This window comes from Nerophis lumbriciformis, linkage group LG18 (genome assembly GCF_033978685.3).
Source record: "Nerophis lumbriciformis linkage group LG18, RoL_Nlum_v2.1, whole genome shotgun sequence".
Lineage (NCBI taxonomy): Eukaryota > Metazoa > Chordata > Actinopteri > Syngnathiformes > Syngnathidae > Nerophis > Nerophis lumbriciformis.
The window spans coordinates 6,604,395-6,675,000 of record NC_084565.2 but is presented as its reverse complement, the minus strand read 5'-3'; the positions used below and the strand labels follow the sequence as shown (position 1 = coordinate 6,675,000).

General features: G+C 37.0%; 2 protein-coding genes across 2 annotated transcripts in view; both read left to right on the top strand.

Annotated features, from left to right (window-relative positions):
- Nucleotides 1-10,395: 10,395 nt before the first annotated feature.
- Nucleotides 10,396-31,553, top strand: rp2 (RP2 activator of ARL3 GTPase). Its single transcript, XM_061978536.2, has 5 exons — nt 10,396-10,659; nt 18,027-18,695; nt 24,491-24,605; nt 30,862-30,947; nt 31,016-31,553. Exons 1-5 carry the CDS (start codon nt 10,492-10,494, stop codon nt 31,097-31,099), a joined length of 1,122 nt encoding a protein of 373 aa, XP_061834520.1. The 5' UTR covers nt 10,396-10,491; the 3' UTR covers nt 31,100-31,553.
- Nucleotides 31,554-52,061: 20,508 nt separating this feature from the next.
- jade3 (jade family PHD finger 3) overlaps nt 52,062-70,606 on the top strand; it is a 42,864-nt gene continuing 24,319 nt past the window's right edge. The window contains exons 1-6 of the mRNA XM_061977556.2: nt 52,062-52,304; nt 58,322-58,386; nt 62,461-62,520; nt 68,419-68,501; nt 68,572-68,729; nt 68,806-68,996. Of these exons, the coding sequence (XP_061833540.1) occupies nt 62,472-62,520; nt 68,419-68,501; nt 68,572-68,729; nt 68,806-68,996 (481 nt within the window). The 5' untranslated portion in view covers nt 52,062-52,304; nt 58,322-58,386; nt 62,461-62,471. The remainder of the gene's footprint in view (nt 52,305-58,321; nt 58,387-62,460; nt 62,521-68,418; nt 68,502-68,571; nt 68,730-68,805; nt 68,997-70,606) is intronic.

The following is a 70,606-nucleotide window of genomic DNA, read 5'->3' as shown; positions in this document are numbered from 1 at the left end:
CTTTTATTACAACCTATTCTGCAACATACTTTTATTAGAACATATTCTGCAACCTACTTTTATGAGAACATATTCTGCAACATACTTTTATGAGAACATATTCTGCAACATACTTTTATGAGAGCATATTCTGCAACATACTTTTATTACAACCTATTATGCAACATACTTTTATGAGAACATATTCTGCATTATACTTTTATTAGAACATATTCTGCAACATACTTTTATGAGAACATATTCTGCAACATACTTTTATGAGAGCATATTCTGCAACATACTTTTATTACAACCTATTATGCAACATACTTTTATGAGAACATATTCTGCATTATACTTTTATTAGAACATATTCTGCAACATACTTTTATGAGAACATATTCTGCAACATACTTTTATTACAACCTATTCTGCAACATACTTTCATGAGAACATATTCTGCAACATACTTTTATGAGAGCATATTCTGCAACATACTTTTATTACAACCTATTATGCAACATACTTTTATGAGAACATATTCTGCATTATACTTTTATTAGAACATATTCTGCAACATACTTTTATGAGAACATATTCTGCAACATACTTTTATTACAACCTATTCTGCAACATACCTTTATGAGAACATATTCTGCAACATACTTTTATGAGAACATATTCTGCATTATACTTTTATTAGAACATATTCTGCAACATACTTTTATGAGAACATATTCTGCAACATACTTTTATGAGAACATATTCTGCAACATACTTTTATGAGAGCATATTCTGCAACATACTTTTATTACAACCTATTATGCAACATACTTTTATGAGAACATATTCTGCATTATACTTTTATTAGAACATATTCTGCAACATACTTTTATGAGAACATATTCTGCAACATACTTTTATTACAACCTATTCTGCAACATACTTTCATGAGAACATATTCTGCAACATACTTTTATGAGAGCATATTCTGCAACATACTTTTATTACAACCTATTATGCAACATACTTTTATGAGAACATATTCTGCATTATACTTTTATTAGAACATATTCTGCAACATACTTTTATGAGAACATATTCTGCAACATACTTTTATTACAACCTATTCTGCAACATACCTTTATGAGAACATATTCTGCAACATACTTTTATGAGAACATATTCTGCATTATACTTTTATTAGAACATATTCTGCAACATACTTTTATGAGAACATATTCTGCAACATACTTTTATTACAACCTATTCTGCAACCTACTTTTATGAGAACATATTCTGCAACATACTTTTATTACAACCTATTCTGCAACATACCTTTATGAGAACATATTCTGCAACATACTTTTATGAGAACATATTCTGCATTATACTTTTATTAGAACATATTCTGCAACATACTTTTATGAGAACATATTCTGCAACATACTTTTATTACAACCTATTCTGCAACATACTTTTATTAGAACATATTCTGCAACCTACTTTTATGAGAACATATTCTGCAACATACTTTTATGAGAACATATTCTGCAACATACTTTTATGAGAGCATATTCTGCAACATACTTTTATTACAACCTATTATGCAACATACTTTTATGAGAACATATTCTGCATTATACTTTTATTAGAACATATTCTGCAACATACTTTTATGAGAACATATTCTGCAACATACTTTTATGAGAGCATATTCTGCAACATACTATTATTACAACCTATTATGCAACATACTTTTATGAGAACATATTCTGCATTATACTTTTATTAGAACATATTCTGCAACATACTTTTATGAGAACATATTCTGCAACATACTTTTATTACAACCTATTCTGCAACATACTTTTATGAGAACATATTTTGCAACATACTTTTATGAGAACATATTCTGCAACATACCTTTATGAGAACATATTCTACAACATACTTTTATTACAACCTATTCTGCAACATACTTTTATGAGAACATATTCTGCAACATACTTTTATAAGAACATATTCTGCAACATACTTTTATGAGAACATATTCTGCAGCATACTTTTATTACAACCTATTCTGCAACATACTTTTATGAGAACATATTCTGCAACATACTTTTATTACAACCTATTCTGCAACATACTTTTATTAGAACATATTCTGCAACCTACTTTTATGAGAACATATTCTGCAACATACTTTTATGAGAACATATTCTGCAACATACTTTTATTACAACCTATTCTGCAACAATCTTTTATGAGAACATATTCTGCAACATACTTTTATTACAACCTATTCTGCAACATACTTTTATGAGAACATATTTTGCAACATACTTTTATGAGAACATATTCTGCAACATACCTTTATGAGAACATATTCTACAACATACTTTTATTACAACCTATTCTGCAACATACTTTTATGAGAACATATTCTGCAACATACTTTTATGAGAACATATTCTGCAACATACTTTTATAAGAACATATTCTGCAACATACTTTTATGAGAACATATTCTGCAGCATACTTTTATTACAACCTATTCTGCAACATACTTTTATGAGAACATATTCTGCAACATACTTTTATTAGAACATATTCTGCAACATACTTTTATGAGAACATATTCTGCAACATACTTTTATGAGAACATATTCTGCAACATACTTTTATGAGAACATATTCTGCAACATACTTTTATTACAACCTATTCTGCAACAATCTTTTATGAGAACATATTCTGCAACATACTTTTATTACAACCTATTCTGCAACATACTTTTATGAGAACATATTTTGCAACATACTTTTATGAGAACATATTCTGCAACATACCTTTATGAGAACATATTCTACAACATACTTTTATTACAACCTATTCTGCAACATACTTTTATGAGAACATATTCTGCAACATACTTTTATGAGAACATATTCTGCAGCATACTTTTATTACAACCTATTCTGCAACATACTTTTATGAGAACATATTCTGCAACATACTTTTATCATAACCTATTCCGCAACATATTTTTATGAGAACATATTCTGCAACATACTTTTATTAGAACATATTCTGCAACATACTTTTATTAGAACATATTCTGCAACATACTTTTATGAGAACATATTCTGCAACATACTTTTATTAGAACATATTCTGCAACATACTTTTATGAGAACATATTCTGCAACATACTTTTATGAGAACATATTCTGCAACATACTTTTATGAGAACATATTCTGCAACATACTTTCATTACAACCTATTCTGCAACATACTTTTATGAGAACATATACCAGTAATATTTGTGTGAACTAAATTATTCCGTTGCACATCTCATTTTATAACGCGACCAGTGATTGTTTCTGGGATTAAAAACTGACTCCCTTCAACACGTGGCTGTAGTTGCCATGTTGTTTTAGAGGTTTGACATTCCCCAACATAGTCAACATAGTCAACATAGTCAGTGTTTGGAACATTTAGGTGAAGAAGAGCAGCTGTTTCTTGTTTGGAAGGAAACTCCCAGGGGGCGTGGCTAACGTTTGGATGAGGTGGCTTCAGGGTAAATGGGAAATGTGAAACTTTAGATTGAAGCGGTCATTCAGGCGTCATATACTGTACGTCCACATTATAACTCTCATATACTGCATTATAATTGTCATATACTATACGTCTACATTATAACTCTCATATACTGTATTATAATTGTCATAGACTGTACGTCTACATTATAACTGTCATATACTGTATTATAATTGTCATACGTCTACATTATAACTCTCATATACTGTATTATAATTGTCATATACTGTACGTCTACATTATAACTCTCATATACTGTATTATAATTGTCATATACTGTACATCTACGTTATATTTGTGAGTAAGATGTTGATATCCATCCATTCATTTCCCTAAATAGGTCAAGTCTAATATATGATACAGTTTGGAGACATATAAAAACGTGTGCGTTTGTGTCATTTAGAAAGCTAACAATGTTCTCAGATGGAGCGATATTGATATGAACAAGTATATTTAAAAAATAATAATAATGAAAAAATCAGCCTAGTATAATAGGTGACGCCATTATTGTTATACAATACCGACATTATGGAAGTAGAATTGTCTCACATCAACTTATATATATATCAATATGGTATTAATACATATGCATATATTAATAAATATACACTGTAAAAAAAAAATCTGTAAAAAAACGGTCATCTACTGGCAGCTACGGCTTGCCAAACGAAAACCATAAAATTAAAGTAAAACATTGTAAACCAAATAATGATCAAAAAAATTATATTTACAGAAATTTTCATGAAACGTTTTGCGGAAAAATATGGTAATTTTACAGATTTTTACTAAATTATTAAGATCAACCACCTTTAATAAAGTGACGATGCAAACAGTTCTGCAGAAAAATACCTTTATTGTTAGTATGGACATAGACTTTTATATAACAAGCTACATATTTAATGAATAATTACTGTAATTTTACATGAATTTGAAAGTAATTTAAATTAACAGAAAATGCTAATTAATTTGGTATTTTTCTGTAAAAAAGAAATAGAAATATACATAGTTTGTCATTACTGGCATATTACTTAAAATAACAGGCGGATTGTTTATTTACAGATAATGTCTTCAATTCTACAGTTTTATAAACTATTTTAAAAAAAAAGAAGAAAAATTACAGTAGAAATTTAGAGTAAATTAACCATAAAAATAGGATTTTTTTTTTTACAGTGTACAAATACAAATGTGATATACAAATAAATAAATAAATTGTATAAATAAACGCGTATTTGTATATATATTTTGGGGATTTGAAAATGTTTACAAATTAAATTTATAAATATAAAAATGTGACATACAAATAAGTCAAGAATTTGTATAAATAAACGTGTATTTGTAAATATATTTTTGATATTTGAATATAGATATGCTTGATTTTATAGCACATCTGTCAATATAAACAAATATAAAAAAAATATTAAATGCACAAAGTCTCCAAGCCGGCAGCGTCTGAAAGTGTGTCCAGTAACAAACGTGTCCGCATCACTCCGCTTGCGATGAGCTAAAAAAAAATATGGGGGTCACGAGGTGTTGTCAAAAGACAATTATCACTCCACTTCAACTTAAAGACAGCAAAAGTCCATTCCAGGCGGTTAGTTGAAGTGGAGTGGTAATTGTCTTTTGACAACACCCTGTGACCCCCATCATTTTTTAAGCTCATAGCAAGCGGAGTGATGCGGACACGTTTGTTACTGGACACACTTTCATACGCTGCCGGCTTGGAGACTTTGTGCATTTAATATTTTTTTATATTTGTTTATATTGACAGATGTGCTATTTTAGATGGCAATATTATTCAATTAAGAATACTTTTTGTGTATGTCTAGCTTGCGCTAATTCGATATTTTGCCTGTCATTGTGCACAGTCGTTGATTTTAATTTATTTGTTTAATGATTATATTTTGTGATTTTGATTTGAATTACGATTATTTGATTTTTATTTTTGCCTTCTTGTAATTCCCTGTAAAGCACTTTGAATCGCCTTGTGTAGGAGCTTGATTAGAAGAAAGAAGAGGTCAAATTTGCCATCAAAGCCTTGAAGAATGGGAAAGCCGCCGGCATAGACTCTGTCTATGCAGAGATGCTGAAAGCTGACCTTAACACCTCTGTCAATGTGCTTACTGATCTCTTTAGAGACATCTGGGAGAAGGAAGTAATACCTCAAGACTGGGACTGGGATTGTCAAACTCCCCAAGAAAGGAAACCTCCAAAATTGTGACAACTGGAGGGGCATCACACTGCTATCAGTACCATCTGTCACACATCAAAAAGACCATCCCAGACACACTGGACCCTCTACAGTTTGCCTACCGGCAGAACCGGTCCACTGAGGATGCAGACAACACCGTCATCTACACCACCCTCACCCACTTAGAGGGCAAGGACACCTATGCCAGGCTATTATTCATCGACTACAGCTCTGCTTTTAACACAGTCATCCCACAAAAACTCCTCACTGTTGGTCTGACACCAACTCTCTGTGACTGGGTCCTGAACTTTCTCACAAACCGGCCCCAGTCAGTCAGAATCGGCAACCAGACATCAGGCACAAAGGTTCTAAGCATAGGGACCCCCCAAGGCTGCGTGCTGAGCCCCCTATTGTACACTCTCTTCACACATGACTGTGTGCCATCCCAGAACAACACCAGTATCATCAAGTTTGCAGATGATACTACGGTCGTCGGACTGATCACCGGGGGAGCTGAGGCAGCATACAGAAGGGAGGTAGCGGAACTGGTGGCCTGGTGTCAGGATAATAATCTCTCCTTGAACACAGACAAGACCAAGGAGATGATTATTGACCCACGGAGAAGGAGTACCCACTACACACCTCTGTACATAGGGGGGGACAAAGGTGGACAGGGTGAAAATCTTTAAATTCCCACATCAGCAAGGACCTCACCTGGGATCACAACACCCAACAAACAATAAAGAAAGCCCAGCAGCGACTGTACTTCCTAAGAAGGCTGAGAAAATTTGGCATGCCACCCAAAATTCTCAGCAACTTACTAAGTACGGTTGAGAGTGTCCTTACCAGCTCAATCACGGTCTGATATGGAAACTGCACTGCTAAGGACAGGAAGGCATTGAAGTGATTAAAACTGCTCAGTACATATCAGGAGCAGCCTTCCCCTCACTACAGGACATGTACTCTACCAGGGCCACCAGGAGAGCACACAACATCATAAAGGACAGTACACAGTCTCTTCAGCCTCCTACCATCAGGCAGACGATACAGGAGCCTGAAATCCAGGACTACGAGACTGACAAACAGTTTCTACCCACAGGCCATCAGGCTTGTGAATGCTAACTTGTGAATGCTAGCTCCCCCGTTTTACTTTTGTCTTTTTGAACAAAAGACAGCTCCCATGACCACTCCCGAACTGTGAACCATCACTGTAGACACTTTTCACCTTTGATCACTAAAGACACTTTAACTGCTGCTGTGACCAAATGTCACCTCCATATTTATACTGTTGACTGTCAATCAGAATGTGCAATAATGTTATGTTTCTTACTGTGTCTTGTATATACATTTTTATTCTTATTTTTTATTTTTTAGCTAAGTATCGTGTGACTTGTTGAAGGGTGGACTAGCAAAGTTAGATTTTCTTGTACGGCAAACTGTCTGTTTAACTGTGCATATGACAATAAACAATCTTGAATCTTAAATCTAATTCTAAGGTCTTCTGCAGGATTTTACTCGGCGGAATCGATTCCACTATTGATCAGAAGCTACGGCAGGAACAAGCAGGGTTCAGGAGAGGAAGGGGCTGCATAGACCAGATCTTCGCTATCGAGCAGTGTGTAGAATGGAACACTCCTCTACACATCAACTTCGACGACTTTCGCAAAGCCTTTGACAGCCTACATCGTGACACCCTATGGAAGATTGTTGGGGCCTATGGAGTTCCTCCAAAACTCCACAGTGAACCATCTACATGGTTCACTGTGGAGTCTGGTGTGCGGCAAGGGTGTACTATTTCCCCCCATTCTCTTCCTGATTGCCATAGACCGGGTCATGCGGAATACAACTGACAGACCCAGGGGTATCCAGTGGACTTTGTTCTCCCAACTTGAAGACCTAGATTTTGCTGATGAAAACTGACAGACTTCGCCCAACAGGTAGGGCTGAACATAAATGTGTCCAAAACACAAGTGATGTGCATTCATGCCACTCCAGATGTACAAACCCCCATTTCCATATGAGTTGGGAAATTGTGTTAGATGTAAATATAAACAGAATACAATGATTTGCAAATCATTTTCAACCCATATTCAATTGAATGCACTACAAAGACAACATATTTGATGTTCAAACTGATAAACATTTTTGCAAATAATCATTAACTTTAGAATTTGATGCCAGCAACACGTGACAAAGAAGTTGGGAAAGGTGGCAATAAATACTGATAAAGTTGAGGAATGCTCATCAAACACTTATTTGGAACATCCCACAGGTGAACAGGCTAATTGGGAACAGGTGGGTGCCATGATTGGGTGTAAAAGTCGATTCCATGAAATGCTCAGTCATTCACAAACAAGGATGGGGCGAGGGTCACCACTTTGTCAACAAATGTGTGAGCAAATTGTTGAACAGTTTAAGAAAAACCTTTCTCAACCAGCTATTGCAAGGAATTTAGGGATTTCACCATCTACAGTCCGTAATATCATCAAATGGTTCAGAGAATCTGGAGAAATCACTGCACGTAAGCAGCTAAGCCCGTGACCTTCCATCCCTCAGGCTGTACTGCATCAACAAGCGACATCAGTGTGTAAAGGATATCAACACATGGGCTCAGAAACACTTCAGAAACCCACTGTCAGTAACTACAGTTGGTCGCTACATCTGTAGGTGCAAGTTAAAACTCTCCTATGCAAGGCGAAAACCGTTTATCAACAACACCCAGAAACGCCGTCGGCTTCGCTGGGCCTGAGCTCATCTAAGATGGACTGATACAAAGTGGAAAAGTGTTCTGTGGTCTTACGAGTCCACATTTCAAATTGTTTTTGGAAACTGTGGACGTCGTGTCCTCCGGACCAAAGAGGAAAATAACCATCCGGATTTTTATAGGCGCAAAGTTGAAAAGCCAGCATCTGTGATGGTATGGGGGTGCATTAGTGCCCAAGACATGGGTAACTTACACATCTGTGAAGGTGCCATTAATGCTGAAAGGTACATACAGGTTTTGGAGCAACATATGTTGCCATCCAAGCAACGTTGCCATGGACGCCCCTGCTTATTTCAGCAAGACAATGCCAAGCCACATGTTACATCAACGTGGCTTCATAGTAGAAGAGTGCGGGTACTAGACTGGCCTGCCTGTAGTCCAGACCTGTCTCCCATTGAAAATGTGTGGCGCATTATGAAGCCTAAAATAGCACAACGGAGACCCCCGGACTGTTGAACAACTTAAGCTGTACATCAAGCAAGAATGGGAAAGAATTCCACCTGAGAAGCTTCAAAAATGTGTCTCCTCAGTTCCCAAACGTTTACTGAGTGTTGTTAACAGGAAAGGCCATGTAACACAGTGGTGAACATGCCCTTTCCCAACTACTTTGGCACGTGTTGCAGCCATGAAATTCTAAGTTGATTATTATTTGCAAAAAAAAAATAAAGTTTATGAGTTTGAACATCAAATATGTTGTCTTTGTAGTGCATTCAACTGAATATGGGTTGAAACAGATTTGCAAATCATTGTATTCCGTTTATATTTACATCTAACACAATTTCCCAACTCATATGGAAACGGGGTTTGTACCAATCACAGTGAATGGACACGCTCTCGACTGTATATATCTAATATCCATCCATCCATCCATTTTCTACCACTTATTCTCTTTTGGCGTCGCGGGGGGCGCTGGAGCCTATCTCAGCTACAATCGGTGTATCTAATATATATATATATATATATATATATATATATATATATATATATATGTATATATATAATATATATATATATATATTAGATATATATATATGTGTATATATATATATAATATATATATATATATATTATATATATATATACACATATACATATATTTATATATATACACATATACATATATACATATATATATATATATATATATATGTATATATATATACATATATACATATATATATATATAAATATATATACATATATGTATATATATATATATATACTCTAGAAAGAGGTTCCGCAGACTCCGAAGCAGAACCTCCAGGTTCTGTAACAGCTTCTTCCCTCAGGCCGTAAGATGTAAGACTCTTGAACGCATCATAATTAAATTATCCCCGCAACTTCCTCCAAAATGTATTAACTCGCTGGAATAAAAAAGACAACATACATCCATAAACGTGGATGCATGTGAAAAAGTGCAATATATTTATCTGTACAGTAATCTATTTATTTATATATATTTATATTTATTTATTTATTTTATATATATATATGTATATATTATTTATATATATGTATTTATTTATATATGCACCTTATTGCTTTTTTATCCTGCACTACCATGTAACGAAATTTCGTTCTTATCTGTGCTGTAAAGTTCAAATAAGTCTAATGCCCGGCCCCCGTCCAAATTGTTTTAACCCAATGCGGCCCCCGAGTCAAAAAGTTTGGGGACCCCTGCTTTAGACACCCCCCGCCTTAAGTACACGAACAAATTACATTAAAAACATACAAGCCGGATTTTACTCACGATCCAAGTTGTCTTTGAACGCATCATGAGAAGCGACAGCTGTGATTGGCTCCTGCAACCCTTTCCTCGGCGCTGATTGGTCCAAAAACCCAGAAAAGGAAAACGGGAAGCAAAAAAAAAAAAAGAAAGAAAATCGTGTCAACTCAAGCTCACGCAATCTTGAACCTCGCATTACAAACACAGCTTGAACCTTTCAGCCGTTAAAAAAATGGGCTGCTTTTTCTCCAAGAAATCCAAGCGAAAGTCTGTGGAAAAAGAGGAGCGGACGCCGACTACGACGACCGTGGAAACCACGACGACGAGCAACGCGGTTCCCCTTGGCAACAACAGCGACGAGGCGGCACCGAAGCAGTACAGCTGGGACAAGAGGGACAAGGTGGGGACATTTAACATTTAACATTCCACAGACAGACATTTAACAAGCAGTACAGCTGGGACAAGAGGGACAAGATGGGGACATTTAACAAGCAGTACAGCTGGGCAAAGGTGGGGACATTAAACATGGAACTTTTGGCCAAGAACCTATTATTAGTGTAAGCATTTATTAGCCTTTTTGCCTGTCAAATGTGGCTATCATAATCACCGATGTGTAACTTTTACACCGCGGCCCCGCCACACGCCATGTAAATGTTTACTTAATCTTGTTAAAGGATTACACCTGGCCGCCACTTCATGTCCGCCTTTTAACCTGACCGACATGGCCACTTCCGGTGCAACGCCCCGCCCCCACATGTGATACAACAAGGGTGTCCAAACTTTTTCAACTGAAAATTCTAAACATCCCGAGGCCATTTTGATATATTAAAAAAAAAAAAAAAAAAAATCAATACAATATTCAGATTTTTCTTTAACCTCTAAGGCTCCCATCAAGTTTGGTCCTGGGGGTTCTGTCATCAAAATTTAAAAAACAAGTCATATACACAGTGTATGTATGCATGTATGTATGTATGTATGTATGTATGCAAGTAAGTACATGTGTGTGTGTGTATATATATATGTATATATATGTATGTGTGTATATATATATATATATATATATATATATATATGTGTATGTATGATATGTGTATATATGTACCGTATTTTCCGCACCATAAGGCGCCCTGGGTTAAAAGCCGCTCCTTCAATGAACGGCATATTTCAAAACTTTGTCCACCTATAAGCCGCCCGGTGTTGTAAGCCGCATCTAATTGCGCTAAAGGAATGTCAAAAAAACAGTCAGATAGGTCAGTCAAACTTTAATAATATATTAAAAACCAGCGTTCTAACAACTCTGTTCACTCCCAAAATGTACGCAAATGTGCAATCACAAACATACGTATATCAACATGGACAGAGCTGCGTGAAAAAAGCCACCCGGCCTCTTCGCGTAAACTTAAACTTACCTTAACCACTCGCTCATCTTTTCTTCATCCATCCCTTCGAGTTAGCTTTTATGATGACGCCGGCTGGAAAGGTCTCTTTTGGCAAGGTCTTCCTTTTGAATATCACCATGGGTGGAAGTTTCTGGCCATTAGCAAGGCAAGCTAGAACCACAGTGAAGGATGACTTCTCATTCCCTGTGGTGCGAATATTCACCGTACGTGCTCCCGTTGTATCCACAGTGCGGTTCACAGGAATATCAGTTGCTGTGAAATAGTAATCCGTGTGCGGATGGAGAGATTGCGTCTTTTCATGAACCGGATCCCTGACGCTTAGTAGGAGCCATTTTGTGGTCTTTACAGATGTAAACACACAAAGGAAATGAAACGTACGATATATCCGCGCGCTTTTTCTTCTTCTACGCGGGCGGGTGGTTGCTTACAGTAGAAGAAGAAGAAGCGATTCCTGTTCTATGGGGGCGGTTGCTTGCGTAGAAGAAGAAGCGCTTCCTGTTCTACCGGGAAAAAAGATGGCGGCTGTTTACCGAAGTTGCAAGATCGAAACTTTATGAAAATGAATCGTAATATTAATCCATATATAAAGCGCACGGGTTAAAAGCCGCACTGTCAGCTTTTGAGTAAATTTGTGGTTTTTAGGTGCGGCTAATAGTGCGGAAAATACGGTATATATATATGTGTGTGTGTGTGTGTGTGTGTGTGTGTGTGTGTGTGTGTGTGTGTGTGTGTGTGTGTGTGTGTGTGTGTGTGTGTGTGTGTGTGTGTGTGTGTGTGTGTGTGTGTGTGTGTGTGTGTGTGTGTGTGTGTGTGTGTGTGTGTGTGTGTGTGTGTGTGTGTATATATATACATATGTATGTATATATGTGTGTGTTTATATATGCGTATATACATGTATATACTGTATGTTTATATATATGTGTATTGTGTATATATACGTGTATTGTGTGTGGATATATGTATATACGTGTGTATATAGGTATATATGTATATATATGAATATATGTGTATATATACTGTATATATGTGTATGTACGAAAGCCTATTGTGTGCCATTATCCAGTTCACACATATATATATATATATATATATATATATATATGTGTGTGTGTATGTATATATAATTTTTTATATGTGTGTGTGTGTATATATACGTATGTATGTATGTATGTATGTATGCAAGTAAGTACATGTGTGTGTGTGTGTGTGTGCGTGTATATATATGTATATATTAAGGCTGCAGCTAACGATTATTTTTCTATCGATTAATCTATGGATTATTTTTTCGATTAATCGGTTAATCTATGGATTATTTTTTCGATTAATCTATAGATTATTTTTCCTTTTACCGATTATTTTTTTAATTTAAAATGAAGATGAAAAAATAAATGTTGGCCAGTTTTTTCAAAAGGCATGACTTTTATTTACAAAAAAAAAAGTATGGCCACTCAGTCAACATTGACAACAACATGACAAAATATTCTGTAACAATGTAAACATTTAAAACTTTTAACATTTAACAAAATTAAAAGTAGCTTATTTGCTTTTTAATGTGCAAATATAAAAGTAAACATCCAGTGCAAATCTTAATATTCTGCAATAGTATAAGCATTTCAAAAGTAAAAGTATTGCTTATTTTGCTTTAAAATGTGCAAAAATAAAGATAAACATCCAATACAAAAAAGTGCAAAAGGAAATATTCTGTAACAGTGTAAACATTTCAACAAAAGTAAAAGTATTGCTTATTTTGCTTAATAACGCAACAATGATAGTATGATTAAAGTGAAAGTTAATTGTTGGTTTGTACATAGTATATGTAACTGTTAATGTTGTAAAAGGTATTTGCACAATTAGTTAACGTTAGCGTTAAAGAGGAGCGCGTCTTTGTAAACACTGAACAGGCACGCCAAACGCGCCTCTCAGAGCGAAACAGTGTTTTAGTTTATGAATTTACAACGCAGATACAAATGACACATTCATGTTTTTGTGTAATGATAACGTATACTCACGCGGACGATTGACTAGTTAATGGTGATGGCAAGAACGCTGTCGGGTGTTTTCTTTTCAAATGTTCCTTCATAGCCGTTGTGCTGCTATGATAGGCCATTTCCGCTCGACACAGTGTGCATACAACAACTGTCAAATGTTTTGCTTTTTTCGCTGTGCTTATCCCACACTTGAAGGGATGTACCAATGCTGAATGTGGCTTCTGGATTTCACTCAAAAGACCAGACCGTAGTTACTTATTCCTTTTATTTTCCTTTAGTTTGCAACAGTTTATCCAATGAAGAAACAGCTTCTTTTTTCTTCTTTAGTCTTTTTAGCAGTCTTTAGCAGTGTTAGTAGACTTTAGTTTCTTTAGCTGTCATTAGTAGCCTTTAGTAGCCTTTAGCTTCTTTAGTAGGTGAAAAACCTTTAAGGACAAAACACCACAAGATTAACATGCTGTAAAAAAAAATCAATCAATTATCAATACCATAATTTACAATTATTAATTAGGCTATCAAACTCTTAACCATTAAACAAGTGCAAGAAAATGGACACATCTTTTCCCTTTAAGTTAAAACAGATTTTAAATAAATTGTCTCAACATAAATGCACCAAGATACATGTAAAATACATTTAAACCCAGAAACACAATAGATAAATGCAGCAGAAAACCCAATATGCAAATACATAAATACCTAACCAATTAACCACCTATTTAGATACATATTTAAAATCCATATTCAATATAAATATATTATTAATTTAGCAGTGAAACACTCAATCTTAAACGCTGTCTTCTGGTAGAAAAATGCCCCTTTTTCTACGCCCTCACCAACACAGTTAAATCCAACACTTTAAATTGAGCGACTTCACCCTCCTGATGAAGCAAACTGCTCCAACATTTATCAAACTAAGCAAAGAATATCAACACTAAACAACAGTTACATAACACACTGTGTGTATTTAGCCTCCAGACTAAGCACGCTACATGCATCTCACCAGCGCAACAAGTGTGCCACACCCACGAAGAGAAATATTAAATCTTACATACCTTTGTCACAACTCTGGGTTATCTGTAATGAACTAAACCTTTTTCCACTCTGCGCTGGCGTCTTTTGTACTCCTTGATTTGACACAGCGGTCTAATTACTGGGCTCGTGCCCCAGCAGATGAGACGGGAGCGCCCCGCGTTATACCTGCGCGTGAACGTAAACTGATCGGCTCTGATCATATAAGCCGACTGGCCGAAATAATGCCGAATTATATACATTTCCTGGGGTTGCCTAGGTGAATAGGGATGCGGATATGTGCTCTAAGATAAAATATAATTTTATTAAGTGGGGTTTGGCCGGTTGCTAAACAGCCACGGTTGCGAGCTCGCGCGTCAGCTGACGAGACAGCTGTTCGCCGCTACAACATTATAAAGCCGTTTATTGAAATACCCCCACACTTTTGACGACTTTTGGCGTGCTTTTTTCCCCCTCGCTCGCACCGCTCGCATCGTCTGCTTTGCGCTCCGCCATGACGGCAGTGTGACGTAAATATGCGACGTGTCGACGCTTAAAAATGACGTCGACGTATTTACGTAACCGATGACGTCGACTACGTCGACGCGTCGTTTCAGCCTTAGTATATATATATATATATATATATATATATATATATATATGTATATGTGTGTGTGTGTGTGTGTGTTTATATATATGTGTGTGTGTTTATATATGCGTATATACTGTATGTTTATATATATATGTGTATTGTGTATATATACGCGTATTGTGTGTGGATATATGTATATACGTGTGTATATATGTATATATATACTGTATATATGTGTATGTACGAAAGCCTATTGTGTGCCATTATCCAGTTCACATATATATATGTATATATAATTTTTATATATATATATATATATATGTATATGTATGTATATGTGTGTGTGTATATGTGTATATGTGTGTATATATATCCATCCATTTTCTACCGCTTATTCCCTTCGGGGTCGCGGGGGGCGCTGGAGCCTATCTCAGCTACAATCGGGCGGAAGGCGGGGTACACCCTGGACAAGTCGCCACCTCATCGCAGGGCCAACACAGATAGACAGACAACATTCACATTCACACTCACATTCACACACTAGGGCCAATTTAGTGTTGCCAATCAACCTATCCCCAGGTGCATGTCTTTGGAGGTGGGAGGAAGCCGGAGTACCCGGAGGGAACCCACGCAGTCACAGGGAGAACATGCAAACTCCACACAGAAAGATCCTGAGCCCGGGATTGAACCCCAAACTACTCAGGACCTTCGTATTGTGAGGCAGATGCACTAACCCCTCTGCTGCCGTGTGTATATATATATATATATATATATATATATATATATATATATATATATATATATATATATATATAATTTTACTAATATTGTCATTATTATTATTACAAATTGTCATTATTAATACTGATATTGTTCTTATTATTACTAATATTGTCTTGTATTAATACTAATTTTGTCTGTATTATTATTATTACTAATATTGTCATTATTATTACTAATATTGTCATTAATGATATTTATATTGTCATTGTTATTAATACTAATATTGTCATTTTTATAACTAATATTGTCATTATTAATACTGATAGGGTCATTATTAATAATAATATTATTATTATTATTATTACTAATGTCATTATTATTACTAATGTTGTCATTATTATTAATAATAATGTCATTATAAATACTGATATTGTCAGTATTAATACTCATATTGTCATTATTAATACTCATATTGTCATTGTTATTGTTACTAATATTGGGATAATTAATACTAGTATTGTCATTATTATGACTGTCTTTATCAGCAAGAATTTGTAGGTCGATATATCGTACATCAAAATGTGTTATTGTAATTATTATTACTAATATTGTCATTATTATAACTAATATTGTCACTATTATTACTAATGTTGTCATTATTAATACTAATATTGTCTGTCAGAGTATGTTGGTGACGAACCCCAAGATGCAGAGAAGGCGGAAGGCATTGTGCGGGAAAACATGATATAATGTCCAAAAGTAAAAATAAAGAAAAGACACAAACCAGGAACTAGGAGGACAAACTGGAAACTGAGAACAGGGATCCAGCAAACAGGGACTATGAACAAAAAGATAGTAAGCTACAGAATATAGCGTACCGCTACCGCATACAGCTACACCGACATCGACACGACAGGTAGGGACGACAATAATCCAGCACTGACTGGAGGAGAAGGCAGGTTTAAATAGCAGCTGGCTGATTGACACCAGGTGTGGCTAGGTGCCAATCAGCCACAGCTGAGGGGACACAGCACTCAGGGAGACAAACAGGAAACAGAACCAAAACAAGAGCGCTGACAGGAAATACTACACACACAGAGGAAAAACTAAAACACAACCAAACTGTCAGGGGCAAGCCTGACAATTGTCATTATTATTAATACTAATATGCCATTATTTTACTAATATGCCATTATTTTACTAATATTGTCATTATTATTAATACTAATATGCCATTATTTTACTAATATTGTCATTATTATTATTACTAATATTGTCATTATTATTATTATTATTATCATTACTAATATTATCATTATTATTATTACTAATATTGTCTTATATTAATACTAATTTTGTCTTTATTATTATTATTACTAATATTGTTATTACTATTAATATTGTCATTATTATTACTAATATTGTCATTATTATTATTATTATTAATATTGTCAATATTATTATTGTTATTACTAATATTGTCTTATATTAATACTAATTTTGTCTATTATTATTATTACTAATATTGTTATTAATACTAATGTCATTGTTATTACTAATATTGTCATTATTAATACTAATATTGTCATTAATACTAATATCATTATTAATACTAATATTGTCATTATTATTAATAATATTGTCATTATTATTACTAATGTTGTCATTATTATTATTACTAATATTTTCATTATTAACACTAATATTGTCATTGTTATTATTTCTAATATTGTCATTATTAATACTAATATTGTCTTTATTGTTATTGTCACTAATAATGTCATTATTATTACTAATATTATCATTAGTAATAATTATATTGTTATTGTTACTAATATTGGGATCATTAATAATAATATTGACATTATTATTACTAATATTGTCATTAATATTATTACTAATATTGTCATTAATATTATTACTAGTATTGTCATTATTAAAACTAATGTTGTCATTATTATGACTAATATTGTCATTATTATGGACAGTAGTGTGTAGGTTGATACATGGTGCATCAAATGTGTTATCGGCCCCGTGGTTTCCTGTCCCGCCCCAGGTGGACCCCAAGGACTACATGCTGACGGGCCTGAAGGACGTGACGGCCGGCCGTCTCCCCGGGAAACTGAACGGTCAGCAGTTTGTGATCCAGGACTGCGAGAACTGCGACATCTTCGTGCTGGACCACTCGGCGGCGGTCACGGTGGACGACTGCGTCAACTGCCGCCTGGTGCTGGGCCCCGTCAAGGGCAGCGTCTTCTTCCGGGACTGCAAGGACATCAAGTGCGTGGTGGCGTGCCAGCAGTTCCGCACGCGCGACTGCAAGAAGATGGAGGTGTTCCTCTGCTGCGCCACGCAGCCCATCATCGAATCCAGCACCGGCGTGCGGCTGGCCTGCTTCCAGTACTACTACCCCCAGCTGGCCGCCCACTTCAAGGACGCCGGCCTCAGCGTCTTCAACAACAACTGGAGCAACGTCCACGACTTCACGCCCGTCGCCGGCGAGACCAACTGGAGCCTGCTGCCGGAGAGCACCGCCGTGCTGGAGTCGGTGCCGGCCCCGGACTCCGGGTCGGAGTTTAAGTCCGTCCGGATCCTGGGGGACGCGGCGCACAGCATCGTGCCTCTGACCAGGGGCGCACGCCGCAAGGACAGCCAGGAGTCCTGCCTGTTTGTGTTCTTCGCCGGAGACTACGCCACCGCCAACGCCCGCAAGATGATCGACCTGGTGAGTTGGTTCCTACTTCCTCTTTGACTTCATCTGATACGGTGTTGACAACACAAAATATAATACAATAATATCAATACACATGGCGATAGGCACGATCGATATCAATAACAGAGGTATGGAAGCAAGGTTGGTTGCACGAACAAAGGCACTCTGGTAACCGAGCAAAACAGGAAGTGATCACTGATCAGTGGGAGTGACACGCTAACAGCCAATCAGGTGACAGTATCAACTTTCAAGTGTGCTTGATTCCTTGCATGGTAGAGATGCGCGGATAGGCAATTATTTCATCCGCAACCGCATCACAAAAGTCGTCAACCATCCGCATCCACCCGAACTAACATTTAATCAAAACCGCACCCGCCCGCACCCGCCCGTTGTTATATATCTAATATAAACGATGCAAGGCATTAGTGAGGTTATAAAGCTTTTGCCTGTTAAAGAAAGGAGACTGATCCAATTCAGCAGAGACATTCAATGCGTGCCACGCTGTCACGGCCCAGACGCACACCAGTGCGCAATCATCTGGGAGCCGCGCTGAGCGCACCTCCAAGCGCGCTCGCGCCACTCAAACTGCTGCAGGCAGCTGCGTTCTATCTTGTTTTAACATCCTGTGGCACTCTTCTGGGATCACGGCGGACGAAACTGCTCATGCTCAGGGTGTTTGTGGAGGTTCGGGGTTTTGCACAAATGTGATGCACCATGTTAGATGTCCCGGTTTTGTGACTGTCGTAGACATAAACCGCGTCGCAGCTCTTGCAAATCACATAGCCAGCATTACTATCATCCTGATTTACAACCTCATAAAAATGAGTCCACGCTGAACTTTTCCGGCCTTTTTTTCCCCTGGTCTTTAGTATTCCCTTTTTTAGTTTGTCGCGTACCACGTTTGCTGCCGGCGTTGCCATCTCTTTTTTTTCTTCTTCTGTTGTGGCATGCTGCAGGTGCCTGCTCGTTTTTCGTATGTGGGTAACAACATTTAACTATGTATATATATTTCCAAATTGGTTTAACTGCCACCCGCCTGAATCTATTTAAAATCGAATTTTTTTTCATTTCAACCGCCCGACCCGCGGATAAAATCAAAAAAAATTTTATTTCAACCGCCCGATCCGCGGACTCCGCGGTTGTGTCCGCAAACCGCGCATCTCTATTGCATGGAGTGAGAAGAGAAAGTCAAAATGAAGTGGATAAAAAAGGAAAAGTCACTTTTGGATTTTAAAAAAAAGGGACCGTAGTCAGACCAATGTGGTGTGTAAATGATGCAAGGCAAGAGTGCTAACACCACACCACACCACCTTAGCTCACCCTTAAGAGCGCAGCTGTAACTGCCACTAAACCTGCAGAAAATAGTTCTCAAGTTCCTCTATGTTTACATGTATTCTTAACCTCAATTCTGACCTTCCATTGGTATCACACCTCCCCTTTATCTCTAAAATCCTCCAAAAAAAATAGTTGCACTTTCACAGTCATGTTGGAAGAGGAAGGGGCCCACTCCAAACTGTTCCCACAATGTTGGGAGCATGGAATTGTCCAAAATGTTTTGGTATTCTGGAGCATTCAAAGTTTCTTTACACCACACCACACCACCTTAGCTCACCCTTAAGAGCGCAGCTGTAACTTCCTGCCACTAAACCTGCAGAAAATAGTTCTCAAGTTCCTCTATGTTTACATGTATTGCTAACCTCAATTCTGACCTTCCACTGGTATCACACCTCCCCTTTATCTCTAAAATCCTCCCCAAAAAATAGTTGCACTTTCACAGTCATGTTGGAAGAGGAAGGGGCCCGCTCCAAGCTGTTCCCACAAGGTTGGGAGCATGGAATTGTCCAAAATGTTTTGGTATCCTGGAGCATTCAAAGTTCCTTTCACTGGAACTAAGGGGCCAAGCCCAACTCCTGGAAAAACAACCCCACACCATAATTCCTCCTCCACCAAATCATTATATTTCCAAAAGTATTTGGACACTTGCCTTTACTCACATATGAACTTGAAATGCCATCCCATGGAATTGTCCAAAATGTTTTGGTATCCTGGAGCATTCAAAGTTCCTTTCACTGGAACTAACTCCTGAAAAACCAACCCCACACCATAATTCCTCCTCCACCAAATTTCAATGCAGTCCGAAATGTAGCGTTCTCCTGGCAACCTCCAAACCCAGACTGGTCCATCAGATTGCCAGATGGAAAAGCGTGATTAATCAGTCCAGAGAAGGCGTCTCCACTGCTCTAGAGTCCAGTGGCGACGTGCTTTACACCACCGCATCCCACGCTTTGCATTGGACTTGGTGATGTATGGCTTAGATGCAGCTGCTCGGCCATGGAAACCCATTCCACGAAGCTCTCTGCGTACTGTACGTGGGCTAATTGGAAGGTCACATCAGCTCTGTAGCAACTGACTGTGCAGAAAGTCTTTGCACTATGCTGACCTCTCTGTCAGTTTACGCGGCCTACCACTTGGTGGCTGAGTTGCTGTTGTTCCCAAACTCTTCACTTTTCTTACAATAAAGTTGACTTTGGAATATTTAGGAGCGAGGAAATTTCACGACTGGATTTGTTGCACAGGTGGCATCCTATGACAGTTCCACGCTGGAAATCACTGAAAGCGGCCCATTCTTTCACACATGTTTGTAGAAACAGTCTCCATGCATAAGTGCGTGATTTGATACACCTGATTCTCATAATTTGGATGGGTGGCCAAATACTTTTGGCAATATAGTGTATTACTGGGTATTAAGGCCAAACGGCTCAATTTTTGTTTCGTCTGACATCACATGGACAAAGATAAGACATTCTGGAGGAAAGTTCTGTGGTCAGATGAAACAAAAATTTAGCTGTTTGGCCACAATACCCAGCAATATGTTTGGAGGAGAAAAAGTGAGGACTTCAATCCCAGAAACACCATTCCTACTGTCAAGCATGGTGGTGGTAGTATTATGCTCTGGGTCTGTTTTGCTGCCAATTAAACTGGTGCTTTACATAGAGTAAATGGGACAATGAAAAAGGAGGATTACCTCCAAATTCTTCAGGACAAGCTAAAATCATCAGTCCGGAGGTTGGGTCTTGTACTTCTAAATCACTAATCCTGGTCTCCATGGCGACAAAGTAAGTTTCTTACAAGTATCATTATCACTGCAGGACAAGGAATAGCTAAACATGCTTCACTACACACCGTAGCTCACCAGCGTCACAATGTAAACAAACGCCACTGGTGGATCGACACCTGACATCCACTGAAATGATACCAAGTACAGGCACGTATCGAGTTGATACTACTATGATTACGTTGTTATTTTTTGGCATCACAACATCTTCTTTCGTTTTTTTAAAACGTATATTATGTTTATAAAGTCAGGACACATGAGGACTTTGAATATGACCAATGTAATATCCTGTAACTACTTGGTATCGAATCGATACCTAAATGTGTGGTATCATCCAAAACTAATGTAAAGTATCAAAGAAGAGAAGAATAAGTGATTATTACATTTTAACAGAAGTGTAGATAGAACATGTTGAAAGAGAAAGTAAGCAGATATTAACAGTAAATGAACAAGTAGATTAATTGATTTTCTACCTCTTGTCCTTTATAATGTGTACAAAATAATAGGTGTATAAATGACACAATATGTTACTGCATACGTCAGCAGACTAATTAGGAGCCTTTGTTTACTTACTACTAAAAGACAAGTTGTCTAGTATGTTCACTATTTTATTTAAGGACTAAATTACAATAATAAACATGTGTTTCATGTACCCTAAGATTTTTTGTTAAAATAAAGCCAATAATGAAATTTTTTTGTGGTCCCCTTTATTTAGAAAAGTATCAAAGTATCGAAATAATTTTAGTACCGGTACCAAAATATTGGTATCGTTACAACACTAATATATACATACATATATGGATGGATGGATGTATATGTGTATATACATGTGTGTGTATATATATATACTCAGTGGCCTAGTGGACCTACTCAGTGGCCTAGTGGTTAGAGTGTCCGCCCTGAGATCGGTAGGTTGTGAGTTCAAACCCCGGCCGAGTCATACCAAAGACTATAAAAAAAATGGGATCCATTACCTCCCTGCTTGGCACTCAGCATCAAGGGTTGGAATTGGGTTAAATCACCAAAAATGATTCCCGGGCGCGGCACCGCTGCTGCCCACTGCTCCCCTCACCTTCCAGGGGGTGAACAAGGGGATGGGTCAAATGCAGAGGACACATTTCACCACACCTAGTGTGTGTGTGACAATCATTGGTACTTTAACTTAACTTTAATATATATATATATATATATATATGTAACAATCAACTATAAAAAAAAGCAGGTAAAACTATCAGACCTTGATAACACAGTAAAGTACACATTCAGTACAGTAAGTGTACTTCTCACATGGTGTATAAAGATTGCAGGCATGTTTGTATTGCGGCCAAAACTTGCACCACTCATCACCACCAACATCATTACAAATACCTTCTGCATTGTGGTTGTGTGTGTGTGTGTGTGTGTGTGTGTGTGTGTGTGTGTGTGTGTGTGTGTGTGTGTGTGTGTGTGTGTGTGTGTGTGTGTGTGTGTGTGTGTGTGTGTGTGTGTGTGTGTGTGTGTGTGTGTGTGTGTGTGTGTGTGTGTGTGTGTGTGTGTGTGTGTGTGTGTGTGTGTGTGTGTGTGTGTGTGTGTGTGTGTGTGTGTGTGTGTGTGTGTGCACGTATAAGTGTGTGTCTGTGCACATGTACAGTAAGTGTGTGCAAGTGTGTCTGTGCACGTGTAAGTGTGTGCAAGTATGTGTGTGTGCCTGTGCACGTATAAGTGTGTGTCTGTGCACATGTACAGTAAGTGTGTGCAAGTGTGTCTGTGCACGTGTAAGTGTGTGTAAGTGTGTGTCTGTGCATGTGCAAGTGTGTGTCTGTGCATGTGCAAGTGTGTGTAAGTGTGTCTGTGCACGTGCAAGTGTGTGTAAGTGTGTTTGTGCACGTGCAAGTGTGTCTGTGCACGTGCAATTGTGTGTAAGTGTGTGTCTGTGCATGTGCTAGTGTGTCTGTGCATGTGCAAGTGTGTGTAAGTGTGTGTCTGCATGTGCAAGTGTGTGTAAGTGTGTGTCTGTGCACGTGCAAGTGTGTGCCTGTGCACGTGTAAGTGTGTGTAAGTGTGTGTCTGTGCACGTGCAAGTGTGTGTAAGTGTGTGTCTGTGCACGTGCAAGTGTGTGTCTGTGCACATGTAAGTGTGTGCAAGTGTGTCTGTGCACGTGTAAGTGTGTGCAAGTATGTGTGTGTGCCTGTGCACCTGTAAGTGTGTGTCTGTGCACATGTAAGTGTGTGCAAGTGTGTCGGTGCACGTGTAAGTGTGTGTAAGTGTGTCTGTGCACATGCAAATGTGTGTCTGTGCACGTGTAAGTGTGTGTAAGTGTGTGTCTGTGCACATGCAAGTGTGTGCACGTGTAAGTGTGTGCACGTGTAAGTGTGTGTAAGTGTGTGCAAGTGTGTCTGTGCATGTGTAAGTGTGTGCAAGTGAGTGTGTGTCTGTGCACGTGTAAGTGTGCACGTGTTAATGTGTGTGTGTGTGTGTGTGTGTGTGTGTGTGTGTGTGTGTGTGTGTGTGTGTGTGTGTGTGTGTGTGTGTGTGTGTGTGTGTGTGTGTGTGTGTGTGTGTGTGTGTGTGTGTGTGTGTGTGTGTGTGTGTGTGTGTGTGTGTGTGTGCACGTGTCAGTGTGTGTAAGTGGGTGTAAGTGTATGTGTGTGCACGTGTAAGTGTGTGTAAGTGGGTGTTTGAGGTGGAACTGAACAGGCTCCTTGCCCACAGGCCACTGCTGCAGGTTTGGTGCTGGTCCAGACCAAGGAAGTGTGTATGCGGCCAGAAGACGTCAAGCGTGTGTTCCAGAAGCAGGCTGAGGAGATGGTGCAGTGGACTAGCTCAGGTGAGGGGATGGTGCAGTGGACTAGCTCAGGTGAGGGGATGGTGCAGTGGACTAGCTCAGGTAATGAGATGGTGCAGTGGACCAGCTCAGGTGACTCTAGTCAAGTCAACTTGTTGAAATCATGGAAGTATTCACACTTTTTACTAGAGATGTCCAATAATGGCTTTTTTGCCGATATTCCGATATTGTCCAACTCTTAATTACCGATTCCGATATCAAGCGATACCGATATATACAGTCGTGGAATTAACACATTATTATGCCTAATTTTGTTGTGATGCCCCGCTGGATGCATTAAACAATGTAACAAGGTTTTCCAAAATAAATCAACTCAAGTTATGGGGAAAAAAGTGCCAACATGGCACTGCCATATTTATTATTGAAGTGCATTTTTTTTTTTTTTTACATGCATCAAAACAGCAGCTTGGAATTTGGGACATGCTCTCCCTGAGATAATCCTGATACCCACTACAACTATGGGAAATACTACACTTTGACTTTCACAAAGTGCATTATTATTATTTATTTTTTAAACATGCCTCAAAACAACAGCTCCAAAAACAATGAAGGCACACCGCTTCAGTCCAGAGTATACTAGAGTAATAAAGTACACAATAACATAGTCCTCCTTTAGTAGACTGCCTGGCATACTGTATAACAGGGAATTATAAACTGGGCTCAATCTGCCCTGCTCTATCGTATTTGTATGAGTAAGACAAATGTTCTGCAAGCTAGTGGTGAGTGCTTGAAGTGGCCGAGCAGTCAGCCAGAGCTTCTGAAATGCTACGTTGAGACAAGGCACCTCTGTTCACTGCAAGCTGCTTTCGGTGTTTGCTTTTCATCCATCTTCCGCTTGTATTCATGGTGTATCTCCTTATGATTCTCGAAGAGGTGGGAAATCAAATTGCTCATATTAAAGGAAGACGTCTTGGTTCCTACGCACATAACCAACGTTTTGCAGTCATTGCAAATTGCCAGTTTTTTATCCGTTTTTAATCCCAAACCATAGACATGGTGTCGTTAGTAGGGATGATGCCCGAAACCGGTTTTCCCGGTTGTTCGATAAGAAAACAACCGAGTCCTCGGACTCGAATCCCTTTTTTGAGAACCGGTACCCGTTATCGAGACCACTATAGTAAAGAAAAAAGTTGGTTCTTTATTCGAATCCCTTCCCACAGGAAATGCCCGTGGGACAGCAATGTTATGCCAATTTGATTGCAGACTCTTACTGACACCTTGTGGCGATATGAAAATACTACGCGTCATTAGTTTGGGCACTTGCGGGTTGGCGACGTCAGTTCAGTTCATGAGACAATTGAGAAGTAGACAAGTTGTGTTAGCTCCTACAAGCCTTGGAAAAGATAAGTCTGTAAGTAAACTGTTTAACTTGTTTATGTAACTCAATATTAAGGTGGAAAGTGTTTCAATTTGACACTAAGATGTTTATTTCAATGGATGTTTTGAGGACTTAAAATGGCTGCCAGTCGTGTATTTCCACCATCGAAATAGTTTCAACACTCGGAAGTATTTGTTTGTTTGTTTGTGTGAAGCTAATATCTACATATTGTGTATTACATTTCAGTATGTTAATTGAATCACATAGCTTATACATTTGTCATTGTGTGTATTTCAGTTTAAAAAAAAAAAAATAACAGTCCAGTGCAAGACAAAAGTAAAGATAGGAAAAGACAAAGCAAGATCAACAGCAATAAAGAGCCTAAATGGATTAATCTGCTTTGGAACTTTATTAGACGTCTTGGATTGTTTGTTAGCTGTCTGCCTGTGTGTAGTTAGTATGTTCCAATAGCAGCAGAAGTGCACTTTTTGGAGAGCTGTATTATTTTCAGTTTTGTGCCCAAGGGACTGATTTTATTTAACACTATATTATTATTTATACACCTAGATCAGGGGTCGGCAACCTTTACCAGTCAAAGAGCCATTTTGACCAGTTTCACAAATTAAAGAAAACAATGGGAGCCACAAAATTATTTTGAAATTTAAAATGAAATAACACTGCATAAAAGTTTTTTTTCTTGCTTTGTGCTATGTATAAACCAAGAGTCTCAGACACGCGGCCCACACCTTAATATGAAAATTGAATGTTAGTGCGGCCCGCGGGTTTTATATGAATGGCGCGTGACAGCGTCATACTTGTCAACCCTCCCGATTTTTCCGGCAGACTATGATTGTCAAGGCAATTGTTCTCTCGAACTTGCCGTGATGGTACAGCATTTAGCGCCCACTAAAATCAGCGTGCCGGCCCAGCCACACGTTGTATGGGGCTTCTGCTTGCACACGTAAGTGACAGCAAGGCATACTTGGTCAACAACCACACAGGTTACACTGACGGTGGCTGTATAAAAAACTTTAACACTCTTACTAATAATGCGCCACACTGTGAACCCACATCAAACAAGAATGACAAACACATTTTGGGAGAACATCCGCACCGTAACACAACAGAACAAATACCCAGAATCCCATGCAGCCCTAACTCTTCACCTCAACCGACGCACAGAGGGGGGGTTGATGTGTGAGGGAGCAGTGTTGGGGTGGGGGCGGGGTTTGGTGGTAGCAGGGGTGTATAATGTTGCCCGGAAGAGTCAGGGCTGCATGGGATTCTGGGTATTTGTTCTGTTGTGTTTATGTTGTGTTAAGGTGCAGATGTTCTCCCGGAATGTGTTTGTCATTCTTGTTTGGTTTTGGTTCAAAGTGTGGCACATTATTAGTAAGAGTGTTAAAGTTGTTTTAAATGGCCACCGTCAGTGTAACCTGTGTGGCTGTTGATCAAGTATGCCTTGCTGTCACGTACGTGTGCAAGTAGAAGATGCATATAACAAGAGGCTGGGTTGGCGCGCTGTTTATACAGATTGTAGAGGGCGCTAAATGCTGTACCATCATGGCACGCCCTTATTATTAATGTAAGGGTGAAAATCGAAGAATATTAATCCCGGGAGTTTTCTGCAAGAGGCAATGAAATCCGGAAGTCTCCCGGGAAAATCCGGCGGGGGGGTGGGGGGGTCGGCAAGTATGCGGCTGAGCCGCATCAGACTGATCAAAGAGCCGCATGCGGCTCCGGAGCCGCGGGTTGCCGACCCCTGACCTATAGTGATCACAGAGACAGGTTGTTTTTGTCTTACTGTATATATTTGTTTTTCTGAAAAATCCCACTTAATATACTTTGGGTAACAACAGTCAATATTATATATATATTTTTTTTTTAGGGGGTAACAGTCAATATTTATTTATTTATTTTATTTTATGTTTTTCTTATAAAATAAAAGTGAGCTTTTGTTAAACCAAATATTGTGTTTTTTTCCCATATACAACAACCTATCTGGAATCAATAAGAGAATCGATAAGGAATCGGTTCGATAAGAGGATTCGATAATGGGCTCGAACTCGATAATTTCTTATCAAACATCATCCCTAGTCGTTAGTCAGTCATCGAGCGAGCTTGCTTGTTAGCCACGGCTACGGCACCGGCAACAACACACTCTTGTTGTTGTTATGCTCCGCTCGTGGCGGTTTGATGAGGTCATCAAGCGTCGCCAGTAAACCTCTCACTCCTGTGTTGTGTGTGGGAGAGGGGAGAGGGGAGGGGCTGCTGACTGGGAGACGCAAGTGCTCTGTACTTCTCTCTTCGTCCGTGTTTTACCGGATATGTACCGCTCCGTACGGCGGCGTTTTAAAAAGTCATAAATTTTACTTTTTGAAACCGATCCCGATAATTTGCGATATTACATTTTAAAGCATTTATCGGCCGATATTATCGGACATCTCTACTTTTTACACATTATGTTACAGCCTCACTCCAAAATGGAATACATTCATGTTGGTCCTCAAAATTCTCCACACAATACCCCATAATGACAATGTGAAGTTTTTTTGGACTTTTAAAAAAAAAAAAAAAGTACAAACCCCGTTTCCATATGAGTTGGGAAATTGTGTTATACGTAAATATAAACAGAATACAATGATTTGCAAATCATTTTCAACCCATATTCAATTCAATGCACTACATAGACAACATATTTGATGTTCAAACTCATAAAAAAAATTTTTTTTGCAAATAATCATTAACTTAGAATTTGATGCCAGCAACACGTGACAAAGAAGTTGGGAAAGGTGGCAATAAATACTGATAAAGTTGAGGAATGCTCATCAAACACTTATTTGGAACATCCCACAGGTGAACAGGTAAATTGGGAACAGGTGGGTGCCATGATTGGGTATAGAAGTAGATTCCATGAAATGCTCAGTCATTCACAAACAAAAACCTTTCTCAACCAGCTATTGCAAGGAATTTAGGGATTTCCCCATCTACGGTCCGTAATATCATCGAAGGGTTCAGAGAATCTGGAGAAATCACTGCACGTAAGCAGCTAAGCCCGTGACCTTCCATCCCTCAGGCTGTACTGCATCAACAAGCGACATCCGTGTGTAAAGGATATCACCACATGGGCTCAGGAACACTTCAGAAACCCACTGTCAGTAACTACAGTTGGTCGCTACATCTGTAAGTGCAAGTTAAAACTCTCCTATGCAAGGCGAAAACCGTTTATCAACAACACCCAGAAACGCTGTCGGCTTTGCTGGGCCTGAGCTCATCTAAGATGGACTGATACAAAGTGGAAAAGTGTTCTGTGGTCTGACGAGTCCACATTTCAAATTGTTTTTGGAAACTGTGGCCGTCGTGTCCTCCGGACCAAAGAGGAAAAGAACCATCCGGATTGTTATAGGCGCTAAGTTGAAAAGGCAGCATGTGTGATGTTATGGGGGTGTATTAGTGCCCAAGACATGGGTAACTTACACATTTGTGAAGGCGCCATAAATGCTGAAAGGTACATACAGGTTTTGGAGCAACATATGTTGCCATCCAAGCAACGTTACCATGGACGCCCCTGCTTATTTCAGCAAGACAATGCCAAGCCACGTGTTACATCAACTGGCTTCATAGTAAAAGAGTGCGGGTACTAGACTGGCCTGCCTGTAGTCCAGACCTGTCTCCCATTGAAAATGTGTGGCGCATTATGAAGCCTAAAATAGCACAACTGAGACCCCCAGACTGTTGAACAACTTAAGCTGTACATCAAGCAAGAATGGGAAAGAATTCCACCTGAGAAGCTTCAAAAATGTGTCTCCTCAGTTCCCAAACGTTTACTGAGTGTTGTTAAAAGGAAAGGCCATGTAACACAGTGGTGAACATGCCCTTTCCCAACTACTTTGGCACGTGTTGCAGCCATGAAATTCTAAGTTGATTATTATTTGCAAAAAAAAAATAAAGTTTATGAGTTTGAACATCAAATATGTCGTCTTTGTAGTGCATTCAACTGAATATGGGTTGAAACAGATTTGCAAATCATTGTATTCCGTTTATATTTACATCTAACACAATTTCCCAACTCATATGGAAACGGGGTTTGTACTAAAAATAAAACATGACATGTAGACTTTTGCTCAATACTTAGTTGATGCAGATTTGGCAGCAATTCCACCTCCAGTCTGTTTGAACACGATGCCACAAGCTCGGCACACCTACCTTTGGACACTTTCAACCATTCCTCTTTGCAGCACCTCTCAGGTTGGACGGGAAGCGTTGGTTTTCATCCAGCATGTCTCTGCACGTTGCAGCATTCACCTTTCCCTCTATCCTGACTCGTCTCCCAGTTCCTGTTGCCTGAAAAGCACCCCCACATCATGATGCTGCCACCACCGTGCTTCACTGTAGGGATGGCACTGGCCTGGTTTCCTCCAAACATGACGCCGAAGACTTCAATCTTGGTCTCGTCAGACCAGAGAATGTAGTTCCTCGTGGTCTGAGAGTCTTTCAGGTGCATTCTGGCAAACTTTTGACTCAGAAATGGCATCCAGTTGGTCCTTCTGGAAGGTTCTCCTCTCTGCCAGAGTGACCATGGTCTTGGTCACCTCTCCTTCTCCCCCTGATCACTCAGTTCAGTTCAGAATCCCGGATCCACTCACGGATGAAGGAGACCACTGTGGTCATTGGGACCATCCAGTCTTGGGCGTCCTTGGACTTGATTCTTGGTCTGTGGAGTGTGGGACTTTAGCACAGGTGGACTCCGGTGAAGCTGTAGGAACAACATTTAAAAATAACTTCTTCACATTGTCATGATGGGGTGTTGTGTGTAGAATTTTGAGGACAAAACAAGGTATTGTAAGGCTGTAAGTAAAGAAAGTGCACGTAAGGATGTGTCCCTCCAAAATAAGAGCGTTCTGTGTCATTCCTCACAAGGTCCGGTCATCGCCATGGAGATGAACGGTGAGGGCGTGGTGGAGGCCTGCAAGAAGCTGGCCAGCGAGGTCTTCAGCGGGGCCAAGGTGAGCTAGCCCGTCTCTCTCCAACAAGACTTTGGACTGTCCTGGTTTTTCTTTGTCCCCCCCGGCAGGTTTTTGTGTCGGAGGACAAGCACTCGTCTTGTCGGGACGTGGACAGCTTCTTCAACTTTGCTGACATGCAGATGGGCTTGTGAGTCCTGGTCCTGGTCCTGGTCCTGGTCCTGGTGCTGCTTGTAGTTCTTGACGCTGCTGCTTTGACCTTGGACCCCTGAGGTCCACGGGTGTGACTCAGAGGTCCCTGCTGGAGGACTTTCATGCCCAACTTGCTGTGGATATTTATTCTGTGTTTGCTTGCGTCAAGTCTGCGTCTTGCTCAAAGGCTGCGGGCAGGCCTGCTGGGTTCTAAGAACTATGCTGCTGGTGCCAGTCCCTGGTCGAGTGCCAGTCCCTGGTGGAGTGCCATGGTCCCAAACATCCATCAAGACCCAGCGGGCAAGTTCATTCTGGTGCCATTCGCTTTACTCCAACTCAATGTGAACGTTACCTTAAAATGACTCTATCTGTGATATGATTCAATATATGACTCAATATGTGATATGATTCAATATATGACTCAATTTATATGATTCAATATATGACTCAATATGTGATATGATTCAATATATGACTCAATTTATATGATTCAATATGACTCAATATGTGATATGATTCAATATATGACTCAATTTATGATATGACTCAATATATGACTCAATATATGATATGACTCAATTTATATGACTCAATTTATGACTCAATTTATGATATGACTCAATTTATGATGTGACTCAATATATGACTCAATTTATATGATTCAATATATGACTCAATTTATGATATGACTCAATATATGACTCAATTTATGATATGACTCAATATATGACTCAATTTATGATATGACTCAATATATGACTCAATTTATGATATGATTCAATATATGATTCAATATATGACTCAATTTATGAAATGATTCAATATGTGACTCAATTTATGATATGGTTCAATATATGACTCAATATGTGATATGATTCAATATATGACTCAATATGTGATATGACTCAATTTATGATATGACTCCATTTATGATATGACTCAATTTATGACTCAATTTATGATATGACTCAATATGACTCAATTTATATGATTCAATATATGACTCTATTTATATGACTCAATATATGACTCAATTTATGATATGACTCAATATGACTCAATTTATATGATTCAATATATGACTCAATTTATGATATGACTCAATTTATATGATTCAATATATGACTCAATTTATGATATGACTCAATTTATGATATGACTCAATATATGACTCAATTTATATGATTCAATATATGACTCAATTTATGAAATGATTCAATATGTGACTCAATTTATGATGTGACTCAATTTATGATATGACTCAATATATGACTCAATTTATATGATTCAATACATGACTCAATATGTAATAGAATTCAATATATGACTCAATGTATGATATGATTCAATATATGACTCAATATGTGATATGATTCAATATATGACTCAATTTATGATGTGGTTCAATATATGCCATCCATCCATTTTCTACCGCTTATTCCCTTTTGGGGTCGCGGGGGGCGCTGGAGCCTATCTCAGCTACAATCGGGCGGAAGGACAAGATATGATTCAATATGACTCAATTTATGATGTGGTTCAATATATGATTCAATATATATGATTCAATATCTGACAATATATGATATGATTCAATATGACTCAATTTATGATATGATTCAATATATGACTCAATTTATATGATTCAATATGACTCAATATGTGATATGATTCAATATATGACTCAATTTATGATATGACTCAATATTAGACTAAATTTATGATATGACTCAATATGTGATATGACTCAATTTATGAAATGATTCAAGATATGATTCAATTTATATGATTCGATATGTGACTCAATATGTGATAGGATTCAATATGACTCAATTTATGATATGATTCAATATGTGACTCAATTTATATGATTCAATATATGACTCAATATGTGATATGATTCAAAATATGACTCAATTTATGATATGACTCAATTTATGATATGACTCAATTTATGACTCAATTTATGATATGACTCAATTTATGATATGACTCAATATGACTCAATTTATATGATTCAATATATGACTCAATTTATGATATGACTCAATATATGACTCAATTTATGATATGACTCAATATATGACTCAATTTATATGATTCAATATATGACTCAATTTGTGATATGACTCAATTGATATGATTCAATATATGACTCAATTTATGATATGACTCAATATATGACGCAATTTATGATATGACTCAATATATGACTCAATTTATGATATGACTCAATATGACTCAATTTATATGATTCAATATATGACTCAATATGTGATATGATTCAATATATGACTCAATTTATATGATTCAATATATGACTCAATATGTGATATGATTCAATATATGACTCAATTTATATGATTCAATATGACTCAATATGTGATATGATTCAATATATGACTCAATTTATGATATGACTCAATTTATATGACTCAATTTATGACTCAATTTATGATATGACTCAATTTATGATATGACTCAATATATGACTCAATTTATATGATTCAATATATGACTCAATATGTAATAGAATTCAATATATGACTCAATTTATGATATGACTCAATATATGACTCAATTTATGATATGACTCAATATATGACTCAATTTATGATATGATTCAATATATGATTCAATATATGACTCAATTTATGAAATGATTCAATATGTGACTCAATTTATGATATGGTTCAATATATGACTCAATATGTGATATGATTCAATATATGACTCAATATGTGATATGACTCAATTTATGATATGACTCCATTTATGATATGACTCAATTTATGACTCAATTTATGATATGACTCAATATGACTCAATTTATATGATTCAATATATGACTCTATTTATATGACTCAATATATGACTCAATTTATGATATGACTCAATATGACTCAATTTATATGATTCAATATATGACTCAATTTATGATATGACTCAATTTATGATATGACTCAATATATGACTCAATTTATGATATGATTCAATATATGACTCAATTTATGAAATGATTCAATATGTGACTCAATTTATGATGTGACTCAATTTATGATATGACTCAATATATGACTCAATTTATATGATTCAATACATGACTCAATATGTAATAGAATTCAATATATGACTCAATGTATGATATGATTCAATATATGACTCAATATGTGATATGATTCAATATATGACTCAATTTATGATGTGGTTCAATATATGCCATCCATCCATTTTCTACCGCTTATTCCCTTTTGGGGTCGCGGGGGGCGCTGGAGCCTATCTCAGCTACAATCGGGCGGAAGGACAAGATATGATTCAATATGACTCAATTTATGATGTGGTTCAATATATGATTCAATATATATGATTCAATATCTGACAATATATGATATGATTCAATATGACTCAATTTATGATATGATTCAATATATGACTCAATTTATATGATTCAATATGACTCAATATGTGATATGATTCAATATATGACTCAATTTATGATATGACTCAATATTAGACTAAATTTATGATATGACTCAATATGTGATATGATTCAATATATGACTCAATTTATGAAATGATTCAAGATATGATTCAATTTATATGATTCGATATGTGACTCAATATGTGATAGGATTCAATATGACTCAATTTATGATATGATTCAATATGTGACTCAATTTATATGATTCAATATATGACTCAATATGTGATATGATTCAAAATATGACTCAATTTATGATATGACTCAATTTATGATATGACTCAATTTATGACTCAATTTATGATATGACTCAATTTATGATATGACTCAATATGACTCAATTTATATGATTCAATATATGACTCAATTTATGATATGACTCAATATATGACTCAATTTATGATATGACTCAATATATGACTCAATTTATATGATTCAATATATGACTCAATTTGTGATATGACTCAATTGATATGATTCAATATATGACTCAATTTATGATATGACTCAATATATGACGCAATTTATGATATGACTCAATATATGACTCAATTTATGATATGACTCAATATATGACTCAATTTATGATATGATTCAATATATGACTCAATTTATGAAATGATTCAATATGTGACTCAATTTATGATGTGACTCAATTTATGATATGACTCAATATATGACTCAATTTATATGATTCAATATATGACTCAATATGTAATAGAATTCAATATATGACTCAATGTATGATATGATTCAATATATGACTCAATATGTGATATGATTCAATATATGACTCAATTTATGATGTGGTTCAATATATGATTCAATATATATGATTCAATATCTGACAATATATGATATGATTCAATATATGACTCAATTTATATGATTCAATATATGACTCAATTTATATGATTCAATATATGACTCAATATGTGATATGATTCAATATATGACTCAATTTATATGATTCAATATATGACTCAATATGTGATATGATTCAATGTATGACTCAATTTATGATATGACTCAATATATGACTCAATTTATGATATGACTCAATATATGACTCAATTTATGATATGATTCAATATATGACTCAATTTATGAAATGATTCAATATGTGACTCAATTTATGATGTGACTCAATTTATGATATGACTCAATATATGACTCAATTTATATGATTCAATATATGACTCAATATGTAATAGAATTCAATATATGACTCAATGTATGATATGATTCAATATATGACTCAATATGTGATATGATTCAATATATGACTCAATTTATGATGTGGTTCAATATATGATTCAATATATATGATTCAATATCTGACAATATATGATATGATTCAATATGACTCAATTTATGATGTGGTTCAATATATGATTCAATATATATGATTCAATATCTGACAATATATGATATGATTCAATATGACTCAATTTATGATATGATTCAATATATGACTCAATTTATGATTCAATATATGACTCAATATGTGATATGTATGACTCAATTCATGATATGACTCAATATTAGACTAAATGTATGATATGACTCAATATGTGATATGATTCAATATGACTCAATTTATGAAATGATTCAAGATATGATTCAATTTATATGATTCGATATATGACTCAATATGTGATAGGATTCAATATGACTGAATTTATGATATGATTCAATATGTGACTCAATTTATATGATTCAATATACGACTCAATATGTGATATGATTCAATATATGACTCAATATATGATATGACTCAATATGTGATATGATTCAATATATGACTCAATATATGATATGACTCAATATGTGATATGATTCAATATATGACTCAATTTATATGATTCAATATATGATTCAATGTATGATATGACTCAATATATGACTCAATTTATGATATGACTCAATATGTGATATGATTCAATATATGACTCAATTTATATGATTCAATATATGATTCAATGTATGATATGACTCAATAGGGGTGTGAATCTTTGGGCGCCGAACGTGTAATCACATTCCGATTCTTGTGGTGGAAACTCGATTCAGAATCGAATCTCAATTCAAACTGATTCTCCATTCAAACCGATTCTCGACTTAAACGGTTCTCGAGCCAAATTGATTCTAGATTAAAACAAATTCTCGATTCAAAAGGATTATCGATTCAAACTGGTTCTCAATTCAAATTAATTCTCATTCAAATCCATTCTTGATTTAAACCGGTTCTCCATTCAAACCACTTCTCACAATGTATTATTTGCTATAATACTTCTCATGAAACCTTTTCAAAACCTGTTCAAAGAGGTCCTTTTGGCCTAAAAACATCTACTTAAAAACGTGTTCTAATTTTTGTATTTTTTTTATATTTTAAATCGATTTTTGGAAATTATGAATCGATTTAGAATCGGGATGAATAATAATTGCGATTCGAATGTGAATCCATTTTTTGTGCACCTCGAATATTTAACCCAGCAGACGACGTTTTGGTTTGGAATATTTGAGTTACATCGCATAAAAAGTCTTAAAAGTACATTTTAGAAGCTTTTTGTGAAATCTAAGATGATAAATATTGCGTAATATAGAAATAAGTGATGCATTTAACTCAACATACCACACTTTGGTCTAGAATATGTGAGTTAAAACATGTAATATGTCACAAAAGTTCTTTAAAAGTATATTTTAGAAGCTTTTGGTGACATCTGAGACAGTAAATATTGCGTAATATAGAAATAAGTCATATATTCAACCCAACATACGACATTTTGGTCTAGAATATGTGAGTTACATCATGTAATATGTCACAAAAGTTCTTTAAAAGTCTATTTTAGAAGCTTTTGGTGACATCTGAGACAGTAAATATTGCGTAATATAGAAATAAGTCATATATTCAACCCAACATACGACATTTTGGTCTAGAATATGTGAGTTACATCATGTAATATGTCACAAAAGTTCTTTAAAAGTCTATTTTAGAAGCTTTTGGTGACATCTGAGACAGTAAATATTGCGTAATATAGAAATAAGTCATATATTCAACCCAACATATGACATTTTGGTCTAGAATATGTGAGTTACATCATGTAATATGTCACAAAAGTTATTTTAAAAGTATATTTTAGAAGCTTTTGGTGACATCTGAGACAGTAAATATTGCGTAATATAGAAATAAGTCATATATTCAACCCAACATATGACATTTTGGTCTAGAATATGTGAGTTACATCATGTAATATGTCACAAAAGTTATTTTAAAGTATATTTTAGAAGCTTTTGGTGAAATCTAAGATGGCTAATATAACAAAATATAAAAATAACTTACATATTTAACCCAGCAGACGACATTTTGGTTTGGGATACTTGAGTTACGTCAAATAAAAAGTCACAGAAGTTAATTAAAAGTATATTTTAGAAGCTTTTGGTGACATCTGAGACAGTAAATATTGCGTAATATAGAAATAAGTCATATATTCAACCCAACAGACGACATTTTGGTCTAGAATATGTGAGTTACATCATGTAATATGTCACAAAAGTTCTTTAAAAGTATATTTTAGAAGCTTTTGGTGACATCTGAGACAGTAAATATTGCGTAATATAGAAATAAGTCATATATTCAACCCAACATATGACATTTTGGTCTAGAATATGTGAGTTACATCATGTAATATGTCACAAAAGTTATTTTAAAAGTATATTTTAGAAGCTTTTGGTGACATCTGAGACAGTAAATATTGCGTAATATAGAAATAAGTCATATATTCAACCCAACATACGACATTTTGGTCTAGAATATGTGAGTTACATCATGTAATATGTCACAAAAGTTATTTTAAAGTATATTTTAGAAGCTTTTGGTGAAATCTAAGATGGCTAATATAACAAAATATAAAAATAACTTACATATTTAACCCAGCAGACGACATTTTGGTTTGGGATACTTGAGTTACGTCAAATAAAAAGTCACAGAAGTTAATTAAAAGTATATTTTAGAAGCTTTTGGTGACATCTGAGACAGTAAATATTGCGTAATATAGAAATAAGTCATATATTCAACCCAACATACGACATTTTGGTCTAGAATATGTGAGTTACATCATGTAATATGTCACAAAAGTTCTTTAAAAGTATATTTTAGAAGCTTTTGGTGACATCTGAGACAGTAAATATTGCGTAATATAGAAATAAGTCATATATTCAACCCAACATATGACATTTTGGTCTAGAATATGTGAGTTACATCATGTAATATGTCACAAAAGTTCTTTAAAAGTATATTTTAGAAGCTTTTGGTGACATCTGAGACAGTAAATATTGCGTAATATAGAAATAAGTCATATATTCAACCCAACAGACGACATTTTGGTCTAGAATATGTGAGTTACATCATGTAATATGTCACAAAAGTTCTTTAAAAGTATATTTTAGAAGCTTTTGGTGACATCTGAGACAGTAAATATTGCGTAATATAGAAATAAGTCATATATTCAACCCAACATATGACATTTTGGTCTAGAATATGTGAGTTACATCATGTAATATGTCACAAAAGTTATTTTAAAAGTATATTTTAGAAGCTTTTGGTGACATCTGAGACAGTAAATATTGCGTAATATAGAAATAAGTCATATATTCAACCCAACATACGACATTTTGGTCTAGAATATGTGAGTTACATCATGTAATATGTCACAAAAGTTATTTTAAAGTATATTTTAGAAGCTTTTGGTGAAATCTAAGATGGCTAATATAACAAAATATAAAAATAACTTACATATTTAACCCAGCAGACGACATTTTGGTTTGGGATACTTGAGTTACGTCAAATAAAAAGTCACAGAAGTTAATTAAAAGTATATTTTAGAAGCTTTTGGTGACATCTGAGACAGTAAATATTGCGTAATATAGAAATAAGTCATATATTCAACCCAACATACGACATTTTGGTCTAGAATATGTGAGTTACATCATGTAATATGTCACAAAAGTTCTTTAAAAGTATATTTTAGAAGCTTTTGGTGACATCTGAGACAGTAAATATTGCGTAATATAGAAATAAGTCATATATTCAACCCAACATATGACATTTTGGTCTAGAATATGTGAGTTACATCATGTAATATGTCACAAAAGTTATTTTAAAAGTATATTTTAGAAGCTTTTGGTGACATCTGAGACAGTAAATATTGCGTAATATAGAAATAAGTCATATATTCAACCCAACATACGACATTTTGGTCTAGAATATGTGAGTTACATCATGTAATATGTCACAAAAGTTATTTTAAAGTATATTTTAGAAGCTTTTGGTGAAATCTAAGATGGCTAATATAACAAAATATAAAAATAACTTACATATTTAACCCAGCAGACGACATTTTGGTTTGGGATACTTGAGTTACGTCAAATAAAAAGTCACAGAAGTTAATTAAAAGTATATTTTAGAAGCTTTTGGTGACATCTGAGACAGTAAATATTGCGTAATATAGAAATAAGTCATATATTCAACCCAACATACGACATTTTGGTCTAGAATATGTGAGTTACATCATGTAATATGTCACAAAAGTTCTTTAAAAGTATATTTTAGAAGCTTTTGGTGACATCTGAGACAGTAAATATTGCGTAATATAGAAATAAGTCATATATTCAACCCAACATATGACATTTTGGTCTAGAATATGTGAGTTACATCATGTAATATGTCACAAAAGTTATTTTAAAGTATATTTTAGAAGCTTTTGGTGAAATCTAAGATGGCTAATATAACAAAATATAAAAATAACTTACATATTTAACCCAGCAGACGACATTTTGGTTTGGGATACTTGAGTTACGTCAAATAAAAAGTCACAGAAGTTAATTAAAAGTATATTTTAGAAGCTTTTGGTGACATCTGAGACAGTAAATATTGCGTAATATAGAAATAAGTCATGTATTCAACCCAACATACCACATTTTGGTTTGGGATGTTTGAATTACATCATGTAATATGTCACAAAAGTTCTTTAAAAGTATATTTTAAAAGCTTTTGGTGAAATCTAAGATGGTAAAAATAACAAAATGTGAAAATAACTGACATATTTAAGCCAGCAGACAACATTTTGGTTTGGGATATTTGAGTTACGTCACATAAAAAGTCACAAAAGTCCTTTAAAAGTATATTTGACACACATTTGGTGAAATCTAAGATGGTGAAAATAACATGACATAACAATAACTTACATATTTAACCCAGCAGACAACATTTTGGTTTAGAATATTTGAGTTACATCGCATAAAAAGTCACAAAAGTTCTTTAAAAGTATTTTTTAGAAGCTTTTGGTCAAATCTAAGATGACAAATATAACATAATATAAAAATAACCTACACAATCAACCCAGCAGACAACATTTTGGTTTGGGATATTTGAGTTAGAACATGTAATATGTCACAAAAGTTCTTTAAAAGTACATTTGACACACTTTTGGTGAAATCTAAGATGGTAAAAATAACAAAAAATGAAAATAACTTCCATATTTAAGCCAGCAGACAACATTTTGGTGTAGAATCCAGAAAAGAAATGTCACGTGACAGCTGTCCAATCAGGTGACTTCTTAAGGTAACGATGTTCCTGGGTCACATGACCAGATTGGCGGTGTAAGCCGACGGCACCAAAATGTCCGAGCATCAATTCCACTTCTGCCCGTGGGTCACTCTGTCAAAGCTCAGCCTGAGAAGACGACCGATGGAGAAAACTTGGTACGAGAGGGCCAAATGTGACTGATGCACCTTTGCTGTTTGTTCTAGAAACACAATCCCAGACGTCATGTGATCAGACTTTTTTTTATTGTTGAATGTTTTTGTATAGCGCCACCTACTGATGTGCAATTTGTAGTAAAAGTTTACTGTTTTTTTGTCCTTTCTTGTGTGTTATTTAGGACTAAATACGCGTGTGAACGTTGGTGACGCACACGGCCTGAAAAACCGGGCTTTTAGCTCGGTAGTTGGCACGCTTGTCTCTCGCCAGTGCGGTCCAGGTTGGAGGGCCGGGCAGAAGAAAAAGAGCAGGGACGGTTAAAAAGAACGATACGAGACGGACGGGCGATGATAAGTGGCGAAGGAACATAGGATGTGGGCGGGGCTTGGAGCCTAACTTGGATCTCTCGGCTCGCCACAAAATTTCAAACATGAAACTTGAATAATTCAAATTGTGATCATAATTGTTATAAATGATGACATCACTATAAATATGTCTAGACAATTGTTATAAGTACACCTCTGCATAACATTGTATTCTTCCTAAAGGAAAACAATATATATACAGTATATATCAACTTACAACAAATAACTATTAGCTTTGGGGTTTTTTTCATTAATTTGCCTGAAATTGTAATGTTTTTGTTTAACTAAACACTTTTTGACCGACATGAACCGTTTGATACACAAAGTTTATTTAATTTTATTTTTCAGAATCAGGGACGGAACCTACTTTATTGCTTCTGGTTGGGATTTTTATTCAAGTGCAAAATGCTCCTATATTTTATTTCTATTTGTTTGTTTTATTGAACTTTGATGTTTCAAAGTTCCAGTTACAATGATAAAATATAGGAGAAATACAAGTGTACTGCATTTATTATTATTAAGAATTATTATGTCAGTGGTTCATTGGTCTCAAAAATATGTTGACAATAATATCGATTGTGTCCAACAATTTGTAGGTCGATATATCGTGCATCAAAATGTGTTATTGTGATTATTATTATTAATATTGTCATTATTATTACTAATATTGTCATTATTATTACTAATGTCATTATCAGCAATAATTTGTAGGTCGATATATCGTGCATCAAAATGTGTTATTGTCATTATTATTACTAATAGTCATTATTATGACTAATATTGTAATATTACTAATATTGTCATTATTATTACTAATATTGTCATTATTATAATTAATATTGTCATTATAATTACTAATAGTCATTATGATTAATATTGTCTTTATTATGAATAACATTGTCATTATAATTACTAATAGTCATTATGATTAATATTGTCATTATTACTAACAGTGTCGGTATTACTAATAGTCATTATTACTGATATTGACTAATATTGTCATTATTATGACTAATATTGTCATTATTATTACTACCAGTGTCATTATGACTAATAGTAATTATTATTACTAATATTGACAAATATTGTCATTATTATTTCTAATATTGACTAATATTGTCATTATTATGACTAATATTGTCATTATTATTACTACCAGTGTCATTATGACTAATAGTAATTATTATTACTAATATTGACAAATATTGTCATTATTATTTCTAATATTGACTAATATTGTCATTATTATTACTAATATTGACATTATTATTACTAACAGGGTCATTATTAATACTAATATTGTCATTATTATTACTAATATTGTCATAATTACTAATATTGTCATTATGTGTCTCGACAATTGTTATAAGTACACCTGTGGATAAGATTGTATTCTTCCTAAAGGAAAAAATATATATTAAGTTACTTACAACAAATAATTACTTTATTATTATTATTTATTTTTTGGTCTGTAACAGAAAAGATTGAAAATGCATCAAATTGCCGTAGAGTTTTAAATGTGAAAGGAGTAGTCGTCGCCAGAAAAAAGGGTGAAAATAGGGCTTTGGAAAGCCAGGAATTCTGGAAAATCCTGGAATTTTTTTGAACTTGGAAAAAAGGAAGGTTGAATTTCCAGGATGGTGGAATATCTTGAAGGTCAAATGGTTTGAATCTGTTGAAAAATGTGGAAATGGTGGAAGTTTGAAAAATGGCCAATTCTTTTTGAATGGGAAAAATGTCCCGGAAAACCTGGAATTCTGGGAAATCTAGGAATGTTTTGAATTTGTCACTGGAAATCCCGCGATTCCCAAATAGGCTGAACTGTTTGAAGTTGGAACGGTTTGAATCAGATTAAAAATGTGGGAGTTGTAGAACTTTGAAGAATGTCCCATTGATTTCAATGGGAATTTCCAAACATTTCGGGGAAAGCGGGAATTTTTTTGAAAATGGTAAAAACCTTGAATTGTCTGAATGAGTTTATTAAATGATTGGTTTTGGAATTTTTCAAATCGGTGGAGAAATGTTGAATTAGTAACATTTTGAATTGAGAAATGGTATTACGGAATTCCTGGAATTTCGGGAAAACCGAGAATTTTTCCGGTTCAAAAAACAACTTCGATGTTTTCCCTGATTAAGAGGAACGTTTTGACGGTGGAGCGGTTGAAATGTGTAAAAAAAATGTGGAAGGAGCAGTCGCCAGAAAAAAAGGTGGAAATAGGGCATTGGAAAACCAGGAATTCTGGAAAATCATGGATTTTTTTTTTAACTTGGAAAAAAAGTAGTTTGAATTTCCAGGATGGTGGAATATGTTGAATGTCAAATGGTTTGAATTAGTTGAAAAATGTGGAAATGGTGGAAGTTTTAAAAATGGCCAATTCATTTTGAATGGGAAAAATGTCCCGGAAAACCTGGAATTCTGGGAAATCTGGGAATTTTTGGAATTTGTCAAGGGAAAGTCTGTGATTCTCAAAAAGGCTGAAAGTTTGAAGTTGGAACGGTTTGAATCAGATGAAAAATGTGGGAATTGTGGAACTTTGAAGAATGTTTTATTGATTTCAATGGGAATTTCCCAAAAATTGGGAATTTCGGGAAAAGCTGGAATGTTTTTGAAAATGGTAAAAAGAAACTCTAGTGGTCTGAATGAGTTGAAATGGTTGGTGTTGGAATTTTTTTAATCGGACGAGAAATGTTGAAGTAGTAACATGTTGAATTGAAAAATGGTATTACCAAAATTCCTGGAATTTCTGGAATTTTTTTGTTTTTATTTTTTTGTCCTAACTAAAAAGAACGTTTGGATGGTGGAACGGTTGAAATGCGTAGGAAAATGTGGAAGGAGTAGTCGCCAGAAAAAAGGGTGGAAATAGGGCTTTGGAAAACAAGGAATTCTGGAAAATCCTGGAATTTTTTTTAACTTGGAAAAAAAGTAGGTTGAATTTCCAGGATGGTGGAATATGTTGAAGGTCAAATGGTTTGAATCAGTTGAAAAAGGCGCCGGAAGCCTTTTTGCAAACTTATGTCTGAATCCGGGAGTTTTAGGTGTAACGGGAAAAAAATGAGCCACAGAGTTAGCCTAAATAAGTAGCATGTTTACATAAAAATGCTAACACATAGCATGTGTGTTAACGATAGCATGATAACAGCCAGCATGTTTCATATACCCAGTTATACGACTCAAAGGTGTATGGCTGCGGAAATAGAAAAACAAGTGTAAAATGACATGAAAAATTTAGCAAGCCTAAGTTAGCTTGCTAGCATGCTATCATTTGCATGCTAACAGTTAACAAGTGTCACATACCAAGTATTATGACTCTGGGCTAAACGGTAACAAGAGTAGCTCAAAAAGTTAGCACGCTAATTTTAGCATGCTAGCATGCTAACGTAAACATACATACAGTTAGCATGTTTCAAATACCAAGTTGTATGACTGTAAAGTGCAAGCATAGCAAATGTAAGCATGCTAGCAAGCTAACTTGAGCATGGTAATAATTAGCTTGTGTTACATACCAAGTTGTATGACTCTAAGGTGTATGGGTGGGGAATTAGAGGAAAAATAGTAAATTTAGCAAAAAATGTTAGCACTTTAATGTTAGCTTGCTAACGTTTGCATCCTAACAGTTTACAAGTGTCACGTACCAAGTTATACGACTCTGGGGTAAACGGTTGCAAAACTAGCTCAAAAAGTTAGCGTGTTAATTTTAGCATGGTAGCAAGCTAATGGTAGCATGCTATCAGTTAGCATGTGTCACATACCAAGTTATATGGTGTAGAGAAAGAAATGTAAGGTTAGCTAAAAAGGTAGCATGTTCATATTAGTATGCTAGCATGCTAACATTAGCCTGCTAACAGGTAACAAGTGTCACATATGAAGTTGTATGACTAGGGTAAACAGTTGAACAATTAGCTCAAAAAGGTAGCACTTTAATGTTAGCATGCTAACGTTTGCATGCTGACAGTTTACAGGTGTCACGTACTGAATTATACGACTCTGGGGTAAACGGTTGCAAAACTAGCTCAAAAAGTTAGCGTGTTAATTTTAGCATGCTAGCAAGTTAATGGTCGCATGCTATCAGTTAGCATGTGTCACATACCAAGTTGTATGACTGTAAGGTGTAGAGAAAGAAATGTAAAGTTAGCTAAAAAGGTAGCATGTTCATATTAGCATGCTACCATGCTAACATTAGCATTCTAACAGGTAACAAGTGTCACATATGAAGTTGTATGACTCTAGGGTAAACGGTTGCAAAATTATCCCAAAAAGATAGCACTTTAATGTTAGCATGCTAACAGTTTACAAGTGTCACGTACCAAGTTATACGACTCTGGGGTAAACGGTTGCAAAACTAGCTCAAAAAGTTAGCGTGTTAATTTTTGCATGCTATCAAGCTAATGGTCGCATGCTATCAGATAGCATGTGCCACATACCAAGTTACGTTTCTTTCTCTACACCTTACAGTCATCTGTAAGGTGTAGAGAAAGAAACGTAACGTTAGCTAAAAAGGTAACATGTTCATATTAGTATGCTACCATGCTAACATTAGCACGCAAACAGGTAACAAGTAGCACTTTAATGTTCGCATGCTAACGTTTGCATGCTAACAGTTTACAAGTGTCACGTACCAAGTTATACGACGGTTGCAAAACTAGCTCAAAAAGTTAGCTTGTTAATTTTAGCATGCTAGCAAGCTAGTGGTCGCATGTTATCAGTTAGCATGTGTTACATACCAAGTTATATGGTGTAGAGAAAGAAACGTAAAGTTAGCTAAAATGGTAGCATGTTCATATTAGTATGCTACCATGCTAACATTAGCAAAACTAGCTCAAAAAGTTAGCGTGTTAATTCTAGCATGCTATCAAGCTAATAGTAGCATGATATCAGTTAGCATGTGTCACATACCAAGTTATATGAATGTAGAGAAATAAACGTAAAGTTAGCTAAAAAGTTGCATGTTCATATTAGTGTGCTACCATGCTAACATTAGCAAAACTAGCTCAAAAAGTTAGCGTGTTAATTTTAGCATGCTAGCAAGCTAACGGTAGCATGCTATCAGTTAGCATGTGTCACATACCAAGTTATATGACTGTAGAGGAATAAACGTAAAGTTAGCTAAAAAGGTAGCATGTTCATATTAGTATGCTACCATGCTAACATTAGCAAAACTAGCTCAAAAAGTTAGCGAGTTAATTTTAGCATGCTAGCAAGCTAATGGTAGCATGCTATCAATTAGCATGTGTCGCATACCAAGTTATATGACTGTAGAGAAATAAACGTAAAGTTAGCTAAAAAGGTAGCATGTTCATATTTGTATGCTAGCATGCTAACATTAGCATGCTAACAAGTAACAAGTGTCACATATGACGTTATAAGACTCTAGGGTAAACGGTTGCGAAATTAGCTAAAAAAGGTAGCACTTTAATGTTAGCATGCTAACGTTTACATGCCAAAGGTAGCATTTTCATATTAGTATGTTTGCATGCTAACATTAGCATGCCAACAGGTAACAAGTGTCACATATGAAATTGTATGACTAGGGTAAACGGTTACAAAATTAGCTCAAAAAGGTAGCACTTTAATGTTTGCATGCTAGAGGTAGCATGTTCATATTAGTATGCTAGCATGCTAACATTAGCATGCTAACAGGTAACAAGTGTCACATATGACGCTATAAGACTCTAGGGTAAACGGTTGCGAATTTAGCTCAAAAAGGTAGCACTTTAATGTTAGCATGCTAATGTTTGCATGCTAAAGGTAGCATGTTCATATTAGTATGCTAGCATGCTATCATTAGCATGCTAACAGGTAACAAGTGTCACATATGACGTTATATAACTCTAGGGTAAAAGGGTTTCAAAATTAGCTCAAAAAGGTAGCACTTTAATGTTAGCATGCTAAAGGTAGCATGTTCATATTAGTATGCTAGCACGCTAACATTAGCATGCCAACAGGCAACAAGTGTCACATATGACGTTATAAGACTCTTGGGTAAACGGTTGCAAAATTAGCTCAAAAAGGTAGCACTTTAATGTTAGCATGCTAACGTTTGCATGCTAAAGGTAGCATGTTCATATTAGTATGCTAGCATGCTAACATTAGCATGCTAACAGGTAGCAAGTGTCACATATGACGTTATATGACTCTAGGGTAAAAGGGTTGTAAAATTAGCTCAAAAAGATAGTACTTTAATGTTAGCATGCTAACATTAGCATGCCAACAGGTAACAAGTGTCACATATGAAGTTATATGACTCTAGGGTAAACGGTTGCGAAATTAGCTCAAAAAGGTAGCACTTTAATGTTAGCATGGTAACGTTTGCATGCTAAAGGTAGCATGTTCATATTAGTATGCTATCATGCTAACATTAGCATGCCAACAGGTAACAAGTGTCACATATGACATTATATGACTCTAGGGTTAACGGTTGTGAAATTAGCTCAAAAAGGTAGCACTTTAATGTTAGCATGCTAAAGGTAGCATGTTCATATTATTATGCTAGCATGCTAACATTAGCATGCTAACAGGCAACAAGTGTCACATATGACGTTGTATGACTCTAGGGTAAACGGTTGCGAAATTAGCTAAAAAAAGGTAGCACTTTAATGTTAGCATGCTAATGTTTGCATGCTAAAGGTAGCATGTTCATATTAGTATGTTAGCATGCTAACATTAGCATGCTAGCAGGTAACAAGTGTCACATATGACGTTATATGACTCTAGGGTAAACGGTTGCAAAATTAGCTAAAAAATGTAGCACTTTAATGTTAGCATGCTAAAGGTAGCATGTTCATATTAGTATGCTAGCATGCTATCATTAGCATGCTAACAGGTAACAAGTGTCACATATGACGTTATATAACTCTAGGGTAAAAGGGTTTCAAAATTAGCTCAAAAAGGTAGCACTTTAATGTTAGCATGCTAAAGGTAGCATGTTCATATTAGTATGCTAGCACGCTAACATTAGCATGCCAACAGGCAACAAGTGTCACATATGACGTTATAAGACTCTTGGGTAAACGGTTGCAAAATTAGCTCAAAAAGGTAGCACTTTAATGTTAGCATGCTAACGTTTGCATGCTAAAGGTAGCATGTTCATATTAGTATGCTAGCATGCTAACATTAGCATGCTAACAGGTAGCAAGTGTCACATATGACGTTATATGACTCTAGGGTAAAAGGGTTGTAAAATTAGCTCAAAAAGATAGTACTTTAATGTTAGCATGCTAACATTAGCATGCCAACAGGTAACAAGTGTCACATATGAAGTTATATGACTCTAGGGTAAACGGTTGCGAAATTAGCTCAAAAAGGTAGCACTTTAATGTTAGCATGGTAACGTTTGCATGCTAAAGGTAGCATGTTCATATTAGTATGCTATCATGCTAACATTAGCATGCCAACAGGTAACAAGTGTCACATATGACATTATATGACTCTAGGGTTAACGGTTGTGAAATTAGCTCAAAAAGGTAGCACTTTAATGTTAGCATGCTAAAGGTAGCATGTTCATATTATTATGCTAGCATGCTAACATTAGCATGCTAACAGGTAACAAGTGTCACATATGACGTTGTATGACTCTAGGGTAAACGGTTGCGAAATTAGCTAAAAAAAGGTAGCACTTTAATGTTAGCATGCTAATGTTTGCATGCTAAAGGTAGCATGTTCATATTAGTATGTTAGCATGCTAACATTAGCATGCTAGCAGGTAACAAGTGTCACTTATGACGCTATATGACTCTAGGGTAAACGGTTGCAAAATTAGTAAAAAAATGTAGCACTTTAATGTTAGCATGCTAAAGGTAGCATGTTCATATTAGTATGCTAGCATGCTAACATTAGCATGCTAACAGGTAACAAGTGTCACATATGACGTTATATGACTCTAGGGTAAACGGTTGCAAAATTAGCTAAAAAATGTAGCACTTTAATGTTAGCATGCTAAAGGTAGCATGTTCATATTAGTATGCTAGCACGCTAACATTAGCATGCTAACAGGTAACAAGTGTCACATATGACGTTATATGACTCTAGGGTAAACGGTTGCAAAATTAGCTAAAAAATGTAGCACTTTAATGTTAGCATGCTAAAGGTAGCATGTTCATATTAGTATGCTAGCACGCTAACATTAGCATGCTAACAGGTAACAAGTGTCACATATGACGTTATATGACTCTAAGGTAAACGGTTGCAAAATTAGTTTAAAAATGTAGCACTTTAATGTTAGCATGCTAAATGTAGCATGTTCATATTAGTATGCTAGCACGCTAACATTAGCATGCTAACAGGAAACAGGTGTCACATATGACGTTATATGACTAGGGTAATCGGTTGCAAAATTAGTTTAAAAATTTAGCACTTTAATGTTAGCATGCTAAAGGTAGCATGTTCATATTAGTATGCTAGCACGCTAACATTAGCATGCTAACAGGTAACAGGTGTCACATATGACGTTATATGACTCTAGGGTAAACGGTTGCGAAATAAGCTCAAAAAAGGTAGCACTTTAATGTTAGCATGCTAGCATGAACATGTTTTTATATTTTTTTGTTTTTGTTTTAATCAGTCATTGGTGGAGCTAAGGATAATATTTTAATATTGTTGTGCAGCACTTTGGAAACATTGTTGTTGTTTGAATGTGCTATACGAATACAGTGGATGACCCCCAAAAAGGGACAAGCGGTAGAAAATGGATTATATACAGGTAAAAACCAGTAAATTAGAATATTTTGAAAAACTTGATTTATTTCAGTAATTGCATTCAAAAGGTGTAACTTGTACATTATATTTATTCATTGCACACAGACTGATGCATTCAAATGTTTATTTCATTTAATTTTGATGATTTGAAGTGGCAACAAATGAAAATCCAAAATTCCGTGTGTCACAAAATTAGAATATTACTTAAGGCTAATACAAAAAAGGGATTTTTAGAAATGTTGGCCAACTGAAAAGTATGAAAATGAAAAATATGAGCATGTACAATACTCAATACTTGGTTGGAGCTCCTTTTGCCTCAATTACTGCGTTAATGCGGCGTGGCATGGAGTCGATGAGTTTCTGGCACTGCTCAGGTGTTATGAGAGCCCAGGTTGCTCTGATAGTGGCCTTCAACTCTTCTGCGTTTTTGGGTCTGGCATTCTGCATCTTCCTTTTCACAATACCCCACAGATTTTCTATGGGGCTAAGGTCAGGGGAGTTGGCGGGCCAATTTAGAACAGAAATACCATGGTCCGTAAACCAGGCACGGGTAGATTTTGCGCTGTGTGCAGGCGCCAAGTCCTGTTGGAACTTGAAATCTCCATCTCCATAGAGCAGGTCAGCAGCAGGAAGCATGAAGTGCTCTAAAACTTGCTGGTAGACGGCTGCGTTGACCCTGGATCTCAGGAAACAGAGTGGACCGACACCAGCAGATGACATGGCACCCCAAACCATCACTGATGGTGGAAACTTTACACTAGACTTCAGGCAACGTGGATCCTGTGCCTCTCCTGTCTTCCTCCAGACTCTGGGACCTCGATTTCCAAAGGAAATGCAAAATTTGCATGGTTGGGTGATGGTTTGGGGTGCCATGTCATCTGCTGGTGTCGGTCCACTCTGTTTCCTGAGATCCAGGGTCAACGCAGCCGTCTACCAGCAAGTTTTAGAGCACTTCATGCTTCCTGCTGCTGACCTGCTCTATGGAGATGGAGATTTCAAGTTCCAACAGGACTTGGCGCCTGCACACAGCGCAAAATCTACCCGTGCCTGGTTTACGGACCATGGTATTTCTGTTCTAAATTGGCCCGCCAACTCCCCTGACCTTAGCCCCATAGAAAATCTGTGGGGTATTGTGAAAAGGAAGATGCAGAATGCCAGACCCAAAAACGCAGAAGAGTTGAAGGCCACTATCAGAGCAACCTGGGCTCTCATAACACCCGAGCAGTGCCAGAAACTCATCGACTCCATGCCACGCCGCATTAACGCAGTAATTGAGGCAAAAGGAGCTCCAACCAAGTATTGAGTATTGTACATGCTCATATTTTTCATTTTCATACTTTTCAGTTGGCCAACATTTCTAAAAATCCCTTTTTTGTATTAGCCTTAAGTAATATTCTAATTTTGTGACACACGGAATTTTGGATTTTCATTTGTTGCCACATCAAATCATCAAAATGAAATGAAATAAACATTTGAATGCATCAGTCTGTGTGCAATGAATAAATATAATGTACAAGTTACACCTTTTGAATGCAATTACTGAAATAAATCAAGTTTTTCAAAATATTCTAATTTACTGGCTTTTACCTGTATATATGACTAAAGTGTAGTTAACAAGTCAGTCGCTGACGTCATTTGCAACACGTCGGCGTTAAAATCGAACGCACCCACGCTGGCTAGCAGCGAACCCGGCGGTGTTTAGGACCCGGCGGGACACACGGTACAATAGCTCTCTTGTGCCGTGTTGGTAGGCCGACTGGAACCAGGAGCAGTCCACTGTGGCGGCACACAAAAACCCTCAATTTAATCCAACTGGCAGTTTTTAAATACGAGCGTTTGTTTGCGTGGACTCTTTGTGCTCGCTGCCGGCCGCCGTGCGTGGACTGAGGCGGACAAAGCAGAGCTGGACGTGAAGGTAAAATGGTGGCACCGTGAACAATATGCCCGTGTGTGTGTTTCCGTGTCCCGTGGACCAGGCGGTCCACCCGGGGTCTTGTAGCGACCATCCGCGGGGCGGCGGCGCTTTAAGTAGACTAAACATCCCGCGGGACGCGTCCTTAACGTGACTCGGGGCTTTAATGGCCGTGGACTTTTTGTCTTCTCTTTAAAGGCACACTAGGAAGTGACATGTTGCCGCGGCGGTGGCGCCATGTTTGATTTTAGGCCTCTCGGCTCCCGAGTGGATTTGGCGCCAAGTCCCTTTTTTTTTTAAAGGACTGTTTGTGGTTCCACTCTTTTAATTTTGACAAGCCGTCGTTTCGTGGTGGAAATGTCGACGTCGCAGCCGAGGTGCGCGCACGGCGAATACGTCAAGTAAAGAACCCGCGGCTCGCTCTTTACTGTATTTATATTTTAGCATATGGTTGTGACGTCACATCCGGGTACTTTCAGCCCGTAGGACCGCCCCCTTTGTTGTATATTATTTGATTGATTAAAACTTGTATTAGTAGATTGCACAGTGAAGTACATATTCCGTACAATTGACCATTAAATGGTAACACCCCAATAAGTTTTTCAACTTGTTTAAGTTGATTCATGATACAGATATATACTATCATCATAATACGGGTTGAAGTTGCCTGGAGGTGTACAAACCCCGTTTCCATATGAGTTGGGAAATTGTGTTAGATGTAAATATAAACGGAATACAAGGATTTGCAAATCCTTTTCAACCCATATTCAGTTGAATGCACTCCAAAGACAACATATTTGATGTTCAAACTCATAAACTTTATTTTTTTTTTGCTAATAATAATTAACTTAGAATTTCACGGCTGCAACACGTGCCAAAGTAGTTGGGAAAGAGCATGTTCACCACTGTGTTACATGGCCTTTCCTTTTAACAACACTCAGTGAACGTTTGGGAACTGAGGAGACACATTTTTGAAGCTTCTCAGGTGGAATTCTTTCCCATTCTTGCTTGATGTACAGCTTAAGTTGTTCAACAGTCCGGGGGTCTCCGTTGTGCTATTCTAGGCTTCATAATGCGCCACACATTTTCAATGGGAGACAGGTCTGGACTACAGGCAGGCCAGTCTAGTACCCGCACTCTTTTACTATGAAGCCACGTTGATGTATCACGTGGCTTGGCATTGTCTTGCTGAAATAAGCAGGGGCGTCCATTTGTAACGTTGCTTGGATGGCAACATATGTTGCTCCAAAACCTGTATGTACCTTTCAGCATTAATGGCGCCTTCACAGATGTGTAAGTTACCCATGTCTTGGGCACTAATACACCCTCATACCATCACAGATGCTGGCTTTTCAACTTTGCGCCTATAACAATCCGGATGGTTCTTTTCCTCTTTGGTCCGGAGGACACGACGTCCACAGTTTCCAAAAACAATTTGAAATGTGGACGCGTCAGAACACTTTTCCACTTTGTACTAGTCCATCTTAGATGAGCTCAGGCCCAGCGAAGCCGACGGCGTTTCTGGGTGTTGTTAATAAACGCTTTTCGCCTTGCATAGGAGAGTTTTAACTTGCACTTACAGATGTAGCGACCAACTGTAGTTACTGGCAGTGGTTTTCTGAAGTGTTCCTGAGCCCATGTGGTGATATCCTTTACACACTGATGTCGCTTGTTGATGCAGTATAGCCTGAGGGATGGAAGGTCACGGGCTTAGCTGCTCACGTGCAGTGATTTCTCCAGATTCTCTGAACCCTTTGATGATATTACGGACCGTAGATGGTGAAATCCCTAAATTCCTTGCAATAGCTGGTTGAGAAAGGTTTTTCTTAAACTGTTCAACAATTTGCTCACGCATTTGTTGACAAAGTGGTGACCCTCGCCCCATCCTTGTTTGTGAATGACTGAGCATTTCATGGGATCTATTTTTATACCCAATCATGGCACCCACCTGTTCCCAATTTGCCTGTTCACCTGTGGGATGTTCCAAATAAGTGTTTGATGAGCATTCCTCAACTTTATCAGTATTTATTGACACCTTTCCCAACTTCTTTGTCACGTGTTGCTGGCATCAAATTCTAAAGTTAATGATTATTTGCAAAAAAATAAAGTTTGAGTTTGAACATCAAATATGTTGTCTTTGTAGCATATTCAACTGAATATGGGTTGAAAAGGATTTGCAAATCATTGTATTCAGTTTATATTTACATCTAACACAATTTCCCAACTCATATGGAAACGGGGTTTGTATAATATGCATTAGTTAGGACCATTTAAAATCAACGATAATAAAAATGAGATGCTTGGAAATAGCATAAAAATTCCCCAAAAACTTGGAAAAACGCAATTCATAGTGTTACTTTTTGGTGTAACCATCATGAGCGTTCTGTTCAGGTATATTTCTTTTATATTTTGATAAATCATCATATTTATGTATTACTAACTTTAAATAGGTGTTGATTAGGGATGTCCGATAATGGCTTTTTGCCGATATTCCGATGTTGTCCAACTCTTAAATTACAGATACCGATATCAACCGATACCGATGTATACAGTCGCGGAATTAACACATTATTATGCCTAATTTTGGCAACCAGGTATGGTGAAGATAAGGTACTTTTTAAAGATAATAATAAAATAAGATAAATAAATTAAAAACATTTTCTTGAATAAAAAAGAAAGTAAAACAATATAAAAACAGTTAAATATAAACTAGTAATGAATGAAAATGAGTAAAATTAAGTGTTAAAGGTTAGTACTATTAGTGGACCAGCAGCACGCACAATCATGTGTGCTTATGGACTGTATCCCTTGCAGACTGTATTGATATATAATGTAGGAACCACAATATTAATGACAGAAAGAAACAACCCTTTTGTGTGAATGGGGTAGGTTTTTTTGGGGGGTTGGTGTACTAATTGTAAGTGTATCTTGTGTTTTTTATGTTGATTTAATAAAATTTAAAAAACGATACCAATAATAAAAAACGATACCGATCATTTCCGATATTACATTTTAAAGCATTTATCGGCCGATAATATCGGCAGTCCGATATTATCGGACATCTCTATAAATAACCAAAAAATTGATATTTTGTTTTCTTACTGTACCAAAAATGAACCGAACCGTGACCTCTAAACCGAGTTACGTACCGAACTGAAATTTTTAATTTATATATATATAATCAGTTCATGAATCCGTTCGGCCACCGTGTTCAATGGAGAAGTCTGATCTACAAAATGTGCAGGCAGCATACCCCTTCCCCTTCCAGCTGTCCTGGATGAACTGAAATAATTGTTTCCAATCATTTTGGAACTTGCAAGCGTACTTCTTCTTCTTACTCGTCGTCGCCATGTCTCTTCTTCGTTCTTCTGCTTCGTCTCTGTTATGTTTTTGGACATTACTACTTGCCGTAGTTTTGAAGCAATGCATGATGGGAATACGGATGTTCTGTGTCAGTGTATTAACGTGCCGGCCGGAATAAACACACGCTGAGAAATAGCTCCGTGTCTGCCTACTTTATGGGTTATAGATCAACCTATGGATAACGGAGACATATATAATATTCTCCTTTTCAGGTGAGAGAGGACGCTAAAGGCAGTGCCTTTAAGGCACACCCCCAATATTGTTGTCCGGGTGGAAATTGGGAAGAATTCGGGAGAATGGTTGCCCCGGGAGAGGCACTGAAATTCGGGAGTCTCCCGGGAAAATCAATTCGAAAAGAGATTCGATAAGGAATCGGTTCAATAAGAGGATTCAATAATGGCATCAACATCGATCATTTCTTAACGAACATCATCCCTAGGTGGCCAAATACTTTTGGCAATATAGTGTAGGTAGCAATACAACGATTGTCCTATCAATGGGTTTGGTGTTGGAATTTTTCAAAACAGTTGAAAAATGTTGACGTAGTGACAGTATTTCGGGAAAACCGGGAATTTGTACGAAAATGAAATATGGTAGTTTTGTTGTCCCAATTAAGAAGATGTAATGGTCAAAAACAGTTAAAAAATGTGGACTGTGAACATTTTCCAGGAAGAGGTGCAAAAAGGGCTTTGGGATACAATTCCTGGAATTTGTTTTGAATTTGGAAAACAGTAGTTTGATTGTCCGATGTGAGTGGATGGTGGAACAGTCACATCGGTGGAAGTATGTGGGAATTGTGCAAGTTCGAAAAATGGCCCATTCATTTTCAATGGAAACATTTCCCAGAAAACCGGGGATTCTGGGTAAGCTAGGATCTTTTTTTTTAATGTTCTTGGAGCGTTCACGACTCCTGGTCGAGACGAACGCTTTAATACTCGGAACCGTTCTGATAGTATTGCGGCATAATAATAATAGATTATGTTTTGGTGTAGAATCTGCTATGTGTGAATGATTGGACATTCACACAATAATAGTATAAAAAATAATAAATAGATGTTTTGGTGTAGAATCTTATGTCTGTGAATGATTGGACATTCACACAATAATAATAATAAATATATGTTTTGGTGTAGAATATGTTTGTGAATGATTGGACATTCACACAATAAATATATGATGTTTTGGTGTAGAATATTATGTCTGCGAATGATTGGACATTCACACAATAATAAATATATGATGTTTTGATGTAGAATATTATGTCTATGAATGATTGGACATTCACACAATAAAAAAATAAATAAATGTTTTGGTGTAGAATATTATGTCTGTGAATGAGTGGACATTCACACAATAATAATAAATATATAATGTTTTGGTGCAGAATATTATGTCTGTGAATGATTGGACATTCACACAATAATACAAATAATAAATAAATGTTTTGGTGTAGAATATTATGTCCGATTGATTGGACATTCACACAATAATAATAAATATATAATGTTTTGGTGCAGAATATTATGTCTGTGAATGATTGGACATTCACACAATAATACAAATAATAAATAAATGTTTTGGTGTAGAATATTATGTCCGATTGATTGGACATTCACACAATAATAATAATACATATATTTTGGTGTAGAATATTATGTCTGTGAATGATTGGACATTCACACAATAATAATAATCCATCCATTTTCTACCGCTTATTCCCTTTGGGGTGGCGGGGGGCGCTGGAGCCTATCTCAGCTACAATCGGGCGGAAGGCGGGGTACACCCTGGACAAGTCGCCACCTCATCGCAGGGCCAATAATAATAATACAAATAATAAATATATGTTTTGGTGTAGAATATTATGTCTGTGAATGATTGGACATTCACACAATAATAATAAATATATGATGTTTTGGCGTAGAATATTATGTCTGTGAATAATTGGACATTCACACATATAATAATAAAAAATAGTTCTTTTTGGTGGATAATATGTGTGTGAATGATTGGACATTTACACAATAATAATAAATGGATGATGTTTTGGTGGTGAATAATTGGACATTCACACATGTAAAGATAATAATAATAAAAATAATGTTTTGGTGTAGAATATTATGTGTGAATGATTGGACATTCACACATATAATAATAATAATAATAATAAATAGATGATATTATGGTGTAGAATATTAAATGCATTAACGCAATTATTGATATCGACCGATATTAAACGCTGATATCGTGACACAGTTTTTTCGGCCAATCCTGACGTGCCCCGCCTCTCACGCAGTTGGTCTAGGAAGTTTGACGTTGAGGTGAAGTGAGGCGTGGAGACCCTGGTGTCAGCAGCAAATGTCCTCAAGTGCTGCTTCTCCTGTTGGCCTAACAACTGATGTGTGTCACTCCACCTTCCAGCCTGTGTGTCTCCACCTCCAGTGCTTCTTTCTCCTCGTCAGGGAATGTCAGGCACGTCGTGCTTGTTGAAACAACTTGCCGCGTTGTTTGGGACACAGTCCCTGGTACCTGATGATGATGATGATGATAAGAGAAAATGCAAGGTTTAGTCACAAGCACCAGTCAGAAATCTAAACGCGTTGACCGACTTTGTTGTGGATTCATCGCGCTGACGTCTCGTCTCTCTTTTTTCCCCGCAGGGATAAAGTGAAGTGCTCAAGTGTCAGCGGAAGCTACTAGCATGCTTTTCAACTGCAGCTTTATGGTGAGTAGAAGCAGAGAGAGAGAGAAACAATCCTCCAGGAGTTTGCAGTAGACGTCGACCCATTATCTGCCACAATTTTTGCCAATTTGACATCTCTCTGTATTCTTTTTTACCCCTTATAACTACATCGGCAGATACAATGTATACCCATATGATACCAGTATGTTATATTTAAAAAAACTACAATTATAACCAACATTTCCGGGCTATAGAGCGCATTGGTATTTAAGCCACACTTGCTAAATTTTAGAAGAAATAAATATTCATTCTAAATAAGCCACAGATATACAAACCCCGTTTCCACATGAGTTGGGAAATTGTGTTAGATGTAAATATAAACGGAATACAATGATTTGCAAATCATTTCCAACCCATATTCAGTTGAATATGCTACAAAGACAACATATTTGATGTTCAAACTGATTAACTTTAGAATTTGATGCCAGCATCACGTGACAAAGAAGTTGGGAAAGGTGGCAATAAATACTGATAAAGTTGAGGAATGCTCATCCAACACTTATTTGGAACATCCCACAGGTGAACAGGCAAATTGGGAACAGGTGGGTGCCATGATTGGGTATAAAAGTAGATTCCATGAAATGCTCAGTCATTCACAAACAAGGATGGGGCGAGGGTCACCACTTTGTCAACAAATCCGTAAACAAATTGTTGAACAGTTTAAGAAAAACCTTTCTCAACCAGCTGTTGCAAGGAATTTCGGGATTTCACCATCTACGGTCCGTAATATCATCAAAGGGTTCAGAGAATCTGGAGAAATCACTGCACGTAAGCAGCTAAGCCCGTGACCTTTGATCCCTCAGGCTGTACTGCATCAATAAGCGACATCAGTGTGTAAAGGATATCACCACATGGGCTCAGGACCACTTCAGAAACCCACTGTCAGTAACTACAGTTGGTCGCTACATCTGCAAGTGCAAGTTAAAACTCTCCTATGCAAGGCGAAAAGCGTTTATCAACAACACCCAGAAACGCCGTCGGCTTCGCTGGGCCTGAGCTCATCTAAGATGGACTGATACAAAGTGGAAAAGTGTTCTGTGGTCTGACGAGTCCACATTTCAAATTGTTTTTGGAAACTGTTGACGCCGTGTCCTCCGGACCAAAGAGGAAAAGAACCATCCGGGTTGTTCTAGGCGCAAAGTTGATGGTATGGGGGTGTATTAGTGCCCAAGACATAGGTAACTTCCACATTTGTGAAGGCGCCATTAATGCTGAAAGGTACATACAGGATTTGGAGCAACATATGTTGCCATCCAAGCAACGTTACCATGGACGCCCCTGCTTATTTCAGCAAGACAATGCCAAGCCACGTGTTACATCAACGTGACTTCATAGTAAAAGAGTGCGGGTACTAGACTAGCCTGCCTGTAGTCCAGACCTGTCTCCCATTGAAAATGTGTGGCGCATTATGAAGCCTAAAATAGTGGCCTAGTGGTTAGAGTGTCCGCCCTGAGATCGGTAGGTTGTGAGTTCAAACCCCGGCCGAGTCATACCAAAGACTATAAAAAAATGGGACCCATTACCTCCCTGCTTGGCACTCAGCATCAAGGGTTGGAATTGGGGGTTAAATCACCAAAATGATTCCCGGGCGCGGCCACCGCTGCTGCCCACTGCTCCCCTCACCTCCCAGGGGGTGATCAAGGGTGATGGGTCAAATGCAGAGAATAATCTCGCCACACCTAGTGTGTGTGTGACAATCATTGGTACTTTAACTTTTAACTTTAATAGCACAACGGAGACCCCCGGACTGTTGAACAACTTAAGCTGTACATCAAGCAAGAATGGGAAAGAATTCCACCTGAGAAGCTTAAAAAATGTGTCTCCTCAGTTCCCAAACCTTTACTGAGTGTTGTTAAAAGGAAAGGCCATGTAACACAGTGGTGAACATGCCTTTTCCCAACTACTTTGGCACGTGTTGCAGCCATGAAATTCTAAGTTAATTATTATTTGCAAAAAAAAAAACAAAGTTTGAGTTTGAACATCAAATATCTTGTCTTTGTAGTGCATTCAACTGAATATGGGTTGAAAAGGATTTGCAAATCATTGTATTCCGTTTATATTTACATCTAACACAATTTCCCAACGCATATGGAAATGGGGTTTGTATACCGCTACATAAGATTTTGTTACACACCTTAATTGTTTGCAAACAGTGTCTGTAACACGGCAGTAAAACGGCGGCTCAAACAAAACAGACTCCACGACTTCACGTTTCAGGAATTGCCTCATCCAGTTGAACGTTTATTTCTTTTCAGCCAATCCTGAGTCTTACTCTCAAGGGGGAAACTATTTTTATTATTGCGGCCACGGAGGAAAAAAAACATAAATTAGCCGCAGGGTTCAAAGTGTAGGGGGGAAAAGTAGCGCTCATAGTCCGGAATTTTCGGTAATATTCAGTATTGGCCCTGTGGGAAAAAAACTCATCTGTTGATTTATACTTTTTCGCGCAAATTAAAATAATCCCCGCAAATGAAGCCAATCAGCGTCTTTTTCTCCAGATTTTTGGCATGTCTCGCCACTCAAAAGCGCACGTTAGCTGTCTCATCCGGGGGTGTCTGCAACATTTTTAAAAGCAATACGGTATGTGTGATAGAGTCGGTTACTCTGGATGCTGATCTATTATCTTCCTAGGACCAGGACTCTGGTCAGAGTAGGGCACAGAGAGGCTTTCAGGCACTCTTTAATGGTGAAGTTGGACAAGTCGTGTGTATGTGGTCTAAAGGGAACACGTACAAAGAATGATTAATTTGACGCCTGCAACATGTTTCCAAAAAAGCTGGCACGGATGGCAAAAAAGACTGAGAAAGTTGAGGAATGCTCATCAAACACTTATTTGGAGCATCCCACAGGTGAACAGGCTAATTGGGAACAGGTGGGTGCCATGATTGGGTATAAAAGCAGCTTCCATGAAGTGCTTAGTCATTCACAAACGAGGATGGGGTCACCACTTTGTCAACAAATGCGTGCGCAAATTGTTTAGGATGAGCATTTCTCAACCAGCTATTGGAAGGAATTTAGGGATTTCACCGTCTACGGTTACGTAATATCATCAAAAGGTTCAGAGAATCTGGAGAAATCACTGCACATAAGCGATGATATTACGCACCTTCCACCCCTCAGGCGGTTCTGCACCAAAAAGCGACGTCAGTGTGTAAAGGATATCGCCACATGGGTTCAGGAACACTTCAGAAAACCACTGTCAGTAACTACAGTTGGTCGCTACATCTGTAAGTGCAAGTTAAAACTCTACTATGCAAAACCAAAGCCATTTATCAACAACACCCAGAGACGCCGCCGGATGGACTGATGCAAAGTGGAAAAGTGTTCTCTGGTCTGACGAGTCCACATTTCAAATTGTGTTTGTAAACTGTGGACGTCCAAAGAGGAAAAGAACCATCCGGACTGTTATAGGCGCAAAGTTCAAAAGTATCAGTGAAGCATAAGAAACTCAAAGCCTGCAAAATAGGGTTTTTGTTTTTGTATAGTCTTATTTATTTTTGCTCATTTAAGAAAATATAAGTGGTCAAAATAAATTAAAATGTTCATATCGTTGCACCCAAAGTAGCGTATAAACATTGCCTTCCTAGTTGACATGTTTATTTAACATTTGTTTATCCAGGGTAAGACTTTTAAGAACATATTTCCATTTGCAATGCTGACCTAGCAAAGAGGCAGCAGCATGTTAGAGAGGTTGGAGTGTGATGATAATCTCTCAATCATTTGGGCAACAAAAATGAGCGCTGTAGATCGCTCTCGACAGTTGACAAACGTTCTTAAATGTGTTGGAATGTAAAAGAATGTTTAAGATGCACCAACACTTTTCAAGTGTAAAACATACACGGAGAATTTTCTGTCTGCAACTTTATACGACAATACAGAGGATTTTTGGTACTGTTATTATAATCATTACTCTAATTAGTTGAAATCCTTTTTGAGGTTGAGGTCACAACTTTCTGAATCACTGAAAAAGGCTGCGAAATCCTGGAGGATTGTTGAAAAGTTGACAGTCCCGTTATAATGTGTCGATGTGACCAATGATCCGTGTCTCCTCTGCAGGGTGTGACAGGATGAAACGTCTTAGGACCCCCAGCAGCAGCGACACTTCTGACAATGAGAGTGAGTCACCGCCTTGTTGTTTACGACCAAATGAAAATGATTCGAACACGTATCCCTCCCCAAAATCAGGGGCGGCCAAAGTGTTTTTTTATTGGCCCGTGACACATTCTAAAGGCAAAACGATAACATTACACGCAAAATAACTAGAATATCTATTTATGGTAGAAATTGCATGTGAATGCGGAAAGTCGCAAGCCGAAGCTAAACGCTAACGTTAGCATGCTAACAGTTACAATGCGTCAAGTACCAAGTCATGCAACTGTAAAGCATACGCTTGTAAAAATTGGCTAAAAGGTTAGAATGCTAATGTTACTATGCTAACGTTAGCATATGTCAGGTACCAAGTTACAGACCTTTAGGGGTGTTCGGCTATAAAACTGGCTGGAAAGGTCAACATGCCAGGATGCTAATGTGAGGATGTTAACAGTTAGCATGTGTTAAGTTATGAGTCTGAAGTTTTCGGCTGCAAAATTAGCTTAAAAAGTTTGCAAGTTAATATCAGCATGCTAACGTGTGTTAAGAACCAAATTATGAGTCTGAGGCATTTGGCTGCAAAATTGGCTAAAAGGTTGGCATGTTAATGTTAGCATTCCAGCATGTTATTGTTAGCATGTGTCAAGTACCAAGTTATGAGTCTGAGGTGTTCGGCTGCAAAATTGGCTGCTAAAGTTAGCATTCTAGCATGGTAACGTTAGGATGCTAACAGTTAGCATGTGTCAAGTACCAAGTTATGAGTCTGAGGTGTTCGGCTGCAAAATTGGCTGCTAAAGTTAGCATTCTAGCATGGTAACGTTAGGATGCTAACAGTTAGCATGTGGCAAGTACCAAGTTATGAGTCTGAGGATTTCGGCTGCAAAATTGGCTGAAAAAAGTTAGCATGCTAATGTTAGCATTCTAGCATGGTAACGTTAAAATGCTAACAGTTAGCATGTGTCAAGTACCAAGTTATGAGTCTGAGGTGTTCGGCGGCAAAATTGGCTGAAAAAGTTAGTATGCTAAAGTTAGCATTCTAGCATGGTAACGTTAGGATGCTAACAGTTGGCATGTGGCAAGTACCAAGTTATGAGTCTGAGGTGTTTGGCTGCAAAATTGGCTGAAAAAGTTAGCATGCTAATGTTGGCATTCTAGCATGGTAACGTTAGGATGCTAATAGTTAGCATGTATCAAGTACCAAGTTATAAGTCTGAGGTGTTCAGCTGCAAAATTGGCTAAAGTTTGCACGTTAATGTTAGCATGTGTCAAATACCAAGTTCTGAGTCGGAGGTGTTCGACTGCAAAAATAGCTAAAAAAAAAAGTTAGCACGTTAATGTTAGCATGCTAGTATGTTATTGTTCGCATGTGTCAAGTACCAAGTCATATGACTCTGAGGTTTTCGGCTGCAAAATAAGTTAAAAAAGTTAGCATGTGTCAAGTACCAAGTTATAAGTCTGAGGTGTTTGGCTGTGGAATTGGCTAAAAAAGTTAGCAAGTTAATGTTAGCATGCTAACATGTGTCAAGAACCAAGTTATGAGTCTGTGGTGTTTAGCTGCAAAATTGGCTAAAAAGTTAGCATGCTAATGTTACTATGCTGAAATGCTAACGTTAGCATATTACCGGTTAACATGTGTCAGGTAGCAAGTTATAGACTTTTAGGGGTGTTCGGCTATAAAACTGTCTGGAAAGGTCAACATGCCAGAATGCTAATGTAAGGATGTTAACAGTTAGCATGTGTTAAGTTATGAGTCTGAAGTTGTCGGCTGCAAAATTAGCTTAAAAAGTTTTGAAGTTAATATCAGCATGCTAACGTGTGTCAAGAACTAAGTTATGAGTCTGAGGCGTTTGGCTAAAAGGTTGGCACGTTAATGTTAGCATTCCAGCATGTTATTGTTAGCATGTGTCAAGTACCAAGTTATGAGTCTGAGGTGTTCGGCTGCAAAATTGGCTGAAAAAGTTAGCATGCTAAAGTTAGCATTCTAGCATGGTAACGGTAGGATGCTAACAGTTAGCATGTGTCAAGTACCAAGTTATGACTCTGAGGTGTTCGGCTGCAAAATAAGTTAAAAAAGTTAGCATGTGTCAAGTACCAAGTTATAAGTCTGAGGTGTTTGGCTGTGGAATTGGCTAAAAAAGTTAGCAAGTTAATGTTAGCATGCTAACATGTGTCAAGAACCAAGTTATGAGTCTGAAGCGTTCGGCTGCAAAATTGGCTGAAAAGGTTAGCAAGCTAATGTCAGCATGCGCATGTTGTTAGCATTCTAGCATGGTAACGTTAGGATGCTAACAGTTAGCATATGTCAAGTACCAAGTCATATGACTCTGAGGTGTTCGGCTGCAAAATAAGTTAAAAACGTTAGCATGCTAATGTTAGCATTCTAGCATGGTAACGTTAGGATGCTAACAGTTAGCATGTGTCAAGTACCAAGTGTGTCTGAGGTGTTCAGCTGCAAAATTGGCGAAAAAAGTTTTCACGTTAATGTTAGCATGTGTCAAATACCAAGTTCTGAGTGCAAAGTGTTCGGCTGCAAAAATGTCTAAATGTTAGCATGTTAGCATGTTAACGTTACCATGTGTCAAGTACCAAGTCATATGACTCTGAGGTGTTCGGCTGCAAAATAAGTTAAAAACGTTAGCATGTGTCAAGTACCAAGTTATAAGTCTGAGGTGTTTGGCTGTGGAATTGGCTAAAAAAGTTAGCAAGTTCATGTTAGCGTGCTAACATGTGTCAAGAACCAAGTTATGAGTCTGCAGCGTTCGGCTGCAAAATTGTCTAAAAAAGTTGCCACGTTAATATTAGCACGCGCATGCTAGCATGTTATAGTTAGCATGTGTCAGGTAACAAGTCATGTTATTCTGGGGTGTTCGGCTGCAAAATTCGGCTAAAAGTCTTAGAATGTGTCAAGTACCAAGTTATCAGTCTGAGGCGTTCGGCTGCCAAATTGGCTGAAGATGTCAGCATGGTAACGTTAGCATGCTAATAGTTAGCATGTGTCAAGTACTAAGTTTTTTCAGTCTAAGGCGTTGGACTGCAAAATTGGCTGAAAAAGTTTGCATGCTGGGATAGGCTCCAGCATTCCCTGCTACACCGAGAGGGACAAACGGTAGAAAATGGATCGATGGATGGAAGTTAACATGCTAACAGGCATTCGGCTGAACAATTTGGCTTAAAAAGTTAGCATGCTAACAGTTAGCGTGTGTCAAGTACGAAGTTATCAGTCTAAGGTGTTCGGCTGCAAAATTGGCTTAAAAAGTTAGCATGCTAACATGGTAACATTAGCATGCAAACAGTAAGCATGTGTCAAGTACCAAGTTACGAGTCTGAGGCGTTCGGCTGCAAAATTGGCTTAAAAAGTTAGCATGCTAATGTTGGCATTCTAGCATGGTAATGTTAGCATGCTAACAGTTAGCATGTGTCAAGTTACGAGTCTGAGGCGTTCGGCTGCAAAATTGGCTTTTAAAAGTTAGCATGCTAATGTTAGTAATTCTACCTGAGGCTGAGCCAATCAGTGGCCAGGATACTAAACAATGCTATCTGAATGTTTTGCTCTGGTCTAGTGGCTAATACTACTGTAGTATTGATATTTTTTTACCTTATTTGGGGCCAAATTTTGCAGAATATGCTACCGTGTTAGCGATAGCAACACTAAGATATGGCTGTTGTTCAGACAGTTTAGCATATTGTTGATTGGCCTGTGTTGGTTTTAGTATCTTTAAAAGTTAAAGTGCAATGATTGTCACACACACACTAGGTGTGGCGAAATTATTCTCTGCATTTGACCCATCACCCTTGATCACCCCCTGGGAGGTGAGCAGCTGAGTGCCAAGCAGGGAGGTAATGGCTCCCATTTTTATAGTCTTTGGTATGACTCGGCCGGGGTTTGAACTCACAACCTACCGATCTCAGGGCGGACACTCTTAATGCTGTATAATAGACTGTGTTTATATTATTCACATGTGAATAATGCTGTATAATAGACTATTTATATTATTCACGTTTGAATAATGCTGTATAATAGACTGTATTTGTTATTCACATGTGAATAATGCTGTATAATAGACTGTATTTATATTATTCACATGTGAATAATGCTGTATAATAGACTGTATTTCTATTATTCACATGTGAATAATGCTGTATAATAGGCTGTATTTATATTATTCACATGTGAATAATGCTGTATATTGGACTGTATTTATATTATTCACATGTTAATAAGGCTGTATAATAGACTATTTATATTATTCCCATGTGAATAATGCTGTATAATAGACTGTATTTATATTATTCACATGTTAATAATGCTGTATAATAGACTGTTTATATTATTCACATGTGAATAATGCTGTATAATAGACTGTATTTATATTATTCACGTTTGAATAATGCTGTATAATAGACTGTATTTGTTATTCACATGTGAATAATGCTGTATAATAGACTGTATTTATGTTATTCACATGTGAATAATGCTGTATAATAGACTGTATTTATATTATTCACATGTTAATAATGCTGTATAATAGACTGTATTTGTTATTCACATGTGAATAATGCTGTATAATAGACTGTATTTCTATTATTCACATGTGAATAATGCTGTATAATAGACTGTATTTATATTATTCACATGTGAATAATGCTGTATAATAGGCTGTATTTATATTATTCACATGTGAATAATGCTGTATATTGGACTGTATTTATATTATTCAAATGTTAATAAGGCTGTATAATAGACTGTATTTATATTATTCCCATGTGAATAATGCTGTACAATAGACTGTATTTATATTATTCACATGTTAATAATGCTGTATAATAGACTGTATTTATATTATTCACGTTTGAATAATGCTGTATAATAGACTGTATTTGTTATTCACATGTGAATAATGCTGTATAATAGACTGTATTTATATTATTCACGTTTGAATAATGCTGTATAATAGACTGTATTTATGTTATTCACATGTGAATAATGCTGTATAATAGACTATTTATATTATTCACATGTGAATAATGCTGTATAATAGACTGTATTTATATTATTCACATGTGAATAATGCTGTATATTGGACTGTATTTATATTATTCACATGTTAATAAGGCTGTATAATAGACTGCATTTATATTATTCACATGTGAATAATGCTGTATAATAGACTGTATTTATATTATTCACATGTTAATATGCTGTATAATAGACTGTATTTATGTTATTCACATGTGAATAATGCTGTAAAATAGACTGTATTTATATTATTCACATGTGAATAATGCTATATAATACTGTATTTATATTATTCACATGTGAATAATGCTGTATAATAGACTGTATTTATATTATTCACATGTGAATAATGCTGTATAATAGACTATTTATATTATTCACATGTTAATAATGCTGTATAATAGACTGTATTTATATTATTCACATGTTAATAAGGCTGTATAATAGACTGCATTTATATTATTCACATGTTAATAATGCTGTATAATAGACTGTATTTATATTATTCACATGTTAATAATGCTGTATAATAGACTGTATTTATATTATTCACATGTGAATAATGCTGTATAATAGCCTGTATTTATATTATTCACATGTGAATAATGCTGTATAATAGCCTGTATTTATAATATTCACATGTTAATAATGCTGTATAATAGACTGTATTTATATTATTCACATGTGAATAATGCTGTATAATAGACTGTATTTATATTATTCACATGTAAATAATAAAAGTAGTCTTTGGTATGACTCGGCCGGGGTTTGAAGTGTACAAAATGTACCCAAGTGTCCTTCAGTTTGGACACCCCTGATTGGAATCCTTCCAAATAAGTGGAGGATACATGGTGGTTGTCTACAGCCACAGAAAACCTCCTGAGCCAATGTTCCATTTGCCCTTTTAGGTCCCTCAACGTCCTTCTGCTCGTCCAACAAGTATGGCAGCAAACCCGGCACGCCTGCCCCGGACCTCAAGAAGCCGGCTGAAGTAGGTTCCCGCCCGTGTGGGCTCGCCCGCGGCGTCGGCCCGCTCCCTGATTGTCGGCGTGTCTTCGCAGGTGTTCCGAAAAGACCTGATCAGCGCCATGAAGCTGCCGGACTCCCACCACGTGCCGCCGGAGGACTACTACCTGCTGGCCGACTCCTGGAAGCAGGAGTGGGAGAAAGGGGTCCAGGTCCTGGCGAGTCCGGACACCATCCCGCAGGCGTCTGTCAGGTACCGCTGCTCCGGGGGTGGGGACGCCTCAAACGGCGCCCGGTCTCATTTTGTGGGCGTGTCCCTGGGGTTGCAGGATCATGGCGGAGAAGTCCAAAGAGGTTCTCTACAGCCACCAGAAGAAGTACATCCAGTGCTCCGGCCAGGAGACGGTGGAGCCGGGCTACGTCAACATCAAGGAGCTGGCGGAGGCCATGTGCCGCTACGACCTGGACGACGTGGACCTGTACTGGCTGCGGGCCCTCAACACGGAGCTGCTCCGCATGGGTGAGCAACACCCGCACCTTTTCACCACATTCATACACCTTTTTGTCAGGCGCACATTGTCAAAATAATGTTAATAACACACTTACTCTACAATATGTTATAAAACAAATGTACAAACAATGGATTATTCAATCAATCAATGTTTACTTATATAGCCCTAAATCACAAGTGTCTCAAAGGGCTGCACAAGCCACAACGACATCCTCGGCTCAGATCCCACATCAGGGCAAAGAAAAAAAACTCAAACCCAATGGGATGACAATGAGAAACCTTGGAGGGGACCGCAGATGTGGGGTGACTATTAAAACAGCCCATTAGAAATGAATGGAGAATAAGCACTGTTGATTTAGAGCAGGGGTCTCAAACGTACGGCCCGAGGACCAGATCAGGCCCGCGAACAGGTTTTATCCGGCCCACAGGATGAGTTTGCTAAGTATAAAAATTTTGCAATGAAAGAAACGGCTGTTCTAAATGTGTCCACTGGATGTCGCAATAGCAATTCTTTGTATATTTGTTAGAGATGTCGATGCCGATAAATGCTTTAAAATGTAATATGGGAAATTATCGGTATCGGTTTCCACCTCCCGATTTTCCCGCAAGACTCCCGAATTTCAGTGCCCCTCCCGAAAATCTCCCGGTGCAACCATTCTCCCAAATTTCTCCCGATTTCCACCCGGACAACAATATTGAGGGCGTGCCTTTAACGTCCTCAACAACCTGTCATCACGTCCGCTTTTCCTCCATACAAACAGCGTGCCGCCCAGTCACATGTTGTATGCGGCTTCTACAGACACACAAAAGTGACTGCAAGACATACTTGATCAACAGCCATACAGGTCACACTGAGGGTGGCCGTATAAACAACTTTAACACTGTTACAAATATGCGCCACACTGTGAACCTACACCAAACAAGAATGACAAACACATTTCGGGAGAACATCCGCACCGTAACACAACATAAACACAACAGAACAAATACCCAGAACCCCTTGCAGCACTAACTCTTCCAGGACGCTACAATATACACCCCCCGCTACCACCAAGCCCCGCCCCGCCCACCTCAACCCCAAAATAATGCACTTGAAGTTGAAGTTGTGCTCTTATTTTGGAAAACTTTGTTTTTGATTGATTGATTGAAACTTGTATTAGTAGATTGCACAGTACAGTACATATTCCGTACAATTGACCACTAAATGGTAACACCCCAATAAGTTTTTCAACTTGTTTAAGTCGGGGTCCACGTTAATCAATTCATGGTAAAGTTACATAGTTTAATGCATCCAGCGGGGCATCACAACAAAATTAGGCATAATAATGTGTTAATTCCACGACTGTATATATCGGTATCGGTTGATATCGGAATCTGTAATTAAGAGTTGGACAATATCGGATATCGGCAAAAAAGCCATTATCGGACATCTCTAACTAAAACACTATGTGTAGATTTTTTTAACCTTCAAGTTTGGTAAACATTAAAGCTCCCGTGGACCAGAAATGGTCTGTCATAAAAGTTTCACAATATGCTAATTTTTTTTACTTTTACTTTCAACATTTAAGTCCACATCTGTTCGTCGATATAAAGTTGGATTTTTAATAAAATGTTTTATG

Bases quoted from the DNA above. Each gene is read 5' to 3' on its own strand.
- rp2 (XM_061978536.2), top strand. From the start codon at position 10,492: ATGGGCTGCTTTTTCTCCAAGAAATCCAAGCGAAAGTCTGTGGAAAAA. The intron at 10,660-18,026 runs GTGGGGACATTT...GTCCCGCCCCAG, and splicing joins GCTGGGACAAGAGGGACAAG to GTGGACCCCAAGGACTACAT. The intron at 30,948-31,015 runs GTGAGCTAGCCC...CCCCCCCGGCAG, and splicing joins AGGTCTTCAGCGGGGCCAAG to GTTTTTGTGTCGGAGGACAA.